The sequence below is a fragment of the Tetrao urogallus genome, assembly GCF_951394365.1.
Source record: "Tetrao urogallus genome assembly, chromosome: 25".
In the NCBI taxonomy this organism is placed as follows: Eukaryota; Metazoa; Chordata; class Aves; order Galliformes; family Phasianidae; genus Tetrao; species Tetrao urogallus.
Window position 1 is genome coordinate 1,164,308 of NC_136838.1, and position 71,115 is coordinate 1,235,422.

General features: G+C 47.9%; 4 protein-coding genes across 4 annotated transcripts in view; 1 reads left to right on the forward strand and 3 right to left on the reverse strand.

The window, feature by feature from the left end:
• Positions 1-335: 335 nt before the first annotated feature.
• Positions 336-24,482, reverse strand: LMNB2 (lamin B2; the record flags this gene model as incomplete). The annotated part of the gene is made up of 12 exons (XM_079546919.1): positions 336-377; positions 1,563-1,664; positions 2,521-2,640; positions 3,435-3,542; positions 3,976-4,267; positions 4,824-5,044; positions 5,613-5,738; positions 7,639-7,809; positions 9,591-9,716; positions 10,324-10,480; positions 12,765-12,901; positions 24,282-24,482. The coding sequence occupies 12 exons, from the start codon at positions 24,480-24,482 to the stop codon at positions 336-338; spliced, it is 1,803 nt and encodes a 600-aa protein (XP_079403045.1).
• A 12,845-nt stretch (positions 24,483-37,327) lies between these two features.
• Positions 37,328-39,769, forward strand: RPL36 (ribosomal protein L36; the record flags this gene model as incomplete). Its single annotated transcript, XM_079546911.1, has 3 exons — positions 37,328-37,420; positions 38,962-39,096; positions 39,650-39,769. The coding sequence occupies 3 exons, from the start codon at positions 37,328-37,330 to the stop codon at positions 39,737-39,739; spliced, it is 318 nt and encodes a 105-aa protein (XP_079403037.1). The 3' UTR covers positions 39,740-39,769.
• Positions 39,770-41,458: 1,689 nt separating this feature from the next.
• On the reverse strand, positions 41,459-54,237 carry LONP1 (lon peptidase 1, mitochondrial; the record flags this gene model as incomplete). Its single annotated transcript, XM_079546693.1, has 16 exons — positions 54,173-54,237; positions 51,803-52,031; positions 51,237-51,298; positions 50,597-50,726; positions 50,182-50,265; positions 49,301-49,521; positions 48,191-48,329; positions 47,138-47,316; positions 46,326-46,413; positions 45,423-45,545; positions 44,961-45,077; positions 44,537-44,677; positions 44,288-44,453; positions 43,021-43,229; positions 42,157-42,321; positions 41,459-41,623 (listed from the first exon to the last, which is right to left on the reverse strand). The coding sequence occupies exons 1-16, from the start codon at positions 54,220-54,222 to the stop codon at positions 41,459-41,461; spliced, it is 2,268 nt and encodes a 755-aa protein (XP_079402819.1). The 5' UTR covers positions 54,223-54,237.
• An 11,111-nt stretch (positions 54,238-65,348) lies between these two features.
• The window catches only part of LOC306955595 (excitatory amino acid transporter 4-like), a gene marked incomplete at both ends in the record, with an annotated part of 14,264 nt that continues 8,497 nt past the window's right edge, over positions 65,349-71,115 (reverse strand). Inside the window, 5 exon segments of the mRNA XM_079546914.1 lie at positions 65,349-65,380; positions 67,953-68,056; positions 69,017-69,151; positions 69,577-69,771; positions 70,663-70,896. Of these exon segments, the coding sequence (XP_079403040.1) occupies positions 65,349-65,380; positions 67,953-68,056; positions 69,017-69,151; positions 69,577-69,771; positions 70,663-70,896 (700 nt within the window).

The following is a 71,115-nucleotide window of genomic DNA, read 5'->3' on the forward strand; positions in this document are numbered from 1 at the left end:
GTCTCGTCCCATTTTAGCTAAAAATTTCTGCCGCAGGTTTGTGCATAAGACTTTAAACTCTGTATAGGGAAAAACAATGATTCCAATACAGTGTTTCAACAAAGAGAGAGAAATTAAGAAATCTATTAAAAACTCTGGCAGTTTTGTTCAGTAAAGGTTTTTTTTTTTTTAGATTTTTTTTTATATAAAAATGTACCAAGGAGTAACCATCAAAGAAATCAGATGATACGTATAAAAATAGTTTTCAGTGGCTCTGGAGGAAAAAAAAAATAGCAAAAATAAAAGGAAATAAATGGAAAAAAAATAGCAAGTAATAGTTTTTTTTCTTTCTTTCTTCACATCACTGAGCATCCTCGAGAAGTTGTTCTGGGATCCCCCTAAAATCAGAAAGACACAGCATTAACTACTTTCCTACCAGCTCTTGGTATTGTAACACCAGACTCTGGTTATCGCCCTGTTAACAGCACCTTCCTCCTGCCTCTAGTTCAGCTGTGCTCAGGGAGCACTGCAGCTGCAAACGAAGCACATTACACAGTCTGTGCACAGGAGTAAGACACTGCTGCCATGGTCTGCTGTGATGGGCTGAGTGCTTCACGTCCACACTTTCAACACTGACAAAAATGGCAAATGAAAATCACAACACCACCGGCTTCTTAACAGGTTCTCTTCCTTTAGTTCACGTCTTTCCTTTCAAAAGAGATCTGTGCTGCAAAGCTGCTTCTTGGGGGGCAAAAATTACTTGTGTTTCAGTTGCCTTACGCTTCAACTACGCTGCTAAATGCAAAGGAAGTTTGCACAACTCAACTTCAAACCTGCAGAGAAATAGTTCTTGAGAAGGGCTACTTGTGGCCACTGAACCAAAGAAACGAGCAGTCAGGTTTGAAATACATTTAATCTATTTCCTAATATTCCCTGTACAAAGCATATTTCTCCTTTTCACTCTGCCAACAGCCAGTTAGTTTAGTCACCACACAATACTTAACTGAGAGCTAGGAGAACACAGGGCTGATGTTATAAAGGAAACCTAAGTTCACTTCAAATATTACCAGAAAATAAACAAACTTGAAACAACAGAAGCTCTCTCCACCACTTGGCTTTTTGAGCTCCTGTTTCCCAATGGTTACATTCTGCTCACAGCAGGAATGCCACAGATACCTTTTTCTTTTTCAGAGAAAGCAATACTGGGATGGGGAACAGCAGTCCAGTGATTATTGACTGCTAAACCTCCTCTTACTAACTCCAAAAACAGTTTAAGTCATTGCAGTGTTGTAAACCTGATCTGCAGTGTGCATCCATAGATACCCAGCATCCAAACTGATATTAGGCACTGCCTGAGCTGTACAGTTACTGATTCAAGCAGCAATTCCTTGAACATTCTTTCTGCATGCTGTAGCAATGCTGCACGGCTGCAAGCTGCCCTAGCATCATCTTCTGCAAGCACCCATTGGAAAATGGACCAAGAAACTCAGAACTAGTGAAAACTGAAGGGAAACCCATTATCTCCTGGATGATTGTACAAACCAGCCAAAAACAAATTAAAAATGTGGTCTATATCTCATTACCTGTTGGTTGAAAAGGTCCTCCTCTCCAAAGTCTGCCTCATCCTCTTCCTCTTCATTCTCCCGCACGACGACTGATTTAGTAACAGTTCTCACTGCAACTTCCTGCACAAAAGGAAAGAGAAGATGACTAGTGGTCCATATCCAGCTCTGAGTTTTTGCTGTATCATCAGTATAGGAATCCCAGTAATGTTTGGATGATATAAATCAGTTTGCCCCACGATCACAGTTAGCTGTATAAGCAAACACTGAAGATCCTGCAAGCCACAAAAACATTCCTCATTCCAGCTACCAAAAGGCATCGTGGTGTAAGGCAGCTTCAGGAGCTTCCTTTCTTTAGCAGGTGTTTGAGAAGCAGGTGCTTGTTGGTTTGACAAGCTGACAGCACACTGACCCAGGAGCTCTCCAAGATGTGTGATGTCAGAAATTGAAGTTTCTCCGTATGATTACACAGTATTAGGAACTCCCATTCTTTCTGCTAAATGCTTTATATCCACTGTTCATGTCAGTTACCAGGAAGGTCTTCCTAATCAGGCACTACAAAGAATTTTAAAACATCAGGAAGCTTCCTTTATTACTAAACTATTTTTGAGCACTTCTTAGTAACAAGAATTCTACTGTGCGCTTGCAGAGTTGAAATTGCAGATGCAAATTTTCACTTGTGGAACAAGACACCCTGAGCAAGGAAACAAAGGGAACCACAGCAGGAAGGGACACGGAGTTGAAATGTCTTCAGACAGTATTTTAACTGTTTCTCCAGTTTGAATTCTAAGCCAGCTTCCTGTGGTACAGATGACCCTCCCTCCTATTCTGTCCTGTGCTGCTGTTCCTGCACAAAGTGCATCCATAGAATTGCAAAAAAAATCAGCTGTGGGCAGATGTAGGACAATGCAGAACACATAGGAACCAAATGGAAACATCTGCTGTAATTCCAACAATGAAAAGAAGACTCTCTTCCCACCTCTCCATCAGAGTTCACGAGGTATGTGCGGATATTTCCTCCAGTGCCCCAGCTGCCCTGATTCTTCCACACGAGAACAGAAGGGGGGCTGTGAGATACACCTGCATCCGCACCCCAGATCTGGTGAGAAGACATTCAGCCATCAGCTATTCGTGCACGTTTCATTTTTAAATATCCCAAACCTTCTAACTCTCCCACTTGTCTCTCCTTATCAGTTTTGCTTCCAAATCCCAGTGGTAGGTTTACTCTACTTTAATTTACATCAGTGCTTGTGGGAAGACATGACTCTCAGTCTGCAACAACAGCTATCACCAGCCATAGCAAGAGGAAAGAAATCTAACGCTGCAGTCATCAGTCCTGAACACAGTCACTCCCACCACAGCCTCAATGCTTAGAGGAGGGACGTAAAACGCAGCTTATGCAGACAAACTTCATCTGATAAGCATCTGAGCAATCAATGCTTGGGCAGAAATAACTCCAGCTGACTAAAGGAAAGCCATTGTGCTGCAGACCAAACGTCAAACAAAATCGCAAAAAGCAATACTACAGTTAAGGCTAAGAATGTCAAGTATTAAACTTAACATAAGTCTACCAGACTAAATAAATGTTCCTATTTCATGAAGGGGTAGAGCAGGATTAAGTATTCCAAACTTCAACAGAGGTGCTTGAAAAAAATAAAATAAACAACAATCTTTGCCTCCTCCCCCCCCCCCCACAGAACTCTTTTTCAGCTAAATGGCCTTAGATACTGAAGTGCTAATACAGAAATGGAACTTTTTTTTGCCTTTCTACAACTGAAGTCCTGCTCCTCTAAAACAAGAACCACAAGTCCAAAAGTTACACCCCAAACTTCAGATTTACAGCTGCCACAACATCAACAGATGAACGTTGCTGACACATGGAACATGACTTACTGTTACAGTCTGCCCAGCCCTGAGGACATACTTCGGAGTAAATTTGTACGCAATTTCTTCTCCATCTCCAATTTGTCTTTTCAGTCTCCAGTTACCCAAAGACTGATCCTAGTGAGGAGAGTTGTATGGTTATTTATTTAGGGTGAGCAAACAGGCATGAAACGTCTTGCTACATCTCTTCCATTTATTTATGTGGTTGTTAAACATCTGCAATCTAACTTGAGAATACTTTTCCACACCCAGTAATCGTGTTAAGGTCATTCAACAAAAACTTAAGAGAGACTTTTCACACGAAAAAATGCTCTGCTAGAGCCAGCGAGGCCACTCCCAGCAGCACAGCACCAGCATACGTGATCAGACATTCAGGACTATGGTCTCATCCTGCAACATCACACCTGTAGCAAATTCACCTTTCAAATGCCACACCGCTTTTACAAGACGACATACCTTGAAAGGTACCATTTCTCTCAGTGACGTGTGCTCAACACACAGTGCAGCATTTCAGTTTAGCTCCTCCTTAAGGAGCTCTGCTGACACTCACCTTCTCCGAGTTGTTCTTCAGTTGAACGTATTTGCCCTCCAGGTCTATCTCTTCAATGCTGATACTTCCTGTAGCTGAAGCTTGCTGGGACATTTGGAAGCTACTGCTGCTACTGCTACCACTGATGCTTCCAGTGCCAATCCCACTCGTCCCACTGCCCGAGAGCTCCTCTGCTTCAATCCGTCGCCTCTTGCCTCGGGAGGAGCGGACAAGTGAAGTGCTGCTGCTGCTGCTGCTGGACGTGGCTCGAGAGACAGTAACGCGGGACGAGGGGCTGGGAGAGAGCTTCAGCCTGGAAACGATCAAGTACTTCAATCAGATGGAAGAAAATTAACATTTTTCTAGCTGGTCCACAGAGCTACGGTCAAAGCAATAACAGCACAAAACTCGGTAACCAGACTGCCGTGCTTCACTGTTCTGTCAGCAGGGCTGCAAATGAAGGAACAGGTCTGTCCAGGGTGATACGTGACCTGAAACGCAGCGACGGTGAGGGTAGCACAGACTGCCTCATCCACTACTTACATACTTACACTCCAGTACACTATTCTTATTCTTGTGTCTGATCACTTAAAAACAGGAAAAGACCTATAAGTAAACACTTAAAAAGAGGAGATGAATGTCGAGTTCAGAATTATATATTCCAGTGCACTTTGACACCATCATGAAAACCAAAACATAAGGCAGATATTCAGAGAACAGCTGCAAGTGTTCTACACCTGTTAGGGGTTACATCACAGTGTGAAGACAATGTGACTTCAGTGAAACAAAATCTGAGCATTTCTGTTAAAATTGAACAAAAAAAAAAAAAAGCCAAAGTAACATCAGTCCTAAGAAAATGGAGCTCATACCTTTCCTCTTCTCCCTCCAGGAGTTTTCGATAAGCACTGATTTCCATGTCAAGTGCTAATTTCACATCAAGCAGCTCCTGGTATTCTGTAAGCTGCAGCTGCATTTGGTCCCTCATTTCTGTCATCTCCCTCTCCTTGGCATCAAGCATCTTCCTAAATTTATCTCGTTCACCAGCCATCGTTTCCTCCAACTCACGAATGCGATCTTCTGCTGCACTGGCCTAGGGACAATAGAAAACCTAGTTGTATCCATGTGGATGCAGGACAGAAATCACCTCCATCCCACCACAATCACAGAATGCTTGGGTTGGAAGCACCCTAAAGACCATACAAGTTCAACTCTTTGCCATGCATTGGTTGACCCCCACCAGACCACCCAGCCTTGAACATCTCCAGGGATGGAACACCCACAGCTCCTCTGGGCAGCCTGTGCCAGGGCCTCACTGCCCTCTGGGAGGAAAGTTCCCCAATCACATCTAACTTAAATCTTCCTATTTTTAGCTTTGAACTGTTTCCCCTTAGTTCTATCACTATGCACCTATGTAAAAGTCTATCTTTCATCTTGCTTAGAAACTGGAAGGCCACAACGAGGTGTCCCCTGCATCTTCTCCAGGCTCCCTCCTGTCTTTGCAGACCCACTTTGTCCAGGTCCCTTTGGATGGCGTCCCTTCCTTCTGTCACACCAACTGCACCTGAATATATTCATCTGTATCATCATATAACATCTGAATATATTCAAACATTACAGTGCTTTATATTAGAAATAAGAACAGATTTAGTGCCTTTTACCTGTTTCTGAAGGCCAGAAAGTTGGTAGCTGAGAGATTCTATTCTCATGCGAGCCTCCTTCAACTCCTCCCGAGCTGCACCAGCAGCTTTGTCATTTTGGTCAGAGGCCAGGATGGCATTCTCCAACTGGAAGACAGGTTTTACACGAGTCATTGTATTAAGTTAGACATCTCATAAATATACCTGCAGTACTGCATATGAGCTTTTTAATCTTAAATAATTTAAAATGGAAATCTAGTAAGTTTATGAACCTCAAAGACATACTCTAAAGGAACGAGAACACATATTTCAGTTCTATTCCTACAGGATTATAGCCTTACAAAGCTTAGGTTTACGTTATCACTACCAGCCTGTTTGATGTCAGAATGATCACACAGGCCCCCAGTTTAATGTCCTGGTCCAACAGTTCTCTGCATGCCCAGAGTGCAAGCTGAATAAAACATTTCATTAGTGCCAAATCTCAGCTGGCCAGTAGCAACTTACTGACTTCCTCAGTAAGAGGAAGATCTTGATGCTTACACTCTTCCATGGATTCTTCAGGCAGGATCACATTACATTGTAACTTTCATCAAGGTAGCTGGAAAATGCATATTTTTCATGCTTTGCAGCTTAAGTTCAACTATCTACTACTACATGCACCACAGAATCCACACAGGAACCAGAGTGCTCCAACTCTAAGAACAGTTTCAGGCAGAACATTGTTCTTAACACACAGCACAAGACTTCAAGAAATCAATCTTCATCAACTGCACTGTTCAAAGAGCTCCAAGCGAGGAAGAGCACACTGAGCTCATCCTGGAGAAGCATGGCATATGCCACACCATATTCTCCAGCAGCCCAAGATCTCTCTGATGAGAGTATGACCGGGGACACAGACACCAATGTTACCCAGACAGCTAAACCTGTCTTTCCCTCTCCTCCTTATTTCAAGAGGAACCTTAATTTCTTCCTCTCCTGTTCAAATCTTGTCATTTTTTCCTTCTCTACCTACTATGCAAACAGTGCTTTCCCTACAAAGGATATACTTTGGATCCTCTTCGGACAAGTCAATCCAAGTATCTGTCTGTTCCTAACCTCTCTGAATAATGCTAAGATTGCTAAAGGTTCTTTATTTTGCTTTTTAATACCTATTACTTGTTTTGTTGCTGCCCTAAGAAGGAGTTAAATACTTTTTAGATCAGTATTTCTCAAACTGCAAATCAAAGAATTCTTAAGAGAGTCTCAAAGTCAAGGGCGTGGAAAACAATGTTAGCAGCACCATAATTTCTCCACCACAGGAGAATGAGAAGTGGCTATAATTACAGGTAAGGATTTTCATAACCAGAAAACTGACACCTACTTTATTTTTTCAGGTAGGGTAATAATAATATTAAAAAAATACATACTTGTAGCCAGCAACTGTACCAGTAATACTGAGCATACTACTTCCCCCACACTGCCAGCTGAATTCACGGGGATTTGCTAACTCAGGATTTGCACAGGCAGGTAAAACAAAGCAGTGCCCACATTTTAAGAAGTTCAAGGAGCATTCTTCTGCATCAAATTACACCTCACTATGTTCACACTTCCAAACTGCACACCACAGTTTTCAACACCCACACTTGTCAAAAAAGCATCCAGTATCTTGTCTGATTTCCCCACCACCAGCCCCAATGAAACCACAAATGCACCAAAAAAAACAACAACAACAAAAAAAAAAAAACAACAAAAAAACCCCAAACCACAGGAAAAAAACTACTGTATCAGCTATTGTGTGACATCCCCTATTCGCACCCTGTCCTCAGGGAGCAGCAATGGCTCAGCAGCAGTTCCACATGTTCTCCTGGCTACTGCTGTTCCAAGCTGTTACCCTGGGCTAAACCTCGCTGGAAACGTGCCTGTGACCTGAACAGGAGGAACCACTTGGACATCATCACAAAGCTTCACATTACTACCACCTGTGTCCTTAAAGATAGCAGGTCTGATGGAAATGGTTCTATCTCCCGACTGGACCTCCTGCCCACCAGAAGGGGAGTGCAGCAGTTACCTTAGCCTGGTAGGTCTGCTCCAGCTCCATTTTGTACAGCTTGACTTGCTCATCATGCTGATTTCGCAGATCCTCCAGGGCCTGAGCCATTTTGTTCTCATACTCCTGCTGGCGAGTGGTGTCCACTTCGACCAAGCGATGCTCATGCCGCTTTCTTGTCTCTCTTATCTCCTACACAGAAAAAAAGAGGACAAAGTCCTACACTGAGGCAAACAGTACAAGCAATTCCATTTAGACAAGTATTAATTACTTCAGTACTAATTATTTAGTATTTAGGAACTACAGTACTGCAGCCAAAAGTTACTGCTTATATTAAGAGATGCAAGTTACCTCTTTCATTCTGTAAAAAACAATTCTAAAAGGTGAGCAAACTTGAAAAATGGCTGACAAATATTCATACAGAATTTAAGTAAGGAGATCTTTTGTGCTACAATAATTGATGGAGGGGGGTGAGTTTGTGCTTACAACAGCAAGCAGTCTACAAGGAGCCAGATAAAATCAACACATTTTGCAACCATTCTGAATGCTGAAGATAAACAAAATACAGATGTTCAAATTTCACTCAGGCATATGCAGATCTCTTTTTTCTATATATTCTATGACCTCTGCTAATTAGGTTTTCATAACATTAGTAATAAAGAAACAACCCAAACAAATTCTCTATGCTATTGCTCTGAAAACAATCTTTTTTCTTGTCAGTTTGTACAAAATACTCTTTTTCTGGTGAATGATGAGATCTCTGTGTCTGTAACACTGCACCTAAACCAGTGAAGTTGAGATTTACTCATTAACTTATTCATGCTGGGCCCTGCAAAGACCCACCCAGGTCTGAATGCGTGGTATGAGAAAGAATTCATTTCTGCCTTCAGAGTAAGGCAAACTAAAGGAGTAGCTGTAAACTCTGTCAGGGGGCCCGAAGATAGCAGTGCAGTCATGAGATGGAGCAGAGGACGAGAGAATTAAGGCTTACTTCCCATGGCTAAACTGAAGTCACAGCAGACTAACAAAAATTCAGGGCCACTGTATATGAGCTGCTTTGCAGAAGTCCTCACAGAGCAAAAAATTACTTTAATGGCCTACCAACAAGGAACGGTCTGTCACCTGCAGGTACACACAGCAACCCAACTGCTTCGTGGCACGGAGGTGAAACAACGATCATAGCTCAGGATGTCTTGCTTCATTTCCCAGTACCTGTCCCTAGCCACAGAGCCTTGCCTAACCCCTCCACCCGGTCTGTACACTCATTTTATTCCATGCTGAAACAGAACTCAGCCATTAAACTGGCAAACATTCAACTCAACAAAACAGTCAAAGTATTTTCTCATTAATCATGCTGAAAGAGTTTGGTGCACGGTCAGCCAAACATCACACGGGTGAGACAAAGGGCAGGAGTCTGTGGCAGCTGCTCAGCAGCCACTAAGGAATGAGTTTGTGCTGCTGAAGAATCAAAGGTCAGGGTTGGACTCCAAGGAATAAACTGACCTCACTTTTCCAGAAGTGGCCATGCTTCCTTTCTCCATTCCTCCCAATCCCCATCTGTGCATTCCTACTGTTTACAAAACTACTGCTTTACTCCCAGCAAAAAGCAGTTTTTGGTGCAGTGTTCTCACCAATGGAAACAGGTTACAGTCAGCTCTAACAGACACCACAGCAAACCAGGGGCAGGGCCACGCAATCTGTGTAAAGAGGGAATAGGACTTTCCCTCTCAAGCAGAAGCAAGCTGTTAAGTTAACCCACAGAACAATAATACCCTCGTCACTTGGCTTTTATGCTAGTTCTGCCACTGATCTGCTATGCAACTCTTACACAACCTTTAAAATCAGCTGATTCACAGCAAAGATGAAATAATACTGATTTTCACTACCTGGTCTCATTAGAAATTGTTTATGGTCAGTCTGAGTAAGAACTACATAAGCTTCAGAATACAATGAGATTACAAGGCTGGTTCTACCTCCTCAAACACATTCTTCCTGAAATCCAGATCCTCCTGCAAGCTCTGGCACCGATTCTCCAGGTCCACACGCATAAGTGTCTCCTTCTCCAACTGCTTCTTAGCCACAGCATGACCATCTTCAGCCTGGTAGAGAATTGTAAAGGTAAGTATTTAATTTTGACTGGATCCCTTTTCTCCCCATCTACGAGCCCTTCACAGCCTTCAGTTGACATCTTTGGATCAACAACACACAACAATAAATCTCATCTCAAGCTATTACAAAAGTAAAGAAAAAAAAGGAAAATGCATGCGTGAGCATGTATGGATACTTAGAAAAGCTTTTGTGATTCTACCCCACCTATAAAACACAGGATTATTTCAGTGTAGCTTGATAACGAATCCAAAGATTATTAACTTCTCAAGGATGAACTGTATGTTCTTCTCTTTCTTGACAACACAGCTCCTCTGGATACTTCACCATAAATTAAAGTTACGCAGGATGTTACAAAGCAGAACATTAAGTAACCAGGAACGCACCAATCTTTATGCTATCAATATTTCTAACACACCTTAATACTTAGCTTGTTTTACAGACCTCTTCATTTATTTCCACATCTAAGAGGGGCAGGGAAAGGTTAAGCAGAAGGGAGCTGAAGCAATGATGTTCAGACAAACTAAGAGCAAAGTCCCAACAGATTTCACAGGCAGTAACTCCTGCTGTGCTCAAGCAAGCAAGCACTCGCTGCGATACCTTTGCAAGTTGGGCACGCAGATCAGCCACCTCTGCCTCCAGGCTGCGTTTCTCATTCAGAACAGTATTGAGCTCTGCTTCGCTTCTATGGAAGAGGACTTCAAGATCCTTAATGCGACCTTGAGCAACAGACAAATCTGCATCTTTCTTTTTGTAGCTGAAACAAACAAAAGTTACCATATTTACACATGGGTGCACACACACATCTGGAGAATACTTTGGTTACAGTTACAGATGTTTTGGTATACAGTCATTGTACCAGCAGGTGGCTCTGGAGGAATCTGCAACTACAGTTACTTAAAATAATTACAAACCTGGTACAAATGGAGTTTTAGAACAATGTTCTGTGTATGTATTGCCCAGCTGGCAAGTTCATTACTGGATGGCAAGGGCAAAAACAATCCCCTAAAGAGCATTTCCTCATCTCATAGAGGAAACATTTGGACTACAGCTCCCAAGGAGCAGAGCACACGCATCTGTCACAGAAGCCCACAAGCAGTCACTTCTCCGCTGGTTCCAGACCAGTATGTCCCCTTCAGTTCCCTCCAAGAACTATGAATCCCTTCCTAAAGAAGAGAGCCTTGCCCAGGGAAGTGCTTTCCTGTGAAAAACGATGATGGCAACAAATCACTTCTCTTCCACGATGGAGAGTCGCAGCATTCTGAGTCTGAAGCCACGACATTTCTAGGCTCCCTTCAGGTACTGCTGACAAAGGGCAGCTCCCGAGTCCTGTAATGGTTAACAACTGTTATAGTTGTTATAGTTGCTATCACTTCTGTGCCCTAGAACCTTCCAAAGCCTGGGAGCTTCTGACTCATCCCACTGGCCTTGTACCTCCTTTTTCTTTCCAGGCTGTTCTCACTCCTAAGGTAGACAAACAATCACAATATAACTCTAAACATGTAAAAAGTACAACTCAATCTCAAACTTGGCTTCAAAGTGCAGCCTTTTGGAGCTGATTTTTTTTGCCCACTGTCTATTTTACAACTGCCCATTGTCTAAACAATAGCTTGGGATGCTTCTTACTGTCCCATTACCCTAAGTACTAAAAAATCCAGAAAACATCAGATCAGCATCATACGTGGCAGATAAGTATAAAGAAACAAAATGACCAAAGTATGTGCCAGGGCATCCAAAATCCCAAAAGAATAATCTGTACACATGGAGAACACTGGGTGACAACAGCTGTCATCATCTAAACGAGCTGCACATACATGGCAGAAAGATAACAGCTCTGAAGTCCTGTACACTGCAGGAAAACCATATGCTTTCTATACCATAACCTGTCACAAATCCTTGTGTATCAGCCAAGTTCTTGCTGCTCCCCAACCCTTCAGGAGTTGGGTCTACCATGCAGTGAACTTGAAACAGATACTGAGGAAGTTGTAGCAAACACAGTGTTACACATCGCCGTCCTCCTCCTTCAAGCACAAAGCACTGAAGCTTGGGAGGTGAGCAGGACAGTGTGCAGGGAGGACTTCATCACTTGCTGCCTGTCAAGGAACCCTGTGCAAACAGACACAAAGTTGTTTTCAAGAATTGCCTCTAAAGTCGGGCTGTATGTCCCAGGCGTGACTTTCTGTACGTATTACACCAGGCACAACAAGATTCTGCAAGTACATCTCAAGGGACTGAAAGCAATCTGCTAAAAGAAACTTCTGAGCCAATAATTCAGTTCTATTATGAACTAAGAGGACAGGAAACCTGGCACACTTTCCTCATATTTAGTGTATCTCAGAATACCAAGTACGTTTGAAAGAGGCTGGTAGAAATACCCTGTCAAGTCCCCGAAGTGACTGATGAGGGACAACTCAACCACCCAAACACAGGGCAAGGGAGATGACCCAAAAGAAAGCAGCAGCAGCAGCAGCATTTCAAGTGCACAGTGTTTTACAACAGGGTATTTGTAAAATCTCTCAGTATTAGCAAAGGCCTAAAAAACAGAGATCAACTTGCAGCGATTCTCACTAGCTGGGAAGTGAAGGAAGGATAACTGGAGCCAAATTCCCACAGTTCCTGCTGCAGTTCACTTTTGGAAATTGCTTTAAAACACAATCAAGCAAAGGATTTGCTGCCTCCAGGACAACGGAGACAACCTTGATGGCTGTCTTAACTTCAAGGGCACACAATACAATCCGTGGAGGGGGGGAGGGAGAGAGAGAAACAAAGAGACCAGGATGGAAGGAGGCACGACTGATTGTTTTAACATCTGCAGTGTGAACAGCACATCAACTCGCAGCTTATTCATCCTCTATCTACAAATAGATCTGTGTATATACTAGCTATACCATCTGAGGAATTCCACTGACAAGCCTGCATCACTTCCTCACGAAACCCACTAAGGCATTTTAAGAGGCAACAGCAGTGTCGTTCACACTGCAGATTACCAATTCATCATTTAAAGAAAAAACCCACAATATATCACTTAAGATTTTCCTTACCTTTTATTGAACTCCTCAAGTTCAGCCTTCAGTTTTCCTATCTCAATCTGTAACCTCGCCCTCTCTTTGGCTGTTTCATCCAGAACTCTTCGAGCATCAGCCAGTTCAGACTCATAGAGGTTCTTGATGCCACTGACCTAAAGGGGAAAAAAGTGTTCAGACATGAAACATTCCCAAGCCTAAGCATCAGCAAATTGAGTTTCACAGGTTTCACTCAGCTTTCTTTGGAAGAGAATGTTTGATATGACTTCTGTTGTTGAAGTGCATGAAATTCGGACCATTTTCAATTAATATGCACCTGCGTGCCTAGGTGCTGTGATCTACTGTGACCCAGCCCCAAAGACAACACTGGAGATTCATTCCCAGCAGGATGTAACAAAACATGTTTGAAATGTGTGTCTTCCAAAGAGACAGACTGAAGCAGAGCAGCACACCCTGCACACAGACCTTGAACCATTTGCTCCCATTCCACAGACCATTGCTTTGAATCATTTTTTTAAGCAGCAATGTCATTTAAAAACAAAGTAGGAAAAATGCTTTCTGGAATACAAATGGAAGCCTCATTCAATTCTGTTGCTCCTGTACTACAAAGCAAAAGAAGACTATAAAATGAGATGAACTCCAGAGACTTTCAGAGACATGCTTCTACTCTTGTTCTCTGCCTCAGACGATAAGGATCTGCAGATCTCTCCCTGTCCCAGCTCAGAAAAAAGATAAGACAATCCACCATTCAGACTGCAACAAGGCACCTCAAAGTCTTCAACACCAGTAACTCTTTGTAGAACACAGGATCGTTTGAAAGGCGTATCAAGATAGCTAAAAACTGAAGGTAAGATTGGTGGCATTGCTTCTATCAAAGGATATCAGAACAGCTCTTACTGATGTCAATTCAGAAACAGAGCAATCATGGTGTGGGAAGAGCGAAAAGCAGAATACAACAGCTTTAGGAAGGGAAATTTCATAACAAAGCATCAACTGCAGACATGAGGCAACTGTGCTGTTCCTAGGAGTGCCTATTCCAACAGCCCCAACGACAGACTCAACCATCTGGTCTTCAGAAAGACAGATTAAAGGCAGTCAGAAAATAAATCAAGACCCTGACAGAACATATTTTCATAAAACTTCCGAAATGAACCTAGATGTTGTGGGAATCAAGTGTTGTTTCTGCATTAGAATTAGACAATATTATTTTTATTTCATGATCTCCGCTATCATAGTTCTTTCTGGGAGTCCTTCTACTTCACCTGGGGAAGATCCCTGATAGTTTGCATCACTGATCCTCTAGACGAACCTTCCCAGGCACGCACACTCTGTATAGAGGTGTATATCTGTACATTTGGTCACACACTGCAGGAATATCCTGCACGAGAGCAAACCAGAGAACAGCCATGGCCTGCCCGAGGAAGCGCCTGAAGAGACATCGGCAGGCCTGGCATCATGCCCAGTGCTCTTTGTTTAACGCAGTCTTTAAAGAAAATCACCATATCAGTAGGCAAGGAGAGCACCGAGACTGCTTGGAAACAACAGCACGGCTGCTGACTGACAGCAGGTAACAAATAAATTAACAAGTAAATAGCAAATGTTAACCTTCTGTAAGATTGTGAACCTGGAGTACGCAGCCAGTGGGGAAACGGGGGAGGGGGGAGGCAAGGGGGAGCAAACAGGGTCTAAAGGCTGCCATGTTGTGTCCATAGGCGCTCCTGCTTGCGGGACACCGCCATTGCAACCGCGAATAAATTCTGCTGTTACCAGAGATACCGTCCTGACAAACATGACCTGGATATTTCCAACAATGTGACAGTCTGAGAGCTGAGAATTCTTTTTCTAAAGAATTATTCTTTCAAGATTTATTCAATTTTTTTGTTTGTTTTTCCTCTTCTTTTGTCACAGCTTACAGCCAGAAATTCCCTATGGCGCAAGCTAATACAACTCTGCTTTACCAGTTGCAGAAAGTTCCACAAAGTTGTGAGTTACGACTGTGCTGAGATCCTTCTTACACCACTCCACCATGCCAATAAAATGTTAATTGTTAAGCCTCTCAATAACTGTGAGCCTTCATGAAAACACAGTATTTGCAAATCACAACACAAAATCACACACTGGAATACTACATGTGAGAGCTACGTGCTTTTCAGAAGGGATTCCCCGAGGCAGGAGCAGAGGGGAAGGCAACATGGAGGGCTGCGAGCAATTCAGGGGACTCCTGGAGTCCATTGAGGATAACTTCTTGTTCCAGGTACTGTCCAGAGGTGAAATGTTGCTGGACCTGGTGCTCACCAACACAGAGGGATCATTACAGGGGATAAGATCAGAGGCACTGTAGCTGCTGTGCCCTGGCTGAGCGAGGACTGTGAGTCCGGGAAAGAACAGTCAGGGATCTGAGCTTCAGGACAGCAAACTTCCAACTGTTTACAGACTGGATGGGATTCCCTGGGAAACTGCCCTTAGGGAGGCGAGAATGGAATAGAACTGGCAGCTCTTTAAGGATGCCTTCCTGAGAGCACGGGAACTTGGAGGAGGCAGGAAACTGCACAGCTGAGCAAGGAGCTGCTGCTCAGACCAAGGATAAGGAGGACGTGCACAAGGTCTGGAAGCAAAGATGGGGAGCCTGGGAAGAATACAGGAACACCAACCAAACATGTATGGTGTGATCAGGAGAGCCAAAGTGCAGATGGACTTGAACCTGGGGAGGGATGTGACAAATAATGAGGGGTTCTACAGGTACAATGGTCAGAAGAGACAGGACAAGGAGAGCATACCTCCTCTGCTAAACGAGGAGGCAGAACCAGCTCCTACAAACATGGAGAAGGCTGAGGTACTCAACAGTTCTCCATTTCAATCTTCACTGCCAGTCAGGCTTCCCACATACCTCATGTCTTGAACCCTCTGCATGTGGGCTGGGGGAGTAAAATCCCCCCCTCTGTAAGAGAAGAGCCTGTCTGAGACCCCCTCACAAGACTGAGTGCATACAGAACATGGGGCCAGACAACATGCATTCCAGAGAACTGCAAGGAAAAAAATAACCACAGCTGACTGGGGTGTCCTCAGCGAGTGAAAAAAGGGAACCATCACTCTCACTTTTAAGAAAGGGAGAAAGGAAGGTCTGGGAACCTACAGCCCAGTGAGCCTCACCACTGTGCCTGGGAAGATCGTGGAGCAGCCCATCCTGGAAGAGATGTTGTGCACATACAAAACAAGGAGCTGATCTGAGAAAACCTGCAGGTTTCCCTCTATTTGTAAACATCGCTACAAAAAGGTAATACAATATCAACCAACAAGTAGTGAATAATTTATGCTTGTTTTATATTCAAAGTACTCCAATTTATATTCAAAGTACTCCAAACACCACACAGCTCAACAACATCAAAAGGACAACACTCTGAACGGCAAACAAACATTTAAAGTAACCCCTGCCTTGATAGAAGATAGCTGGAACAAACTAAATATTGAATGATGAAAGCCATTTCAGAACCTTTTGGTAAAAAGAGAACCAGAGACAACACTTTTGAGCTAAAAAGGTCTGACTCGCCCTCACTGCAAAATCTGTTGTGGCAGCTTAGCATGGATCTTTTCTCCTGTAGCACAATGAACTTCTGCTCTGCTCCTGTTCTGGAAACTTGAATGAAAAGTAAACACAGGTCCAATGCAGGTTGTTAGCAAGAACACCACTTAGGGCAGCATTTTAAGCTAATGCACCGACAGACAGAAGCAACTGAGATACGAGGACACTCTCTAGCACTGAAAGAAACTCTGGCAAGTATTTCTGTTGTCTGAAACTTTCGCCCCTAAAGCTCTGCTCTGGTGGAAGGAACGTAACGTTCAGAGTCCACTGACTTGGAAATCACCAGAGCAGTATGGTCCCCACAGTGCCTCTAGTGATCATCCACCTCCAATCTGCTTTCTTTCTAAACTACAATCACTCTTTAGCCTCTTTAGCCTCCTCCTTTTAAATTTACTTTGCAACTGCAACTACTTTGCTCAATTTGGTCTCCAGTAGTGACACTTCAAGCTCACATTCTTAAAAAGCTGTTGCTGCCCTTCTAGGATATGCCTCATATAGAATTTATGGACAAAAAAAGAAAAATGGCAACAGGACCAGCAATCACAGCATCCACAGCAGCAAGGGAAGGAAAACCACTAAATGAACCTAGCAGCTGTGAAGCCCATTTCTGGTGCTTTGCCTCATCACCATCTCAGCACTGTGCCACCAGGCAGTGTCTAAATGCCCCAAATGCCCCAGGAATTCTTGGAGCACACTTTGCTCAGGTTCGACGACACATTCTGAAAAGGTTCTGACGACACATTTTCTGAAAAAATACGCAGCATCCACAGTAGGGAAACAACTCTGGTATATGCAGTGCTAATTAATCACTAACTATAAAGGAAAACAGGAACCGTACTGGAGATCAGAGAGGCATTCCAGCAGGTGTCAAATAGCTCACGCTGTAATCCAAGAGGTGATACCATACCAGAGCTACATTTTATATGTTTGCAGCGAGAGTATCACGGGGCGGTCAATCTGGTAAGCCATGAGAGGAAGCTCTTCACTCTCTGCAGCACGTGGGACCAGATCTGCCACAACACTGTCAAGAACCTCAGCAGATTTGCTTTCAGCAGCCTTGCAGAAGCAAAAGAAACCAAGAAGTAATTACAACCACTGCAATTATGACAACTACAGAAAACAGAAGAATTTGTTAGAGCAACCGAAAAAAAAAAAAAAAAAGCAGAATATGTATAAGACATCACAGTAGGCACTTAACTAAAAGATCACACACAATAATTCAAGATAAAACAAAACTGGTGTGGTTACTTACTGGGCAACACAGCAGAGCAGGAGGATATGGAACATGGAGCAGCATTTGTCAAAAAGCAAAGCTCGTGCAAAAATGCCAAATAAAAACTGATAGTGATTTCTGACAAACACATGGCAAGCCAAAAAATTAAGTTTGTAGAAATGTCATAAATGGCGTAGAAAGTAATCGCTCTTGCTGCACTTACAGAAAGGTATAGATAGACATGATAAACAGCCTGCGGCCCAAAGCTCATCAGCTAAGCAAAAGTACCATCTCAGAAAGATGAAGTACAAACATATCTTCATTTTTTTGTTATTATTTAACTTACATTCATACTAGAGAAATCTTTAAGAGCTTCCTGCACTTAAGCATGAGTTGAAAGAATCATAGAACAGACCACAAATCAAGCAGTAACAAGCCATCAGATTTATACAGTATCAAGAGCTTTCTAAGCCCACTTTTTCAATTAGGTGAATTGCTAGCTGCAATATTTAATCTTGTAAGGGTTCACTTTCTTCTTGACCATTAGAAAGGAGTTGTTAAAGAGGAACTACCTATCACTAAGCTGGAGCGTACAGCGAGATAGCAGTCTGAAGAACAGCACTGCTGGGCAAGCATGTAAGGGTCATACTGAGGAAGAATCAGTGTCTGCTGCAAAACACAAGTTTCACAGCCAGACTTGTCATGTAAATCAGGAAACGGGCTTTCATAATAGATCCAACAAAAAAAAAAAAGAAAAAAAAAGGAAAGCAGCAGGTACATGAAGCACATCAGAATGGAAAAAAATAGCCAATACGGCTTCGTCCATCTCAGAGGAAACAGTCAGAAAGGATATAGACAAGGATTTGAGAAGTCCACAATGACACAAATCATATTCTAGGGACTGAGGGGAGGGAGACTGGCAGGTAGTCCCCTGCATCTCCCACCTTCCCCCTGCTAACCATAGGTGTGACACGTGCCTTGTTACAGCCACCAGTCTTGACTTTTCAAAGATAATTTGTAGCAACCCCACAATGAAACCAACCAGCCTCTCCTGGACGCAGTTTCACTAGATGTCCATGGCAGCACTCATCCTGTGAGTTTTCCCACTTCATGCCCATGATCCCATTGAGGTCATAGCACCCACCCACCATGGTGGCTAATTCCTCCTGGCTGTTCTCCACATTGCAAGCATCTGTGCTGCAGGCACTTCAGAAAGGCACCACGATGATTTGTCAGGAAAAACAGGAGAGCTTTCCCCATCAGACTGTCCTGTAGGCACTTCCTTGATGATTCCACAACTGCTTTGTTGATTACTGTCTACCCTGCTCACACAGCCCCTGGCCCTTTGCCTGTCTACCCCATCCCACCCGATCTTAGAGAAACCTCACACTCCCCCATCACTTCCAGTCTGAAGTTCTTACCCAGGTGACCCGCCTGTTGGCAAAGACACCTTTGTCCTGCCTAGCCAGGCAGATCCTGTCTCTTCCAAGCAGTCACCAGCCCTGAAATACAACTGCACAGTTGCCAGCAGCAGTTGCTCTGCAGGATCTGTCCTGCCATTCCCACCTGCTCACCCAAGCACACCCCACGCATAAGACAGGTCAGGTCTACAGGAGACCTCCTACAGCAACTAGTAGGAAGAAGCTGCGAGACAGCACTCAGTGAAGACACAAGGAATGTGCCAGACTGCTAGGCTGGACAAATTAGGCGATAAAGCTTTAATTATCTTAATATGCATCAATGTGCAAAACAAATGTGTTCCCACCAGGCATGGCTCACAGTGTTCTTGTTCACCCAGTTATGGACTGATGAAGGCTCACGGCCTCCCCAGGAACACCTGTGGAAGCATATAGCTATTCCTCCTTCTGATGTGGAAATGCCTGCTCAGAGCCAGGCAATCATCGCTATCAACATCAAAGGCAGTTTATCCAAAAATTGTAAACAGCATCACATTCTTCCAAGGAAATCTGGTCACCTGCCCCTGTGGTTAAGAGCCAGTTTCTTCGCAGAGATTAATAAGTGCCACAGCACAGCCTCACTAAAACCCAATCCATGAGGTCATGGACCTCAGATGACCAGAGATGCCTTTGCCCAGAGACTTCAGCAAGAGGGCTAAAATACACTTCCTCCTTTTTTTTTTCAGCTAGGCATGGCAGTCAGGCAGGTGTCAAGCCAAGGGGTAGTACAAAGTATGCTCCCAGCAATTAACAGGGGAAACATTTTCCATACAAAGCAGATGGCTGCTTACTACAGTGTTAACTCTGACAGGGACCACAAGCAGATAATGGAGTTGTTACAGGCCAGGAAGATTGGAGGAAAAAGAAAACTAAGAGGGCAGCATGGAGATGGAACATAACCTCCAGAAGACCCAAGTTCTCAAGAGCAATGAAGATGCGCGCCGTGTGTCAGCACCATTTCCCTTCAGCTGATCTCTGCAGCACTGCCTAATCCTGCACCTTGCAGGTTAGGACTCAGGTGATCCACCACCCACAGAAGCATCCAAATATGTTTCACAGATGACAACGAGGTCGCACCAAGGGCACCTACCCTAGTTTAGTGCTAGCTCTGGTTGCTACACCTGGGGCAGCAAAGGGCCAGCAGCTGCAGCACTGGCAGGTAAGAACAGACCAGGTGAGGCTGCAGTAAAGTTTTAATGGCTCTAACACAAAAGACTGCAGCCGCCTGCAATGACATCCAGAGAGGTTGAAAAGACAGAGAAGAGGGAAGCCTCTACATACTGCTTCTGTCCCAAGTGCAACTGCTGTGGGTGGCTGAGATTCCCCATGGATCTTCATTTCCTTTCTCCATCCCACTCTTTTTTGTTTTCTGTTGTGGGTGAGGACAGCACAACTCTCTCAGAACAGCACAGTAAGCCCTCCAATACTCATAAAAAATGTCTGTTCTGGAAGACTGCAATCATAAACACCACCAGGAATGAAGGTATTATCAGAAAGCAGTCTTCCCACCTTCATCCTTTCAATCATTCCCTCTCCCAACCTCACAGATCTTTTATCAGTGACCCCATCACAGTGAGAATATCAACCAAATACTAGTGAATACAAAAACAAGGGGATACACTCGATTTATCTACTCTCACAGGCTAAGCTACACGAGTGGATTCACACAAGAGAAGAAACTGAGAATGAGGACAGTCATTGGTTTCCCCAGCTGAAAAGGCAGCTTTTATTTTTATTTATCCAAGTGCTTACTGCATAGTTTTATTGATAGAGGCCAACTGCACGCTAGTAAAGGCACAACAGCATTAGATAGGTTTGCAAAAGCTTGAAAGATGAACGTAATTAGCAGACAACTGGAGATGAATCTCAACTTCTGTTGAGTTCTTCTTTCATGTTAAAAGTTGGCAGCAGGAGCTATTTTGTTCCAAGGCTAAATGCAGCTGTAAGCCTGCAGACCTGAGGAGGTGACCCAGCATTGGTAGGAAGTGGCTGCTCCCTTCTTTCCTCTGCAGGCTGGCAGTTTGAATAATTAGAAAAAAAAACATCATGACCAGCTGATGTTTGAAGAGCCTGGTGTAAGGTGGCTGCAGTCCTTGCCTGAACAGCACCAGTAACAATTCAATCATGTAGAAATGATTCCACAGAACCAGAGTTCTCAGAACCAAATTAGAAATGCCACCCCCTTTGCTCCCATGCACGCAGTGGTCAGACATCAGTAATGGTCTCACCCAACCTGCAGTGAGACACGGACATGTGGGAGGACACCAGGGTGACAAGCAGTGGCCAAACACCACTGTAACATCACCATGTGTCCATGTTTTAAGGCAAACAGGAGTTGCTAAAGGTTGTTATGAAAAAAAAGCAGATGCGTCAACTGCTCTCAAGGCAGAAGTTTCAGATTTAACACAGAGCCCAGCAGATGAGCAGTGCTTGTCAATCCACAGCGCGCATGGCTGCATCCACCATGTGCTTCTGGCATCAGTCACTGAGGTCCTTCTGAAAATCTTCAGCCAATTTAAGCTAAAATTATCCCAAACAGTTCAGTAACAGCAGCAACTTGTCTCCCACTGAGCAAGCAGAAGCTGTAACAAACCTTCTGGAGCAGAAACAAAAAATTAACCAGGCCTGCTCCCTGCTGGGAAGAAAAAATAATGCTTTCTGATTCAATGCATAATTAAGTAGACAATTAAAATATGGGAATTCCTCCATTTCTACAAGCTGCTCTTTTATTCACATTAAAATGCCATCGTTCTATTTGTGGGAAGGGAACCATCACTTCACTCAGTTACTCATGATTATTCCATCAGGCAGTCTGCCATACATCATAGATTAACAAAAATCAGAAGGCTCCTTGTAAGCAATGCATTTATTGGGAAGAAACAGTAGCAGACCTAATTGGGGGTTGGACTCGATGATCTCTGGAGGTCCTTTCCAACCCCTACAATTCTGTGATTAGTAAGTACTGAAATTAAACAGTCTTCGAATGGGGGAAAAAAAGGCTCCCTCATCCATAAAAGGTCAAGACAGTTATTAAAGGCAGAGTAGTGAGAGTATCAGCAGAGAGAAAGCACGTAACCATGAATAAGTCACAGCTACCAGGAATATTAAGCTTGGGGAAAAAAAAAAAAAAAAAAAAAAAAAAAAAGCAGCTAAAATTTGAAGATGGTTGAGGATAATCACCAAAGGGTTTCATCGTGAACACTCCGGAAAATTAAATAGCCCAATTCAACCACGCAGAGTTAATACAAAGAGATAATGACGCATCCCAAACAGAATGGCAACAGACTACACTCAATAGTGTCTCTGCATAGAAGCTACTGTTGTTGCTTTCTTAAATTCTTTATTTCATTCTAAGTTTGATTATTTTAGGAACACAAATTCAACTAGGAAACTGAAGCATCAGCAGAAAAACCAGCTTACCACATCAGTGCCAGAAGGACAGAACTCTCCTATTTCAGTGCACCCAGAACTTCACAGCCACGTGAAGTTTCACTGCTCACACAGCCCTAATCCACTGCCCACGGGCCTGAATTGAAACTCAATAAGACTGCAAAGCCCCCTTCTGGACACATATGAAAAAAAATAAGCTGTCCTAGAGACAGCAGGCAAGCTTTTAGCACACAGACCAGGTGAAGGACTGTACAAGTACTGGCTCTAACACAACACAAAAGAATCCCAAAACATCCTGAGTTGGAAGGGACCCAGAGCAGAATCTCAGAATTTTTAATAAAAAGAAGAAAACTGAAAGGGAAGATTAAGCAAAATGTATGAAAACCCGCAAGCTTACCTTCCCCATTTAATGCAGAGTATTTTCCAGGCTCAGTAACACACAGAACAACTACAATAAGTTGGCTTACATTCACACTACACGTAAGACTGTCTTGTGCCTGTACCTACTTTGATTACATGTGTTCTTGCTAATTGTATTCTGCTTTATATATTGAAAGTGTTTACTCCCTGTTTTTATGTTCTAGCCTCCAGCAATCCATAGCTTCCTAGTGCTTGGAGCCAGACATGGTTATTTTGTTTATAGCACGATTTCATATAGGACAAGAGATGCAGGCATTCTTTATGATAAGAAATATCTGGTTACTTTGAAAACACATGTTACGTTACATCATTAAGTGACACAAACGCATTTCAAGATACTTTGGCGAGCAGTGATTGCAGGCAGGCTGACCTCCCCCCAACAAGACATTACCATATTTGGTCTACTTAAGTAAACTGCTCAAATTCAAACTTTTCTCCCGCTGCCACCATCACACCAGATCCTTAAAGAAGGAAAAAGAAAAAAAAAAGAAAAAAAAAAGCCTACACAAGTGGCAGAGCAATCCCTCACATCGCTCCCTTCACAGCCCTGTCAGCTGCCAGTTTCAACTCAAACTTCACTTAGTGGGACACCTCGCCTTGCAGGCTGCCTCCGAGGGATGGAGGTTGGATATGAGGAACAATTTCCTCTCAGAAAGCACGGTGGAAGCTCAGGTCACCTGGAGGGGTTGGAGAACGGTGGAGATGTGGCACATGGGGACATGGTCAGTGGGCACGGAGGGGACGGGCTGACAGCCGGTGATCTCAAAGCCCTTCCCCAGCCTCAGTGATCCCACAGGAGGGCTGTGAGCTGGTATGGACCTGGCGGGACCGCCAGCCATCCCCCACACGGGAAGGAGGGTTGTGGGGGCAGCACGTACGGGACAAGATGGAAAAATAAAAGGTGGCTTCCAAAGAAAAAAGAAGTGGCCACAGGAAGCAGAACAGGTTATCTGCCACACGTAACGGATTCGGTTCACACCATTTGTAGGCACCAAGAAAGATTTTCTCCGGCAAAAAGCAAACTTCGCACGACCCTTTCAAATCCCCCAGCGCTGAGCCGCGCGGCGGGGACCAAAAGCCACTCACGGGTTTTTATGCGACAGCGGGCCGGGCCGGGCCGGAGCCCACAGCGCGGCGCCCAGAACCGCAGCGCGGCGGGAAGCTCGCTCTTTCCCGCCGGCCCCACCCGGCGCGGCCCAGGCCCGGCCCGCCGCCCCCCCCCCCGGCGCGCTCCTTCCCGCCTTTCGCTCTCGCTCGGTGACGCGAGCAGCCCGAGCCGCGCTCAGCGCGCCGCCGGCAGCCGCTTCTCTCCGCAGCCCCCGGGCCCCTACACGCACACCCCCACAACCCAGAGCACCGCCGCCGCGGGGGAAGGATGGGCCGAGCGCAGGACCGCCAGCCCCGCTCCCTGCGACGGAGCGGCCCCACCGGCCTCCACCACCTCGGAAGCCCTGGGGAAAGGCGGCAGGCCGTACCTCGCGGGTGGTGACCTCCTCTTTCTCAGAGATCTTCACCAGCAGCCGGTCGTTCTCCAGCTCCAGCGCCCGCACGCGGTCGATGTAGACGGCCAGGCGGTCATTGAGCTGCCGCAGCTCCTCCTTCTCCTGCAGGCGGGAGATGCGGGTCGGCGATAGCGGGGTCCCGCCGGGGGTGCCGCGGATCGGGGTGCCTGACATGGCGCTCAGCTCGCGGGCAGCAGGCTCATTCAATCCGGCCGCACCGGGGGAGGAGGGAGCGGTAAGATGGCGGACATCGCCTGCCCCGCCGCCGCGCCGCATGGGAAATGAAGTCTGGGCGCCAAGATGGCCGCGCGGGGCGCGCCGGGAGGAGGAGTCCGCGCAGCCGCCATTTTGTGGGCTGCCCGCCGCCGGTCCGCGCTCGCTCGTAACGCGTTTTGAATACAGTTAAGCCATTGAGACTGGGAATAAAGCACGGGAGAAAGGTTATTTAATAACCTTGTACGTAATAACCTTGACTGTGCATAAAGCCGCTTCTGAAAGCAGACGCCGCTCGTTGGGTTCGGGTCGTTTTTCCCTTCCAAGCTTGAGGGAGCGGAGCTGTGGGATCAGGGTTCCTTCTTGTCAGCCCGTGTCACAGCAGGTGCAGCCCCTGTGCTCCTCAGAAACGGCCTCTTAGGAACGAACTGCCTTCCCTGCCCCGGGAGGGGGGCATGGGTTAGCAGCAAGGCCTGCTAACCTTAATTTGCTGTGCTTCCCCCTCAGCCTCTGTAGGCTGAGAACTGCAGTTTAGTGTTCGGGGTTTCAATCAACTGCTTCCTAGTGGGGATTTTTAGGAGGGCTGTTTTGCAGGCATTAAAAACATCCATGGTGATGCTGAGAAGGTGCAATGCTCCCAAAGTCAGGCTGCTCAGGAAGAAAGTGCTCTTGCTATCCCAAGGGATGCTGCTAGTTCACAATGGAGCCGTTGGGAATTTTTCATTTCCTAAATATTTGGAGTATTACCTTCCCAAAGCATGTTTTTAGTAATTATACTCAGACTTCTGTAAGTTCTTACACATTTAACCAGTATAAAATGCATTAGCAGTGAATTCCTTTTGTCCCCAGCCTTGAGACTAAAAAGCACTCAGTGTGGTTTTTTGCATTGTGACTAACAAGGAAGGCTGAAAGGAGAAGATTTTCCGGGAAAAACGAGTTTGAAGTTGGTGGTACAACAGCAAAGAAAAAGGAGTATGAGTGTAATGCAAGCCAGCCATAGAAGACAACTAAATAGAAAAACAAATAAGAAAATACTGCATGCAATAGATGAAAAGAAACTCAGGGAGCCAAGCTGAACAAATAGGTGTTTATGATCAAAACAGAAGCGATCTGATTCTCATGTTAGAGGATCTGGGAACCTAAGATCAAGTACTTGTCAAACTGGAAAACCTCAGTACAGCTCTGCTGTGGGTGAGCAGTTCTGAGTCCCTCTTGCAATTGCTGTGTATCTGTAGCAGCTGCCTGTGTAAGCAGTAGGTTTTCAGGTAAGTTTTGCTCCTCCACCTGCAGAGAGCTGAGGGCAGGGGTTTCCACAGAGCCTGCAAAGCTGTGGGTGTCAGCGGGTTACTCAGAGGGATGAAAATAATTGTGCTGATCACCACCTCATTTCTGTCATTTCTGTAGGCGCGTAGGCACATCAGAATGTAAAGAGCGCTGCTGTCGGATCTTAGTCAGTGAGATCTGATATAAACTCAGTGTGAAACCGCTCTCTGAAAGCAGTCGTTTTTGCCTTGAAATGAATGCATCTGCAGGAGGAAGCAGGAAGGACAGACTACAAATCCCAGAGCGCTGTGCCTCGTTTCTCAGCAGGGAGGTCTGACCTCGCGCTCGGGCTGGGAGCCACACCAAGGACAGCCCAGGAGCCTGCAGGGCCACCTCCTTCCTCATTGTTTCCATCCCCGCTCTGGATTTGAAGTACAGTGCGTTTTTTGAATTTCGGCGCCAGTTGCAAACTGTAAACCAACTGCTGCTGGATCAGCTCCAGAGCCCAGCGCGTGCCTCCAGCCGGAGCTGCTGTGAGCCTGCAGCGAATCAGACATCGCTGCCTTCCCCCGAGCAAAGCAAAAAAAAAAAAAAAAAAACCTAATTAAAAAATAACGCTTCTGAGTGAATGTGAAGCCATGTGCTTAGAATGAACTTGTTCTGACTCAACATGCAGTTTCCAGCACTAACAAATCTGTGGAAGACCAGTAATTACATTTGATTATATAAAGCTGAAAAAAAAGAAGTATTTTAGGAATGCTGAAAGCCTCTGCGTAAATGTTTTTTGGGTTGGCTCATTTTTTCTCATGTGATTTAACATGATGCTCTGCACATTGATCATAGTTTGGAAATTCTTTTACAACTTTTGCCTCTTTTTGATTGAGAATATAATCCAGATGCAAGTCTGCTTTGGTCATGAAGTTTAGTCAAAACTCTTCCATTATTCTGTCAGATTTTTTTTTTAATCCTATGAACTTTGTACATTTCAAGATTTTTTTTTTTTGCCTTTTAATATTTTTTTTTCACAGTGATGATACCACACCACAGTAATATCTTCCTTTTATATTTATACTTCCTCACACTTGAGATCTCATATTTTCTACAATATTTAGAATGTGCCTTTCTTAAGCAGTAACCAGAACACTTGCAGACTTTCATCCTTGTTATTGGCTTCACCTCTTTGTTTGCTGAACGTGTTTGTTCACTTTTCCTCACTGAGAACAGGACACTTTGGGGAGTGGGATGGGAAGATGCCAAGGTTGCTGCCTCACCCTCTGCCCCACACTGACTTTTGTGGGCAGCACAGCACAAATGAAAGCTGTGCATGTACAGCATTTGCTCTGGTAACAAGTCAGGAGCTTGGAAGTGCTCTGGGTTCTGATGTGGAGCTCCAGCTCGGAGGTGCTTGCAACATATCTGGCTATCTGGGTAGGTTAAGCATAAATTCTTGAGACGTCAGATAATGGAGACAGCAGTGGCAGGTTCTGCCTTGCACCAGGGTGCTTCTTCCCACCAAAGACATGAAGAGATTGCTTACAGCAGGGAATCAAGACAAAGGAAAGCCTTGCACATCCTTTGATGCTAAGCATCTTTTCAGTTGTTGGCCACTTTATAGTTTGGTGTGACGAGTTTTCTGATGCTATCTTGGATTTCATAGTGATGCTGAATGCTGATACTGTCACAAAAGTGGGAACACCACATCTCCGTGGCTGATTTTTACCTCAACTGCCTACCTTTCTTAGCAGCTGCTGTAGTGTCTTGTTTTCTCATTCTGCCCTGTATTACTTGTATGTCTTTAATAGTGAGATTATTTCTGTCTTTCCTGTAGTCATCAAACTTCCCCTCTGCCTCATGTTTCTTATCTCACTCTGAACTGCCTGTCTGGTTTAGTTGTCTCAGATATTTTCATTAATTTCAGGATGAGACATGAATCGAACACACAGCCCAGAACATTTACTAGGTGTCCAAATTCAGCTCAGCTCAACAGTAATTTAAAAATTGTTAGCAATGACTTCAAGCTTGGAAGAAGTGCTCATATCTTACTATAGATTTTTATCTTTCACTGAATGAAATTGCTTCTGGCAATGTCAGGACAGAAAGCACCAAAGCAAGGAGAGAAAATTAGTAGTATGCCATGGATGAGATCGTCCTCAGCTGCTAATGAGAAAGAGGTGTGTAAAAAGAGGAACAGAGTGCACAGCTGTGGAATTAAAGCAGACAGCAAACTCCATATAGAAGGATTTTTTTCAAGACAAGAGGACACCTCCTAATGAATAGAGGATGTATTTACGTCTAATTCCAGGCAGATCATGTTTGGTAGGGCTTAGATAATAATACTCTTCTGCTACAGCATCTGCCTTCTCATTGAGGCAGAATTCAGCCTGAACTGCAATGGGGGAAGTGTTAACCAAACCTGGGAGAGAGAACTCAGCTCTGTGCTTGTTTCTGTGGCAGATATGGAGCGACTGTCGCTATGATGACCTGGGCAGCCCTTTAGACTCTTGTGCTGCAACTGGTCTCATGTGACCAGAATTAAGAACTTTTTACAAAAAAAAAAAAAAAAAAAGAAAAGAAAAAAGAGAACTCAGTTTTTCCCCATCTCAACAAAAAAGAAACAGAGGAATAAGGCGGGGGCTCAGAGTTCTGCACCTTAAAACAATCCTGCTTTGTCACTTCTCCCAGTGGTGGTTTCTCTTACCAGTGCCAAAAAGAGCCACTTCTGTCACACAAGAGCAACAGAGGAGCGTTCCCCAATCAAACTCAATCAGAGCCTTTATCAGGGAAAGGAGCATTCAGTACCGAACTTTCCCTTCACTGGCTCCCCACAGCTCTGGGGTTCTTCCAAAGTAGTAAGAAGACAGATTTCTTGTTGAGAGAATACTGTGAAAATACAGCTGAAATGAAATGAGATGCACTTGGGAACAAAATGATGTCTAGCCTGGCTGCAGGCAGTCCTGGAGCCCACGGAGTCAGAGCCCTCGTGGGTTTACCTATTGATGTAGAGGTATAACAACATTAATCTAATGTCAAGATTATCCTTACAACCTTTATTGAAATATCAGGCCAATAATCAGATGTGGTGAGTTTGGACTTTCACACCCACAGCCAAGTTTCATTCCAGCTGATCAATACTCCCATCGTGCTCCTCGTGCGCTGCGCAGTTCGGATTTCCTCGGGGCACGGCCAGGTCCCCAGCCTGCTGGCAGCTGGGAAGAGCAGTGCAGGAGGGTGTGGGCTGCTGCCGAGCTGCAGTTCCTCTGAGCTCACAAAGCTCGCTTTATCACAAGCAATCCCAGCGCTGCAGGCTCCGAGAATTGCTCTGATCATTGCAGCCCCACTGGAGCTGTGGGAGGGGAGCACACACAGCTCACACCCTGTGCTGCTGTTATATAAAAGCCTGGCACTGATCTCAAACGCTGATGAAAACAAACCCAGTGTTTGTTTGTTATGGTCTTTTTTTTTTTTTTTTTTTTTCCCAAAACAACAATTTGGCGCCTTATTTTGAAATCCACCAAGCACTGCTGCTGGCTCACTGCCCGTCAGCACAGAGCTATTCCACATTTCCCTGCAGCAGCTCTAACAACCCGCTGTGTACATTGTGTCTGGCCCCGCAGGCTCAGCCTCTACAAGGTTCTCTTTGGGGCTGATCTAAGGTTGTGCTCACAAACAACCAGAGCCCCCAACATCTGGAATTCAGTGTTCAGCAAAGCAAGGTGGAAGCAGAAATCATTGTCTTTCCCGTGAAATAGAATTGGTGCACATCCGTGCATGGTGGCATGAGAAGTGCTCTGTGCAGCCAGGTGTGCTACAGTTCTCTCAGATCACCTCTGTCAAAGGTGCAGCTCACAGAGTGAAGGTGAGGAGGAAGAAGACAGGGCGGTGGAGATAAAAAGGTGTGAGCTTAGGGGTGCTGTGTTGTGCATATTAGATGATGAATAAAGGAGATTAAAGGAGTGCATTCTGCACTGCCAAAGCACGCTCTGCCCCAGGACCTCACTGTTTTATTACAAAGGATAACTTAGTGAATGTTATAATGGTCTAGCACCAAAATTAAGTGTGAAGTTTACCTGGTTAACATTTGTCAAGTTTGTTGAGCTTCACGGTGGACCTGGCTGTCAGGCTCTACCAGTTTCACTGGAAATCGTTTTTCCAGTCCATGATTGGTGACAACACCGAGGTGCTCAGGCTCAGTCATCACTTGTGTTGGAGCTGTGTGTTCTTAATGTGAGGGACAGCTCAGATTAATCACAACTCTACAACAGGAAGCCCTTTGCTGCCTTGAGCTTTGCACATGACCACACAAACCAGGTGAGACTTTCCCTACCCAGTTCTCTTTCTGTGTAATGAATTTTGAAGGCTAGCATCACCATGTTGCTTGTTTCTCTACCACCCATGGACTGTAGGCAGTTGTGAATGGATAGATGCAATAACCAGATATTTGTGGCAGCCACAAATGGCATGAGCTTTAATGAAGTAAATGAATGGGAACTGCAGCAAATGAGGAGAAGCTCTGAACTGACTGATATGTTTGCAGGCCGCCCCATCTTCTGGACAGCAGATTTTGATAGCTTTGTAGAACTTAATTTGTTTCACAGTGTTGGCAGAAATCTTGCATATGCAAGGAATCTCAGTGGAATGGGGGAAAGGTGTTGTAGTTTGTTTTTAGTTTTCACTGGTCTAAGCTGTTAGTAATGGGCAATAAGTTTCATTAATCTCCCTGTGCTGTCCAGTTTGCCTGTGACAGCTGTTGGTAAATGATCTCTTTCTCCTTATCTCAACCCTGAGCCTTTTTTCATTGTATTTTCTTTTGAGGAGTGGGACAGAGTGCTGTGCTGGAGCTTAGCTGCCCAGTGCTGTGAAACCCCACACAGTGCAGCCACGGAGTGCTTGTTTTGCCCACTGAAAGGATGGGAGACATCATGCAGAGGGAACTGCAGGCATGGATGTCGCTACTCAGTGGGTAAGGCCAGGAGTGGGCAATTTCACAGCTGGGCCTGCTCTAATTGAATGCCTGAGCTCCCCCGAGTGCAAAAGATTATCGCTCTGTGGAATCCAGAGAAACAACTGGTGAGTTTAAAGTGCTGAGCTTCCCAGTCTGCCAATAGCTAATAAATAATATGCATTCGCTAGCTGGCAGTTCTTCTCATGCCCCAGGCCAGTTCTCCCTCTGCATATCTGAAAGTGCATCTGGAAAGACTGCCAGCTGTGCTCACCAGCACAGTGACCACAACCCAAGGCACTCCCCTCAGACACAATCCCCCCCACAGAGCCCCCTTGCACACTTTGCTCCTGGTGCCTGCTGAGGCCTGAGCAGCTGGTCTGTGAGAGCGATCTGCCTGAAAGCCCCACGCAGCATGAGCAACCTCTGCCTGGCTTCAAACAGTGAGGTTCATCTGGGCTGTGCTGGACAACAACGAAACAGGTGATAGACTTCATCATGCAACTGTTAAATAGAAATCACTGCCTACCTACTACACTCCTCCTACTAAGCAAATACGTTTTGAATGATAAATCACCCAGTGGTTCTGGTTCAGCGGCCACCGCACCCAGTGTCCCAGCGGTGGGGTCTGCAGAGCTGGAGAGCACCTCCATCTGCCTCTGGCAAGGAGCTGGGACTCCTTCTGCACAGCAGATGGGCACCTGGAGCGGTGCTCAGAAAGCCTCCGGGCATCTTGGCTGCATGACCAGAAAGCAAGACTTCCAGAGGGAGAAAATCCTGTCTGAAAAGCCTACATTTGTGCAGGCCATCTATGGGCACTGTGACTGCTCACCTGTTTGCCCTTTCTCTGTCCTTGCACATATCTCGTGAATTCAGTTTACTTTTTCATTCAGTTTTTCTGTACTCTGCACACCTCTCCTTTGATGTTGACAGCAGCAGCACTCTGCCCATACCGAGCACTTCGTGACCAACTTTCCTGTTCATTCTTGTCAAAATACCTTCTGATGTAAAATCAACAGCAATATTTGCTTTCTACAGGACTCTCCCATTGGTGTACATACAAGGAAGGACCAACACCTCCTTGATGGGTGGAAAACCTCATTACTCTTCCTTCTCCTGAATGGTACAGCCTTGAGTACCACCCTGCAATCCTTACTTGGCAGGTGGATCTTCTCCTGTAAGAATTCCCTTTGGGAAGGCATTGCTCTTTGCAGTCCCCTCATTTTACCCATCTCTTGCATCATTCTTCTTGCTTTTCTGGCTTCTCCTGACCTAAGGACAAGTGGGAAGCTGTGTTGCACAATCACTGTTGCCTCTGAAGTTCAACAGCCCCTCTCCACCTCTCCACTCCCTCCTTCTTGTCTTTCACCTCTAAGCCAGCACTTATCCACTTTATCCATCTTTTCCTCACTCCATCTTTCCTACCTCCTCCATGCTGGGTACCTGCTCTCTGCCCAGCACGAGGTCACAAAGTGTGCCTTGGACTCTTCAGTTGTCCACAACCTCCAGGGATACAGCGTGGGCAAGTAATCCATTCTTCCAGGCAAGGAGTGGGAAACATTAGAACTTATAGCTGCCCGGTGGTGTACAATGCAAGCAGACAGCACAGCTTTCTGCTCCTCTACACTGGGGTCACTAGAGAAATGAAGGGGTGCCCTGTGCTGGAGCCCTTCTTGCCCTGCCTGGCCCACCTGGCTTGCAGATGGATAGGAGAAGCCCGAGGCCTTGGCACACACCGACCATTGGGCTGAGCTCAGCTGGCATCCCGAGCTGCCCCAAGGGTCAATGCAGCCTGCTGCCCCACTCTTCTTTGTGCCTGCAGAGATATCTGAACAGCCCTGCAAGGAAGGGGCCATGGGTTCATCCCTGTGCAAGTCACTCACATTCATATGGCATTCAGCCTCTGCAAAACATCGGACATCTTCTAAAAGTTAACACTGACGCAAATGGTTGTTGCATTCTGACTGAAATGGCTAATTCTGAGGGAAGTCCCAGGGGCTGGAAATGGCCTTTCCTTCCTGATAAGGGTGAAACCTTTCCATTCCCAGCAGCAGAGGCAAATAGGAAGATAAGTCACTGGTCCCACTGAAAGCTGTGCTGGCATGAGGGAGAAGCAGCACGTGATCTGCCAGTACAGCAGCTGCAGGGGAACCGAGGTCCTCCTCTATGTGATTTCCTACAAGAAAGAATCTGTGTCCCTCTGAGCAATATCTTTTACCTAAGCTTAGCCTTTTCACTTGGAAGTGAGGAGCAGCTTGTAAGGAAAACCAAAACTCAGCCACCTATAATTGCAGAAATGGATCAAAACCAAAGGCATCCCATGGCATAGTAGCAGATTTAATATCAGCCTGTCTTGAAAAGCTCCTGTTCAGCCCTGGAAGGGTTAAGTCATTGCCTCCAGTAGAAGCAGCCTCCCGAAATGGCAGCTGCAGATGGTTCCTTTGCTCTGACAGGAGCAGCATTTGTGCTGGCCAGGTGGAGAGCAGCCATCCCTCAGCACAAGCTCCAAGGAACAGATAGGGGTTGTTCTCCAGCTTTTCCTGGAGCAGGTGGGCTCAGGAACAGATGCTGGTGTGGGTCAGCTCGGGCAACAGTTCTAGCACTGTGCCTGTGCTGTGAAAGGCTCTAACAGAAAGAAGCCTTTGCACGAGGCTCAGCGCTAGAAATACACCTCGCCTTCTCCATCCCTCACTGTTACATACAGCAATAGGAGAACTGCTGCAGGGTCATCTGCCCTTCCTCCCTTCTGGGGGATATTGTCTGGATCTCACTTTATTTACCAAAAGCAGAGTTTTCTTTAACTTCTGTTCAAACTGCTTCAGTTGCAAGAATCAAAAGCCGATGTAAAAATTGCTGTATGATATGCAAAGCAGTGCTTTGTATAAGGTGTGCTTAAATCTAACTAATAAAGCACCACCAAAGAAAGTGTTCAGAGTTAATAATTGACCCACAATAGGACAGTGCTTTGCAAGAGGGATGGCAAACAGCTCAGTGACTGTTTGGTGGGAGCCAGCCAGAGGTCAGCCTGGGTTGGGACTGATGCAACGCGTTCCTGTGTGCTGAGGTATGCATAGAAAACACTACAGAGGAGATAGGCAAAGTGTCCGAAGACCCTGGAGTTGTTCCAGAGCAGGAGGGCTGTTTTTATTAAAACATAGAGCAGTGCAGGCTCCCAGTGGCCTTCACTCCCAAAGCCCTCGGTGAAGCTCTGATCAGCCCCGGTGCACATCAGGATCCTCTCCACCTTCAGCATCTCACCAACAGAAGCTGCCCTGACCCCTTCCTCAGCTCTCAGAATAGCACAGCAGAGAACTGATGGCAGCTGTACAACATGCTGCAGCAGTGCCAGCACAGCGTGGTGTGTCTGCAGCAGGGGCACAGGCAGGAGTTTCAGTGTCTGACAGCCGCTGTCACTTGTTAGGGGGCACAGAGATGTTATCACTGCTGCTGTGCCCACATCCTCTTTTCAGAGCTTGGTGTGTAGGTGCATCCCGAACTGTGATGATGAATCCTGTGCAGGGATTTTTGCTGGTTACGTTTGTGAGTAATTGTTTCCTGGAAACACTGCAGTTCTGTCACTTGGGGGAACACCCTGTGTTGCATATGGGGTTGAGCTGATGCAACATACCAGCATAGGGCAGACCTCAGCCCAGAGCCTTGCAGAAGTGAATGCAGCTTTCAGGGGTCTGAGGTCCAGAAGGGATTGCCAGGAGTGCACGGGGGAGGCAGCACTTCCCAAAGAGACCACAGCAATGAGAACAGCACGGTCTCAGCTCATAGGGGAGGCATCAGGCTGCCTGTGTGGATCGTGCTGAAGCTGGCAAACACTCCAGTTTAGAGAGGGCACGAAAGAAGACATTGGTAAGTACAGGCCCATCAGTCTCACTTCTTTTCCTGATAAGATGATGGAGAAAATGTTGCTGAAAGTTACTGAAAAATACTTAAGGACAATGTGGTCATTGGTCCCAGCCACACATGTTCATGAGGGGAAAGGTCCTGTTTAACAACTGAATTTCCTTTTATGACAAGGTTGCCCAAGTAGTTCAGTAAGCTTTCAATACCGTTTCTCACAGTATCATTCAGGACAAAATGTCCAGCATACAGCTACACAAAATCATAATGTGATGGGTGAGCACTTGGCTGATGAGTTGGGCCCAAAAGGGTTATAGTAAAAGACTGGGCTCCATTTTCACAGAATCATAGAATCACAGAATCGCAGGGGTTGGAAGGGACCTCCAGAGATCATCGAGTCCAACCTCGATGATTTTAAGGCTCGTTCTCTTAAGTTTTCCTAAATGACTCAGCTAAAGGACTCGATGGTGTTTTGAGCATGTTTGCTGAAGATACTAAATTGGGAAGAGCTGTTGACTCTGTTGAGAGTAGAGAGGCCTTGCAGAGGAATCTAGAGAAATGAGAGATCTGGGTGATTGCCAACAGTGTGAAATTCAACAAGAGCTGCCATGAAGTTGGCAGCCATTGATGTACTTGCAGACTGGAGGACGAGAGGCTGGAGACCAGATCTGCTGAAAGGGATTTGGGGTTCTTGGTGGACAGCAAGTTGAACGTGAGTCAGCAGTGTGCCCTGGCAGCCAGGAAGGCCAGCTGTACTCGGGTGCATCAAGAATGGCGCTGCTGGGCAAAGGAGGGGATTGTCCTGCTCTACACTGCACTGCCTTGGGTACTGTGTGCAGATTTGGGCACCACTGTACAAAAAAGACATAAAACTACCCAAGAGTATCCATCTTGTTTGATCCCACAGAGCTGTACATGTTTTCTCAAGAACATCCTGTCTGTGGGTACAAAAGCCTGGGAGAACCTATTGGTGTAGACCAAAGCATGAAAGGCACTGAGTCAGCCTTATCCATATTAGTCCTATTTAGCATGGAGACCACATTTTCCTTCCTTATTCTTTGATAAGGCTGAGTCAAGTGAAAAAGGCCTTACAGAGCACAAAAGACAGTCATATATAAGAAAAGGAATTAGTCATCCCAGAGTCACTGGGACCTTTACCAGTTCTAAAAAGGAGATTCAGAAATAGCTGAATGAAAAGGCCCCCAAACTCCCCCCTTTAATTAACTCTCCGCGCTCTTTGCCCTGTTACGTTATAAAATAGGGAAAGTGTGTACTCACCTCATGGAACTTTGATTACAACAGCTCTGAGTAATAGGGCAAAGAGCACAGAGAATTGATTAAAGGGGGAAATTCTGCTGAGATGCAAACCATTTGCAAGTGCTGGAAATATGGGAGAAGGTGTTTACCTCTCATGGAATGGGAGAAAGTAGAAAACAGCTCATTGGGTTGAACGTGTCACACAAATCTCATGTTTTGTCAACTTGTTGCATCTCTCATGGGATCTTCAGACTTCAGGCTCAGATTCAGGCTGCAGCTTTCTTAGGGCACTTTCATGGCAGGGGTGGCCCCTGAATAGTTCCCTTCTGGTCTCCTTGGTGTCCCCACCCTCTACCTTTGGAGGTGCAAATCAGTTCCCACGCGATGGCCACCAAAGAAGACAGCAATCTCAAATCAGTTTGATGCTGTTTCTTGCAAATGCTCCATGATTTCCATAGCACAGCTTCTGCTGCAGTAGCTGTGGACCCAGGCAATGCTCTGCAATGCCAGCAGTCTCCCAGAGGCTGCTCTGGAGCTCCAACTACAAAAAGACACTGCATGCATTTTGCTGACGGCATAAACAGGAGTGCAACCCCTCTTTGGTTCCTATGCTTTTATTTGATATTTCAGACATTTAGAAAGCAATCCAGTGAGATCAACGGTGTTCTCTAAGCTTAAGTCACACCCCTCTCGATGGGATCCAGTCCTTTATCTGTAAGGAGAGGTCTGGTCTGGAGACGGTGTCTGGACGCAGGACTCGAGTGGATGCTGAGTGTGAGGACAGCCCTAAACTGGAGGAGCTGCTGACTCCCTCAGTGGCAGAGAGGCCTTGCAGAGACCTTGACACACGGCAGGGCTGGGCAATCCCCAGCAGCGTGAAGTGCAGCCAGAGCAAGGGCCGAATCCTGCCCCTGGGTGTGCAGCCCTGCCACGGCTACGGGCGGGGGATGAGAGGCCGGACAGCAGCCTGCAGAACGGGACCTGGGGTTCTGGTCGGGTCTGAGGCAGCAGCGTGCCCTGGAGCCCGAAGGCCCCACCACGGCCCCACCAACCCGCCAGCAACGCCCGCCTGTAGCTCGGCGCCAGCACCGCTCGGCATCGCTATCAGCGGCGCTATCAGCGGCGGTATCGCTCCGCCACCGGGCGGCCGCCCAGCGCCCCACCCCGGCCCGTCTCTATGGTCCCGCCAGGGAGAGAGCGCCCTCTAGGGCCGGACCGGAAGTTCCGCTGTCCCAGCACGTCGCGCGCGCTCCTTCTTTCCGGTGCGGCGCCGGCGGTGCGGCTGCAGGTTGGTGCTGGTTGGAGCCCCCGGGATCCGCGGCCATCTGCGGCCGGTGAAGGCCGGGGCCGCGATCCGCGCCCGTGGGGGTCGGGCCAGGGCCCGCAGCGAGGCGGGGATCGGGGCCCGCAGCGAGGCGGGGATCGGGGCCCGCAGCGGGGGCGGGCTGGGCCGGGCCGGGCCGCGGCGCAGCGTTGACCGCTCTCTCCCGCAGACATGGCGATCCGCTACCCTATGGCTGTCGGCCTCAACAAGGGCTACAAGGTGACGAAGAACGTGTCTAAGCCGAGGCACTGCCGCCGCCGAGGGGTGAGTGCGGGTTCGGCGCTTCGCCGAGGGTTGGGGCGCAGCTGGGCCCGGCCCGGTGGTCGCGGGTGCAGATACGCGGGAGCGGCCATTGGCGGCAGTGAGGGTTGCGGGCTGCAAAGTGCCGAACGGCATCGAGCTGCGAGGGTAGAGAGCAGTGGGAAACGGGCAGGAAACTGCGATGGGATGGAGAGGGGCAGGGAGGGGTGCTGGTAGGCGTGGAGGGCCTGTGTAGGTTATGGCAAGGATGAAATCCATGGATGTAGGTGTCGAGTGAGAGCAGAATTAGCAGTGGAGCGCCCTGTAATGGAAGGATAAGATGGATACGTGTACATTACAGCTTAAATGCGGGCAGCAAAATAGAAAACGCGCTGGGGGACTTTGGAAGGCCTTCCTGGCACCATGCTTTAGGTAATGACAACAGGTGCTTTCCAGGTTAATGACCACTAATGGGACTTACTGAGCGAGGCTCACTGTGTGTGCTGATGAGAGAGAAATTGTTTGCAGCTTCTGTCACGTGTTCACAAAACGCCGTGTTGTGTTGGAGATGTGCAGCAGTGCACCCCTGCATTTCCTATGGCCCTGTTTTTTGATACAAATGGTGGTGCCTGCAGATGTCCAACATCTCAGGTGCTGTTCAGAGAGAGCAGAGTAGCACGTCTCTCTGGAGCACCTCTCTATGAAAGGCTGAGGGAACTGGGCTTGTTCAGCTTGGAGAAGGCTCCAGGGAGACTTCATTGTGGCCTTCCAGTATTTGAAGGGAGCGTATAAACAGGAGGGGGAACAGCTGTTTGTGGGGGTGGATGGTGATATGATGAGGGGGAATGGTTTTAAAGTGAGACGGGGAGGTTTAGGTTGGATATTAGGAGGAAGTTTTTCACCCAGAGGGTGGTGAGGCACTGGCACAGGTTGCCCAAGGAGGCTGTGGATGCCCCATCCCTGCAGGCATTCAAGGCCAGGCTGGATGTGGCTCTGGGCAGCCTGGGCTGCTGGTTGGCGACCTGCACACAGCAGGGGGTTGGAACTGATGATCTTTGTGGTCCTTTTCAGTCCAGGCCGTTCTGTGACAGTTCTGTGATCTCACCAAGAGCACAGTGCTGCCCATCCTGCAGCCTTCCTGCCCTGAGGTGTGCTCAGAGCAGAGCTGCTCTGGGGGCTTTAGCCCAGTAGAAGTTCTGCCCTCCTACTTCACTGCGTACTTCTATTTCTAATTCCTTAATTGCAGATTGGTGCACATACAGTCATACATCAGCATTCTGAATTTTTTTTTCCCCAAACTTGCATGTGTGGCTTTAAATTTGCACATCGCAGGGGTTGAAAAGGACCTCGAGGGATCATTGAGTCCAACCCCCTGCAAAGCAGCTCCCCCGACAGGCCGCACAGGTCAGCATCCAGTCAGGTCTTCGTGTCTCCACAGCCCACTAGTTCAGAACCCTGCAGAGCACGTGGAAGGGCTGTGTTGTTGGCAGGGGTGGCTCTGGCACACTGGCTGTTTTTCTGCTTATGTTGATTGTGAATGTTGTTTTTCTTTCCCCTTCCAACAGCGTCTGACCAAACACACCAAGTTTGTGCGAGACATGATCAGGGAGGTCTGCGGCTTCGCGCCCTACGAACGACGTGCTATGGAACTGCTGAAAGTCTCCAAAGATAAACGTGCTCTGAAGTTCATCAAGAAACGGGTGCGTCAAGCTGATGCTTGAACGAGGCTGTCAGAAACTCTTTGGTTGAGCTGCCAGTTTTCTGTCCTCTGCTCTATTATCTCGAGGTCTGCTCTATTATTTTTTTTCCAGTTGCTAGGGCAGTTAGTGTCTGACCTGAGGGAGGGTGGGAGAGAGGGAGATGGACTTAGATATTGGATTTGGAGAGACACTTTGAGGTCCTGAGTTCAGACTTCCATTGCTCTTCTTGCATTACTTGTGAACTGATGCTGGGAAAGGTAGAGCGATGCTGGCGGAGGCTGGGGGCCATTAACCAGCTGACTTGAAAGAGAGCTCACTGGAGGCAGTCCTGATGGCTGGAAGCATTCTCTGCCTTTCCCCCCAAGAATAGAGTAGAAACACTACTGAAGCATCACGTGAAGCAGCTCCTTCTGGCCAGCTGAGATTGCTGGGCTTCAAATCTATGCTGGGGCAGTACTGTCTCATTTGCTTCTCAAGTGAATGCCTGAAGCCAACCAGCTGCTTTTCTCTGCTTTGCTGGGCTCTGCTGACCATGCTGCTCTGCTCTCTGCAGGTTGGCACTCACATTCGGGCCAAGCGAAAGCGGGAAGAACTCAGCAATGTCCTGGCAGCCATGAGGAAAGCTGCTGCAAAGAAGGATTGAGTTGTACAGCCTGGAGCTCAATAAAGCCCTTTCTGATAAAAGAAGTGTAATGGCTCAGTGCTTTACCTGCTTCAGGCCGCAGGGTTGGGCAGCTCCTGGGGATGCTGAGGGGTTTTGCTGACAATCCCTAAAATACAGCAATCCAGAATTTGCATCGCTCTTTTATTCCCTTCTGCCCATTCTTACCAAGTGGAATTTCTGCTCTTTTTAACATTCCTTCCTTGTGCCTGTAGGTACCAGGATGGCTTCTCTGTTCATAGTTCTGCCTCAGAATTGGTGCAAGAGGAGGAAAAAGTTCCAGAGGGCAGAACAAGCAAGTTCATCAGTACTGCTGAGAGAGAGAGGGAATGGCTGCCGCAAGTGGTGGGCAGCTGCTGCCTGCCTCCTGCCACTCCTGTAGCAAAGACAAACAAATCTGCTTTATCTTCATGCTTGCACCCAAATCATCAGAGAGACACAATGCTGCCCCCACTCCCTGCTTTGGCGACAGAACTTTGCAAAGTACAGAGCCTACTTTTTCTAGCACAGCGCAGCACTTTGCATCAGGAATTAGGGCAACACCAAAACAAACCCAAACTGACAGGGGTTAGAGCTGTGCCTTGCCAGTCCTGGGAGCTGCAAGGTCCAATAAAAAAGCCTGTGTGCATCTGTCCCCCAGGGATGTTGTGGGTGTTTGCAAACATCCCAGGACAGCAGCAGGCTGACCAGGGGGTTCATCTGCTCTGGGACATCCCTTCCCCCTCATTTCATCTTGGAGTTGCTCCTGCTCACACCCCACTGAGACATTTTGAGGACCCAAACTGAACTGCCTTTCTCAAAACCCAGTCTCTGCCCATTCAGCAGCACGCTTTCAAATCAGGAGAGAAACACAGTCACTAAAAGCTGCTTGAATTTCAGCAGGAAAATTCTTTATTTCCTGCTTGAGCCCACCTAGCTGAAAGATGGGACAGTGCAGTTCTTCCAGTGGAAGGAATACATTTCAAATGCTCCTTAGAATTTCTCTTCCTCTATTTAGTAAGTCCTACTGAAACTCAGTTTCTCTAAAGCTCACCGTAAGGTGAAGCACTCAAACTCTCAAGCCCAAGCCTGTGTTTATTGACATACACAACAGACACACGCATTTCATTCCTTCTTTCACTCTGAACATAATTCAGCTGCTGCAGTGAAGAGTCAACAGTGGTGTGCAGAACTCACTGCTGGTACTGAGCAGGCTGCTCTTTTGTCCCAGTGTGATCCCTTTAAGCTTAGAGTTATGGCTTATGCTGGGAGATCCACGTCCCTCCACCACACAGTGTGCTAGCTCTGCTTCTGTGACCCACGAATTCCAGCATTCCCCACCAAGGCAGGGAGATGTTCCAGGGAACTCCTCATCCGCCAGTACAGAGTTCACTTATGTTCATACTCCTTGAAGCAGATGTTTGGTGTGCAGTGAAATAACTATAAAATCTCCTTGGAGTGTAAGAGGCTGAAGTAGCTCTGCTGCTGGTGGCTGATAACATGCACATTCCTCTGGTAAAATCTCACAACTTCATTTTATTGGAAATACTTAAGTTGGATCGTAATTCAGTATTAAAGGGGGAGAAATACATCATTCAACCAAAGCCCTCGCTCACGTCAGCAGCTGCGCAGCAGCAATAGTTCCGTGTCCCATGTCAGGATCAGCCCATGTCAGGCAGAGCACTGAGGGACAAACCTCCCTCCAGCCCCAGGTGTTGGGCATCATCCTGCAGCTGAATCCTGTTTTGGAAACGCTATATCAAATACCTCCTTGTAGTGCTCAACAAAATGCACTTCCAGTCCTTCTGTGATGAATCCAGCAAGGTCATAATAATCCTTTTTATTCTCTGACGGCAAAATGATGCAGGTAACACCTGCCCTCTTCGCCTATGGGGAGAAAGAAAGTTATGTTGTCTGTGTTCAGTCCTAGAAATCCATCAGTCCACTAGGAACAGAGATTCCTTCCCATTTTGGAAAAGGAGCAAGCACTCTGGTTTAGGAGCACCATCTGGCTTTACCCTCCTACAGAGAGCAGTCAGGGCCTTGCAGCCATGCAGCTCCCCCAGCCCCAAGGCGCCCTGCAGCAGCTGCATGGACTGCGAGCTTTGTTAGCAGAACAGTGACAGCACACCTGGGGCTGCTGTGCCGATTCGTAATGTTTTACAGAGAAAAAGCTCACAGTGATGAAATGCAATTTCAAGTTCTAAATCCCCTCCATTCTAGAACAGAAAAATCCGGCAAGCAGCCTCGGTTTTCACCTCCTTCCTCACGCCTGGAGACACCAGCAAGATGCCCACACCCACCAGCAGGTTTCTCCACAGCACATTACTGCCTCTCTCTGCCACTCCAGGAGCAAAACCCGCTTGGCTGTGCCCGGCCCCCCAAGACAAACGTGGGCCTCTGCCCACACGGGCTCTTACTGCTATGGTCTTCTCCTTGATTCCACCCACAGGAAGAATTTTCCCAGTTAAGGACACCTCTCCAGTCATGGCCACGTTCTGCCTCACTGGGCAATCCATGGCCAGTGACAGCAGTGCTGTTACTATGGTACATCCTGCACTTGGTCCATCCTTTGGTGTTGCTCCCTGCCAAAAAAATAAAAAATAAAAAAAAAAAATCATATTTTCAACCCATTTGCAGACCAGCAAAGCCAGACAATACCTTTGTCCACTGCTGTTTTAACATAGCAGCAATTTCTGCGGGTCTTGCACTTAACTGCACAAAGGTTCTGGGGAAAGTGCTGTTTGAAATGGCACATGCAGTGACACCGTGCCACTCCTCATCTTATTCACAATAATAAACTGAGCCTACAGCTTGATCTGTGGCCTGATGCATCTGTGATATTCATTCGTCAAGCTCAGGATTTTGAATAACTGATTTAAGCAAAAAATGAGCATCAATACCTTGACATTTTTTGTTGGCCTAAGCCAACCATGGGAACAAGAAGCAGTATTTCAAGGGCAGATAAAGAATCACAAAGTAGTGGAGAGCAATACTGAAAACAAGGCAGAAAATACTGCTCAGTTTACCCAGCAACACCTCAGCTAGTGACAGTCTGCATGGATCTGAGGTCAAACAGATCTCTGAGAAGAAAGTGACAGCTATGGGAGAGGAACAGAGGCAGAGAAAACATCTACTGCTTTCTGATCCTCCAAGAAACCAATCATCAGGTAACAACAACCAGGTTCCCATTGCGTTGGAAGAAGCAACGGGGAAAACGTGGACTACATTAAAGCGTGACAGGCAAGCAGCCATGCATGTCTCTGACTTCCCCATCAGATCACCTCTGGGACGTGCAAGTGGATGTGGGACGACATGAGAAAGTCATTGTTGGGCTCCTTCTGCATCAGAAAGGCTCTTGCAAACGTGTAAGCAATTTTGGCACTCTCCTTCATCACGTCCCCCAGCTGCCCTGTCACATCCAGGGACCCATCCTTGCCCTCCTTGTCTTTGGGTCGCTTCAGGGATGTTTCAACAAACAGAGTGGAGCCTCCTGAGAAAGAGAAGAAAAACAACATCCTGAGAAAGGTTAAAGAAAATCAAAGCAGGTGGCTTTGGTGAAGCAGACACTGTGAGAGGAATTTGAAGTCAAGGCTTTCTAATGAGACACTGTTGAGGAAAGAGCAATTGAGAGCTGTTCCCCAAATCCCTTCAGAAAGCTTAGCTAGAAATCTCAACAGGACTGCACTGATGGTCTCCATTCACTGCTCCTTCAAACCTCACAATCACCCATAGACACAGCCCATATTTAGTGGAAGCAATCTTTGTAGGCACTTCCTGGCTGTAAGACATGCTCACACCACACCTGTCAGCTCTACTTCCCAGTGCATCTGTTTACCTTCTCCACTGTACAATTATTTCCTTTCTAACCACTTCCAGGACTTCAATCCCACCCAAAGCCAATTAAACACACAGGGAACACATCTGGACGTCTAATCCTTTAACGTGTGCTGTAAGTCTCCTCAGCGGTGCACACAGGACCCCAAATAAGCAGGGGAGCAATCCAGTGAAGTGTAACTACTGCCTTCACTCACTCCAAGTCAGTGCTGGAATGCCTGCACCTGCCCTTGGCACCAAAAGCCATGGTGACACATCACTGGAGAGATACAGCACAGCTGAGGCACGCTGCAAGTCAGAACAACACCTCCTTCTTCTAAGGTTTGGTCTTAGCAAAGTTTATGCTTTTAATCACTGCCACTGTAATGCATGTGGGTACAGCACACGAAGAGAAGTCAAAATCAGCCTGGGCTAATTAACAAAGGCTCTTATCTTCAGGAAAATGGAAGTCAGAATCTAAAAAGCCCCAGAAGTTACTATTGCTAATGGCAGAAGAGCTTCACTGGACTTGGTTAGAGAAATTTAAACTAAATGACTAGACTGAGTTTTTGACAGTGACATGAAGATGGAGACACACATTTGAGTTTTCCAGCCAGTCTTTATCTTTCAGGACCTGCAGCCTCACTCCAACGTAGAAGATCAACAAATTCCCTGGTAACACGATTAACCCTCAGGTCACTGTGTCACTGCACGCTGTGCCTGCACAACTCTTACCCATAGCTGTCCAAGCCAGACCCATCACCACGCCTGGAGGAGTGGTTTCATACATTCGATCCACCGTGAAGATGGGCTTTCCTACAAAGTCCTGCAGGTTTTCAGGTGTCACCTGGACCATCTCTGCTTCTCCACTCACAATTTTATAGGCTGATTTTCTCAGTACCTGTGTGAGACAGAGATTTGTTTCTGCAGAAAGAGCTGAGAATGCTGAAGCAAAGAGGTCACGGTTACACAGTTCTCCCTCACCTTCTCCACTTGTTTCTGTAGATTCCTCACCCCACTCTCTCTGCAGTACTGCTTGATGAGAACAGTCAACACATCTGATGTGATTTTGGCTTTGTTTTCATCCAGACCGCACAGAACTCGTGCCTGAGGGACCAGGTACCTCTGAAAGAGAACATGCACACATCCTTCCGTCCATTTGTGGAGAAAAGCCTAATGGCTCCAATTTCCCACCTTTGTTCTGCCATGAGCTCAATGCCATTCTCTAGAGTTCCCTGCCTCTCTATTATAGAATGCTGGAATTGTTTCAAATTAGGGGAACTCTGTCCATCATACCACGTGCCTCCTATCGGTTGATATGGTTGGATGTAAATACGTAAGCTTGACATTGCCAAAACCATTTTATCAGATGGAATTCACAGCACATCACTGAAGCAGTTCCTCTCACCTCTGCAATTGCAAGCTTCTCTTCTGCGACGTATCCTGACACATTGATGACTTCCATCCTGTCCCGCAGCGGCTCTGGAATGGTTTCTGTTACATTGGCAGTACAAATAAAAAGCACCTGGAAGCACAAGATCCTATGAGGTGATCTGCTGCTTTACTCCAAGCACTGCTCCCTCACTGCTGTGTTTCTCTGGCTGATGGGCTGGAGCAGGATCTGAAGGTTTGGAGCAAGGTTACTTTCTCTGTGAAGTCTAGTTTTTATTGCAGACAGAGCTTTGGGTTCTAGAACTATGTGTGTAAAGGCAGCCAAATACAAAAGCCAGACAGCAGCAGAAACCACAGCAACTCTGCCTGTCGCTATGAAAAACAGACTCCTGACTTTTCTTGCTGCCACGTGCAGATCTGTGCATTGACATACACTCATACCCTGCAGCTCCACAGCACTGCAGAAGAGACGAAATACCTTTGATAAGTCCACAGGGACATCAAGGTAATGATCCAAGAAGTTGGAGTTCTGTTCTGGGTCCAGCAGCTCCAGCAGGGCTGAGGATGGATCCCCTTGATATCCTCTTCCTATCTTATCCACCTGCAGGAGACGAGATTTAAACAGTCAGAAGTTTCTCACGGCAGCAGGTTCCCACGCAAGCACTGTTTAAGGGCTCCATCTCAAAATCTTCACGTGCTTATGAACAGCCACCACCATTCCACCAGTTCGCTGTGGGTTCCCCCAGTTCGCCTCCGCCACAGGCAGGAGCACTCAATGCACTGACAAGGCTCAGGGCTTGAACAGCAGGGCAGACAACTGCTGCTTAATCTTCTGTTCCATTTCCAGGCCATCTGCTGTTGGTCTTTCCCAGCCGTGGCACACAATGAAGCCACAGAGGCTTCTGGTCTGCCCTAAAGCCCTGCTGTTACACCCTGTCCTTACTTGCTTTGGTGCAAAGCAGTAGGATGGAAGACCTGGCTCCTACCTATTCTCAAAGCAGACCTAAACTTGACTGTAAGCATCTTAATTCTTATAGTATTGTTTCAGACTTGCTAAGAGAGTGACACATTTAATATCACATGTACAATAGTGGTGGGGAACATGAGAGCTACTGAATTCTCTGGCTGTGATCCTCATGAATCTAATAGTTGCAATGGAAAAGGAAAGGAACGACTGAAATGTAAAAGCTGAGGTCTGTTATAGGAAGAGAAAACAAATGTCTGAAGCATCTCTGTAACCCAAACATTACAGCCCAGCACAATTGAACACCCCCACCAAATCTGTGACTTTTGGGACCATCAGTGCTGCATCTTTCAGCTGCGGGAGCCAATAGTTGCCAAGCAGGTTTTTAACAGCAAAACCAAAAAGAGCAGACATCACCTCGTCAATCAGTATCAGGGGATTCTCTGTCTTGGTCTTCTTCAGGCACTGGATGATTTTTCCTGGCATTGCTCCAACGTACGTCCTCCTGTTTTACCAGAGACTGCATTTAGGGGGGAACTGTGAAGTATGGCATAGACCAGCAACACCCGCAGGTGATGAAACAGGCTTATCCTGCTGGGAAAGATGTTCAACATCTGTCTGCCAAAGCATTCTCCATTGCCACGAGAAGCACTGAGACCCATCTGCTCTGTTTTTTGTAGAGAGCAGCCTTGAATTTTGGCAGAATACTCCTGAACCTGCAGCTTTCAGCTTTAGTTTTATCCTCTTTTAAGGCAGACAGAAGCAAAAGGTGAGGCTGGGCACAAAGAGCATTGAACAGCAACTTGTTGGTTTGGGTTAAAGAACCATTACAGTGCATTTTCTTGTTCCAAAGATTTCCTCTCTCCTGATCCTTCAGAAACCTGGCCTCAGTTACACCTGAACACACAGAAATCACCAGGTTCAAGCTGTTCCTATCCTCAAGTGCTGGCATTTGTAGACAGACATGACTCTGGCATCTAAGCCTGATGCCTTTGAGAAGCTCACACAACTGTCCAAAGCTCTCCTGTAAGAACACACAAGAACCAACTGCAGTTCGAGGCAGGAACAAGAACACAACAAATCCCTCCCTTTGCATTAACTTTCTCCTCTTCCTGCATCCAAACCCTTTCGGCTGGAGCTGGCAGAACAGAGAATTAAATCACACGCACTGTTCAAATTCAGTCATGCTCCCATTTGCACAACTTTAACACAAATCCAAGCACGCTGACCTGTGCCCCTTGATTTCTGCCACGTCGGTCATCCCTCCGACGCTGAAGCGGAAATACTCTCTGTTCAGGGCTCTGGCAATGGAGCGGGCAATGCTGGTTTTGCCAACCCCAGGGGGGCCATAAAAGCACAAGATCTTCCCCTGGGTAGACCCACGCAGCTGGCTGACTGCTATGAATTCCTGCACAGCAAAAGCAGCACCAAAAATGAACAGGAAAACAGCAGCAACACCAAAACATTCTGTTATCGGGTCAAGCAGTGCTTCCAAAATGAGCATCCTACACAAAATAGGTCCTCAAAAGAGCTGGGGAGGGCATGGGGAGATGCTGAGGTTACTGGTAGGACTCTGCCACTGCATGGAATTACTCTATTAGTAATCAAAGCCACAGACCTGCATGATGCAACTCAGTGCACTTCTGTCAGGCTAGTCAGCGTGAACATTGCAGGAACTGATGAGCAACGTGCTGGGCTGCCACTCCAAAGAGTATTTACCATTTAAAATAATGAATCAGATAGTGAGATTAAGTCCCTGCTGTTGGGTACTGCTGGGGGAAAGTTACCCCAGAATTCCCCTGAGAGAAAAAGCATTTCACTGCCTTTATCTTTCTCTCCAGATCAGAGCAAAACAATTTAATAAAAGCAACATTCTAGGATGCCTAAGAATGTACACCAACAATTCACTGTTGGCTAACACTCCTCCCCTGCTTAACTGAGGGTTGGTGTGCTCTGGGAAGGCAGGAGCTTTGCCTGTCACGATGAACCTCTTCAGGAACTTCTGAGTGCACTGACTGAAATCCTGGCAGTGCTTCCCTGGGATATTTATTCATTTCCTCAGCATTTAAGTAACAAAATGAATACGCTGTCATTCGAAACCAGAACGTGACTTTCACTGCCAATAGCAATTAAACACATTAACTTATCACCAGAACATTCCTGCAGCTTTTTGTGATTTGTGATCTAACGAAAATTAATGGAGAGCTGCAAGCTGAAACGTAACCAAAGCACTGATGTTGGGCTGAGTTTGAAGCTGTGCCCTTTGCCCACTCCCACCTTACCAGAATTCGCTTTTTGACATCATCCATCCCATAGTGATCCTCCTCCAGAACTGCTTGGGCTCTGCTCAGCTCCAGGTTCTCCTCACTGCATTTACCCCATGGGATGGATGTCAGCCAGTCCAAGTAGTTCCGTGTAACGCTGACAGAAACAAAGTGATTCAGCAACAAACCCATGCCTTCCTCCACTGCCTTCCAAAACAATTTCACCCCTCAAAAAGCGGAGGATGAATCAGACTCATAAAAGGCAGATGATGAAAATAGCCCTGTTACCTGGGCAGGCATTGCTAGCCTGTAACTGCAGTCTTCAATCCCTTGCCCCTTTCCCCAAAAATGCAAACTTTTGTCTCAGAACACCAAAATATGTGAGCAAGAACCTTGGCCTGGGTGGTGATTTTCTTCTGTTGAACTCCCTCAGCAGCTTACTTCCTTTTGATTCCATCATTCAGGAGACAAAAGTTGTCAGTCTGCCACAATAACCCCACATTATCATATTATAACCAGAACAGTCACAGTAAATGCTGCATGAAAATCCTATTTGTAGTGAAGCAAAAAGGGCTTGAAAGATCTGTTAACCACCGGGTGCACAGCAATGCTGGAATTAGACCTGAAAAAGTAATACCAGCTTTGTGTGCAGCTTTGGTGTTTTCCTCCCAAATATTTTTGTTGCAAACCTGCACTGGTGACCGTGCTGACTGCTCAGTGCAAAGCAGATGCACCTCAACAGACATGAATGTTCAAAGCAATTTCAGTTTCTGACACACAAATGATGTGACAGAAGATAAAAGCTGCTCTTTTGCAGCTCCAGCCCTGCCCCAGCACTACAGGAGCTGAGTTTTGCTTCTCTTCTCCTGCATCTCATGAAAACATCTGAGGAGAAAGAAGAGCAACACTTAAGGGCAGCAGGAATCACTGCACTTTTCATGAGGAGAAAGGAATGGCACAGCACTTCTGTGCAGCTTTAGGCTGCAAGGAAGGAGCGCAATTATGACACATCCAGAGAAAGCAGCTAAGACAGAAAAGAGAAAAACTCCCTGGGTAAGAGCTTAACAGAACTGGGCTGGTTGCTCTTATTCTCCTAACTAACCTGACAGGACACAGCCGTGCACTCACTTGAATTCTGAGGAGTGATTATCCAGCAAGCTCAATTTGTTCAGCTCCTCATCAATCACATCCATCACGTGCTTTGGCACCACCAGCTCCTTCAGCCGCTCACGGAATTTTTCTTCTATTGCATCCTTGTCCTCTTTCTCCAGACCCAGCTCCTTCTTAATGATCTTCAGTTGCTCCTGGAGAAGGTACTTGCGATGCGTCTGCTTGATTTTCTCTTCAACCTAAACACAGCAACAAGCACTGTGACTGTCCTGCTCCTGGCACCATACAATAAACATCAAATGCTTTCCTGCACTTCTGAGTTATGAGCTTTTTGGAGGCTGAAAATACAGCAGAGATCTTCAGCAGCATCTAAAGGAACGGCCGCTTGTGCCACTTCCAATCTCACTGTGCTCATTTTATTCTCACAGCATCTACACCAAACTCAGAGTTTCATCTTTCCAGTCCACATCACCCCAGCTTGTCCAAAAGAAAACCAAAGACTACGACTACAGCCTTGCTGAAGTCAGTGTAAAAGTACTTGCTGTTCTCCCTCTGTCCTCTAGGCCTTCTCATAAGAGAAGAAAATCAAGTAGGATAAGCACAGTATGCTCTCCAAAAACCCCTTTTGCTTCTCTACATCACCTCCCTCCTTTGCCTGCAGGGCTTCCAGGAGGAAGCAGATTCAATAGCAGATCCTGTATTACTTTTCCAAACAAGCACAAAAAAATTAAGTTTCCAATTGGAGAGGAGTATCAAGTTATTAACTGCATCAATGTCATTCCTTCAGTGTGCACCATGGTGTTGTTTAAAAATTCTCCACTGGCAGTGCTAAGTACTGTACTATTAAGAGATGGACATGCTATAAATGTGTGTAAGATGTACCTGACTTGAAAGCTTACCTCCCTTCCAAGACGTTGCTGCAGTTTGCTCAGCTCATATTCCTTCTTTAGAAGGGAAAGGGCTTTGTAAAGCCGTTTGGGAATCTGGAAATGACAGATGCAAAATGAGTTGTCAGACACTGCACTTGTGTCAACCCCCTGCCCCACAGCACCAGCAGGTGTAGAAAGACCAACTCAGCAACACACAACCACAGTGCAAGAGACAACTGTCACAAAGACACAGAGCATCCAGACCTTCCCTGAAAGCAGATTATTACTTACTCCCTGTATCCTTCAGCAGGAATCTCTGAGCTGATATTAACCTACCACCAAATGTAGCACGGGAGCCCACTCTATACTGAGGCTACCAGAGAAATGATGACAAATGAAAGGCACACTTCTGCTAGTACAGCATGAGTTGAAAGCTTCATCTTACACTGGTTTCTTCCAAGATGTCTTGAAGTTCGTGTGACTCTGCCCCTGTCAGTGCTGCACCCATGTCACTCAGATAGATGGGGTTATCTACCACACGCTGTCCAGCTTGCATCATCTGAAGTACAGATTCCCTGGAAAAAATGGTGATAAAACCCAAAATGTTCAGTAAATTCTTGCATTCATAAAGGAGTAGCCTTGTTGAGTTATCTAAAGAAGAAATGAAATGCAACTCTGCTTCATAGCAAAATAGCTTTCAAAAGCCTGACTAAAGCTGTACTCAGTGACAAATACACACCTTGACAAAAGCAATGGTCACTGATAAATACAGCTATGAATGTGAAATGTTCACAATCTGTGACCCGCCGTGCTGAGCCTCACGTCCACAACACGTGCATAAGGCTGCAGCACTTACTGCAGTGAGCTCCCATCACACCCACACCATCTGCTCCACGTCCTGCTCTCCTAACAGATATTAAAGCTTTGCATAAGGTTTTCAAAACTTTCCAACAGCAGATGCTAATTCCCAAACCAAATTCTGGGCAGCAATTCAGTGAGTGTCTCCTCTTTGTTACAGCAAAAGGCCAAGGGGAACAGAAATCTTAGGGTCCTCCATCCCCAGAGCACACATGGGAAACACAGACCTGTACAAAGGGTTCAAGGCAATGATGTCCCGGATTGTTTTGACAATTTCTGCAGTCAGAGCCTGTAAGAACAAGAAAGATTTGATGAGTACAAACACAACATTCCCCAACTTCCCCATTCTGGAAGCCCAGACAGGCAGCCCCTGGCCACTCATCTCCAGTGCTGTGCTGAAATGCTGCTCGTGCTGCACAGTTACTCCTCCTAGGAGGCAAGACAATGCAGGAGGGGCAGAATTTCTCCATGCACAACATGTATCCTGTGCTGGGACACAAGATGCAGTCAGACTGACCACTCAGATCACCCTGGGGCAAAGACTTAACTTGACATAGGTTATCACACAGACTTCAGCACAGCTCAGTCTCTTCAGCTGGCAATTTTTGGAAGTGATTGATTCTAAAGAATTGAGCCATTCTGAGGAGAACTCACTGTTTTCATAAAATTCCCTACAAGAAGAAGGAACTGTTTTCCAAAGCCTGAAGTCTGAGCTTCATTTTAGAACTCTTCAGCAAGCAACACAGATGCCATGCACAGGGCAGGTCAAGGCTGGTATGCTCAATTCACTTACTTTCACCTCCTCTGTGATCTGAAAATCTTCATGAACCACATTCTCTACTTCTACCATGAGAACCTCCTGCGACGAAGCAGCCACAGGATCCAGCACCACCTCCACAGCTTGCTCCTTTGCTCCAGGCTCCTCCTCAGCCTCTTTCTTAGGGCGCTTCTGTTTCCTTCTCACCTTCTGTTTGCCCTCAGGCTCCTCAGGCTCCACCTCCAGCTGCCGGTTTATTCGGATTCTGAAAGCCAAAGGAAACCAAACACAATCAGTTCTCCTTTGCCTCTATGTGACTTCAGCTTCAGCCTGGAAAGCCTTTTGTTTTGAGCTGAAATGCCAATATTTGACAACGGTGACTAACTGATAATTGACACTTCTGTAAGATTTAATTTTTGGTTCACTCTGTTAAAATAAGGTGTCACTTAGCAAAACCATAACACTCGAGTGGTAAACACCAGTGGGTCTTATTTAATAAGTTTACAACAAGTAAGCAGAAATATACAAAAATTAACCAGCCACAAAAATAGCTGCTTCTGTTTCTGCTCTGCAGGTTCAGTTTAACAAGGTTCCTTAATAGAAGTAGGAGGAGCTGGAAAAGTCACAGGAAGACTGAAGGAAAAGGGGCACTTGAAAGAAAGAAGGAAGGGAAGAGGGATCTCCTTCCCAGATTGTAGCTCTTCCATTTCCTTCCTCAAGTTCTTGTAAGTCATTCAAGTAGGAAAGCAAAGAGCTCCAGGATTAAAAAAATCACCTGAAATGTTCTCTTTAACTCCCACTGATAGGACAGAATTGGCTTTACCTCAGCCCAAATTACCACAGAACTGCTCTGTTTGGCTGCTGAATGGTTTTTCACCTCATGAAGCTTAAGGACAACTGCTCGCTCTGAACAACACCTTTATCTGTCACATAGTCCTGATAATCAGAGGTAATTACGTTTTATGAGAGCCTGCTCTGCTAAACGACTGGAGCACGAGAAAAAGCCATTCGTCTGTAATACTGAAGGCTTTTCAGAATCTCCACTGCAGTTCTGCATTTGGATGAAGGTGGTGGACACCTTTTACCCTCTGCCACCTTGCTGCTGCTATGCCCTTCCATAGGTCAGCACAAGCACAGGCTGAACAGCTGCACAGCAGGGACTCATCTCCATCACCAGCTCTACTGCTCAGGTCAGCTGCCGAACTGCAAAGCCAGGATCAAAACCATTAACAAACCCACAGCTGAATCACCTGGTGAACAAATACACACCGACGAAGCTCAGGATCGCAGACTGAAACATCACAGCACACAGACAGGACGATTAATAAGGTATCACTGTGAGTGTGGCTGCTCAGACTGCTGGCTTTCTATACGAACCTACGATCTGAAGGGGAATCCCAGCCCCTCCTGTTCTTGAAAACCTGCTTCACTCCTTCACCCTCATTCTGAACATCCTGTTCTGCTTTTTCACTCTTCTGACTCTTAACAATCAATCCTGCTGCAGTACCAACCCTAATTCTAAACTCCCTGCGTATCATGAAGCCTTTCCATACCTAGACATTCAAAATTCTACCATCCATTCTATTTCCTACATGATGATACTGGAAGAGATCAAACCAACAGTGTATTCTATAGCAATTAACTACTAAGCCCTAAAAGGGAAGGGCTAGATGCACGGCCTTATACCTTCCAAACAAAATCCATTTCCCTGTTAGTATTTTTAAACTTCCTTGAATTTTGCCTCTTATACCAACAGCCTCATGTCAGACATCTAAAACACAGAGCACGACCCATAGCTCTCCAGACTGGGACCTCACCCTCTCACCCTCTTCCTGGCAAGTTCAGGCAAACTCAGCTCTGAGAAGCACCACCTATTTTTTGCTGTCCAGATAAAAACAGACCTGGTGCAGCAAAGCAAGAGGAAGAAAAAAAGCAAGCTTCAAAGCAGCACACAGCCTGAAATCAGTTACCTGAGGCTGTTAGAGCTGCTGTTCCACACTGCCTCATCTCAAAACACTTAGCACAGACAGCCAAACCTACATCCCCATGTGTAGTCCTGTTTCACTCAATCCACTTCCAGGACAATCATAATTACAGTTCTGGACCGCTTTTTTCTTTTTTCTTCTCCCTTTTTTCCTGCTGTATTTTCCAAAGAAACTGATGAACCTCAGAACAACAAATACTTGCATCACCTAATGGCTTAAGGGAGAATGATGTGTGCTAGCTTTTTATTTTTGGGGTGAAGCTGCCTCGCCCTGCAAGAGCACAAAGAATGTGCAGCATCAGAACACAGTGCAGTAACAAAAGCTTGTCACGCAGGAGCTGCACATGAAACACGTGGTGACAGTGACAGAGGGAGGTGTGCTTCTCCAGTCCTTCCAGTGCCTTCAGCCCCAGCTTCAGTACCTCCGGTGCCCCATGACGATCATGCGCAGTTTGTCTCCCAGGTCCTGCATCTCATGGATCTGTACAAATGTTCCCATCTGGTAGATTTCGTTCAGATCCTCCACCACATCCGATTCATTGCTATCGAGGAAGAAAAAAACACAGGATATAAAGAAACTTGAGAAAGTTTAATGTTAACAAAGGAAAAAAAGCAATTGGTTGCAGAACTTTGACCTGCATTCGGAAGCAAGGATTTCACACTGTCCTCACAGTTAGGCAGCCCCTCCCAGACAGCAGCAGCCTTTCCAGCAACAAAATGCTGGTGGCAATGGATGCTGTGCTAAGAGGAGGTCTAAGCATGATTACTGGAATGCTATGACAGGCAAGGAATCTCAGAGCACAGCCTCTAGTGTAAAGGCACAAAAACATCTCACTGCCGTAAAGATGAAGAGAAACAACTTACTTATCATCCTTCTTAAGGAAAACACCAGCGTAAGGCTGGGCAAGACGAACCTTCCTCCTCAGCAGCTCAACCAGCTTCTTATTTTTCACCTAGAACAAGAAGCACAAAGTCAGGTAAGGATTTTCCTTCAGCTTTGCACCCTCAGCACACCAAACCACGCATGGTGGAACCCTCTGAACTATGAAGTCTAATCTTTGTTCTGATCTTGCCTACATTAAAAGACAGCAACATAAAAATGGAAGAATATTAGAAGACACTAACACTGAATATTTAAGAAGTCGCTGTGTTGTTTTGGGAGTTTTTGATTAACATAGCAGAGGTAACACACTGCCAAGCAGTGCTGCACAGAACTGGGGATGTTTTAGGTGTGGGGCTGGGGGGGACAGCACTGGGACAGCTGATCCACGCTGGCCAAGGGGACATCCCACCCCACCTGATGTCACACTGAACTACAGAACCAGGGGATGTTCAGAAAATGTTTGTGTTCCCAATAAACGAGGCGAGCCCTGCTGTCCTGAAGCAAAGGATCCCCGCTGTGCTTTGCTTGTGCACGCAGCTCTGGCTTTACACATTCAGCTCTCTTCAGCTCAAGCCATGAGCTCTCACACTTTGACTTCCAGCCCCCTCCTGCACCCAGCACAGGGAGCGGAGAGCAGCTTAGAAGTGCTGAGATCACAGAGCATTGATATCAACCATTTCCATACAGAAGTTCTGCAGGACTGCACACCTAATGATTCCAATACACAAACTTCTGCATTCCCTGCTCTCTAAGCTTCACTCTGAGGTGCTCAGCCTTTCTGTTTGCCTATCAGTTCCTGAAGAAGCAGAGCCGACAGTGCCAGTGCTGCCTGTATGGTGGCTCTGGTCAGAGGTGGCACAGGCTGCACTGATGTGGTGGATGTTCTGTCCCTGGAGACTCTCAAGGCCAGGCTGGATCAGGCCCTGGGCAGCCTGTCAGAGCTGCGGTGTCCCCATGCACTGCAGGGCAGTGGGGTGAGATGGCCTTTAAAGGTCCCTTCCAACCCTAAGGATCCGTGACGAGCAACCGGCGGCCAACGTGGAGAAGCGTAGTTAGAAAAGCCGGCGGAGAGAGCGCTCCCCTGAGAAACCCCTCGAACGAATCCACGTTCTCAGACGGCCAAACGCTCCGTCTGGCACTGCAGCGTCAGCCCCGCTCAGTCAATGGACGGAGCCACGAGCAGCGCGGTGCGGCGCGGTGAGACGGGTGATCCTCCGACCCGAACCGCCCCGCGGCCCAAAGCGATCGGCCCAACGCCGAGCCCGCAGCAGGAGAAGCGACCGGCAAACAACCGGGGGACGCCGGGCCGCCCCGCAGCCCCCGCCCACCTCGATGATCTTGATGAAACGCGGGAACACGGGGTTGCGCGTCACGGCGATGAGCGGCACGTTGGGGAAATGCTCGGGCACCATCAGCGGCGTCAGCGCCGTCATCACCGGGCCGCTCCCGCCGGGGTCCGCCCCGCCGCCGCCGCCGCCGCCCTCCTCGCCCCCTCCGCCGCCTTCCAGCCCGTCGCTCCCCGCAAAACCGCCGGAGCTCCACCGCTGCCACCGCGGGGCGGTGCTGAGGGCGGCGCGGGGCGGCGGCGCGGGGCCCGGCGGGACCGCGGGGCTGACGGAGGAGGCGGCCGCCGGGAAACGGCGCCGCGCGGAGCCCAGCAGGACCGGCCGCCAGCGCCCGCACAGCCGCAAGCAGCGCGCGGCCGCCATGCTGCCGGCGGGAGATGAGCCGCTTCCGGTTCGCGCCGCGCAGGCGCCGGGCGAGGCCGCGGCGCGGGGAGCGTGGGGCGGTGCACGTCTGCGGGAGCGCGAGGGTGGGGCCGCGAGTTCGAATCCCGGCGCTGCCCGGTGCTGTGGGAGAGCGGGCGGAGCGAGGGGTCCCGCATCCGAACCTCGCGCCCGAGCCGTTGGCCTTCTTGGCCACCAGGGCACGCTGCTGGCTCACGGCCATCTGTTGGCCACCATGGTCTTTCGCAGAGCTCGCAGGGCAGCCCCCACGTGTACTGATCATAGAACTACGGGATGGCCTGCTGATGTATGACTGTGTGCACCAATCTGCAATTAAGTAGTCAGAAATAGAAGTACGCAGTGAAGTAGAAGGGCAGAACTTGTCTTCCTGAACCAAAGGGCTGTGGCAAACCCTGGGCTAAAGCCCCCAGAGCAGCTCTGCTCTGAGCACACCTCAGGGCAGGAAGGCTGCAGGATGTGCTGGGCAGCACTGCGCTCTTGGTGAGATCACAGAATCATCACAGAACGGCCTGGACTGAAAAGGACCACAAAGATCATCAGTCCCAACCCCCTGCTGCATGCAGGTCGCCAACCAGCAGCCCAGGCTGCCCAGAGCCACATCCAACCTGGCCTTGAATGCCTGCAGGGATGGGGCATCCACAGCCTCCTTGGGCAACCTGTGCCAGTGCCTCACCACCCTCTGGGTGAAAAACTTCCTCCTAATATTCTAAACCTCCCCTGTCTCACTTTAAAACCATTCCCCCTCATCATATCACCATCCACCCTCACAAACAGCCGTTCTCCCTCCTGTTTATGCACTCCCTTCAAATACTGGAAGGCCACAAGAGCCTTCTCTTCTCCAAGCTGAACAAGCCCAGTTCCCTCAGCCTCTCCTCACAGCAGAGCTGCTCCAGCCCTCTGAACATCTCAGTGCCCTCCCCTGGACCCGTTCCAGGAGCTCTGCGTCTTTCTTGTACTGGGGACCCCAGGCCTGGGCGCCGCGCTGCAGATGGGGCCTCACAAGAGCCGATAGAGGGGGGCGATCACCTCCCTGTCCCTGCTGGCCGCCCCTTTTTCATGCAGCTCAGAACACAGTTGGCCTTCTGGGCTGCAGGCGCACACTGCTGGCTCATGTCCATCTTCTTGTCCACCAGGACCCCCAAGTCCTCCACACGGCTGCTTTCAAGGAGATCCCCCCCAGTTTGTATCAATGCCTGGGATTGCCCCGACCCGATGCAGCACCCTGCACTTGGCCTTACTGAACCTCATTCGGTTCTCAAGGGCCCACTTCTCCAGCCTGTCCCTCTGGATGGCCTCCCTTCTCTCCAGTATATCGACTGCTCCGCTCTGCTTGGTGTTGTGTGTAAACTTGCACTCAGTGCCATCATCTGTGCCACTGATGAAGATGTTGAAGAGCACCGGTCCCAAGACTGAGCCTTGGGGGACACCGCTTGTGAGCGGCCTCCACCCTGACACACAGCCATTGATCACAGCCCCTTGGCTGCATCCAGCCAACCAATTCTTAATGCACCGAACAGCCCATCCTTCAAACCCACACCTCTCCAATTTAGAGAGCAGGGTGTGGTGAGGGACCACGTCAAAAGCCTTGCAGAAGTCCAGGTAGATGACATCCACCTCCCTTCTCCTGTCCATTGATGCTGTCACTCCATCACAGAAGACCACCAGATTGATCAGGCACGGTCTGCCCTTTGGAGAAGCCATGCTGGCGTCTTGAATCACCTCTTTATCTTATATGTGCCTTAACACAGCTCCTCGGAGCATTTGCTCCGTGATCTTCCCAGGCACAGAGGTGAGGCTCACCGGCATGTCGTTCCCCAGGTCCTCCCTTCTCCCTTTCTTAGAAATGGGAGTAACGTTTCCTTTTTTCCAGTCACCAGGACTTCACTGGACAGCCGTTATATTTTGCAGATGATGCAGAGCAGCTCAGCAGCCACATCAGCCATCTCTCTCAGAACCCCAGGATGGCTATCATCCAACCCCATGGACTTACACACATTCAGCTTCACGAGGAGCTCTCCCACTTGTTCCACTGTAACAGCGGGTTGGAATCCGCTCCTCTCACCCACACCTGGAGCTTCAGGGTGCAGGCAGACATGGGCAGAAGCCTGACCACCAGTGAAGGCCGAGGCAGAGCATTTATTGAGCACCTCAGCTTTTTGGATGTCTGAGGAAGCCAGTTCTTCATCCTCATTTAGCAGAGGTGTGATGCTCTCCTACATCTGATTCCTTCTGCCTATGTACCTGCAGAGCCCCTTCTTGTTATTTCTCACATCCCATCCCAAGTTCGCCTCTATCTGTGCCTTGTCTTTCCTGATCATCTTTATACACATGTGCACAACATCCTGATATTCTTTCCAGGCTGCACAACCCTGCTTCCCCTTCCTGTACATCTCTCTCTTTGCCCTCAGTTTAAGCTGCAGGTCCGTGCTTAGCCATGCTGGTTGCCCGCCTCCTCTGCTCAATTTCTTCTGCTTTGGATGATGGAGAACTGGGGCTTTTCAGCCCGGAGAAGAGAAGGCTCTGAGGAGACCTTATAGTGGCCTTCCAGGGCCTGAACAGGGCGCATAGGAATATAGAATCATAGAATTGCTCAGGTTGGAAAAGACCTTCAAGATCATCAAGTCCCACCTCAGCCCAACCACGCTGCCCTAACTAACCATTCACCACTAAATCATGTCCCTGAGCACCACAGCCAGACGGTTCTGAAACACATCCAGGGATGCTGACTCCCCACACCTCCCTGGGAAGCTTTCTGTAAAGAAGTTCTTCCTGATGTCCAACCTAAACCTCCCCTGGCACATCCTGAGGCCATTTCCCCTCGTCCTGTCACCAGTGAGAAGAGTCCAGCCCTGCTCTCACTGCAATCACCTTTCAGGTATTTGAGGAGAGCCATAAGGTCTCCCCTCAGCCTCCTCATCCCCAGACCAAGCAGCCCCAGTTCCTTCAGCCTCTCCTCACAGGCCATATTCTGCAAGCCCTTCCGCAGCCTTGTTGCCCTTCTTTGCACCTGCTCCAGCACCTCCGTGTCCTTTCTGTGCTGAGCTGCCCAAAGCTGAACCCAGCACTCGAGGTGAGGCCTCAGCAGTGCCGAGCACAGGGGCAGGATGACTTCCCTGGTCCTGCTCACCACACCATTCCTGATCCAAGCCAGGATGCCGTTGGCCTTCCTGGCCCCCTGGGCACACTGCTGGCTCATATTCAGCCGCCTGTCCATCAGTCCTCCAAGGTCCCTTTCTGTCAGGCAGCTTCCAGCCACTCCTCCCCAAGGCTGTAGGGTTGTTGTGACAAAATGCAGGAAAGCTGTGCAGGGACTTTTTATGCGGGCATGCAGCTACAGGAGGAGGGGAAACAGTTTTAAACTGGAAGAGGGAGATTTGACATGATATTAGGAAGAAATTCTTTCCTGTGAGGGTGGTGAGACGCTGGCACAGGTTGCCCAGGGAGGTGATGGATGCCGTCTGTCTGGAAGCGCTCCAGGCCAGGCTGGATGGGGCTGTGAGCAGCCTGGTCTAGAGGGAGGTGTCCCTGCCTGCAGCAGAGGGGTTGCAACGAGGTGATCTCCAAGGTCCCTTCCATCCCAAACCGTTCTGCGATGCTAAAGTACACAGATACATAAACAGGAGGAGATGATGAAAACAAGTGAACTCTCCCCCAAAAGGCTTGTGTTACAGACGTCACGAGATGGAAGGAGCACCATTGGTTTAATGAATCACAAAGTTTATTTTGCAGGCTGTAATTTTTTTAATGCTGTGATAGCTTCTGTGTTATCACAGAGTCACAGGGCCCCTGCAGGCCCCTGCTCACCAGGTTGTTTGCCAGCCATTTCCCCGGCCGTGTGTGGGAAGGGCCACTGCAATCTGTAGGTTGGTGCCAGCCCTGCAGTGGGGCCAGGTTTCAGCAAAGCGATATAAAATGCGGGGGTGAGGGCAGGGGGATCTTGGGGAGCTTCCAGGGTCCCTTAGGACCTTGAAAGGGCGAGGTTTGTGTCTGACTTATCTTCTCTATATGGCAGCATGGAGACCAGTTAGTGAGCTGAGGATTGGCGAGGATCGGCATGTGTCCTGCTCTGGGTCCATCTTTGTGTGGATGGCCGTCTGCAAGGCACATGGGAAGGAAGAAAGGAGCAGCCACGTGCCCTGCTTCCCTGTGCTGCCAACCCCAGCATTGCCCTGCTCACCAGGTTGTTGTCTGCCACCATTTCCATGGCCGTGTGTGGGAAGGGCCACTGCAGTCAGTCGGTCTGGTGCCAGCCCTGCAGTGGGGCCAGGTTTCAGCAAAGCAGTATAAAATGCTGGGGTGAGGGCAGGGGGATCTTGGGGAGCTTTCCCTTCTGATCAGGAAAGGACACTGTTTGTGTCTGACTTATCTTTTCTGTATGGACGCATGGAGACCAAATAGAGAGCTGAGGATCAGCGTGTGCCCTGCTTTGGTTCCATCTTTATGTGGATGGCCATCTGCAAGGCACATGGGAAGGAAGAAAGGAGCAGCCACGTGCCCTGCTTCCCTGTGCTGCCCTCCCCACCCAGCATTGCCCTGCTCACCAGGTTGTTGTCTGCCACCATTTCCATGGCCGTGTGTGGGAAGGGCCACTGCAGTCAGTCGGTCTGGCGCCAAGCCCTGCAGTGGGGCCAGGTTTCAGCAATCCAGGGCAAAACCTGGGATTTGCAGCACGGGGTCTTTGGGGAGCTTGCAGGGTCCTGTAGGACCAAGGTGGGTTACAGTATGGGAGAGACTTATCTGTCCTGCAGAGTGGCCCTCTTGTCCAGAGGTGAATCCAGGTGAGGACAGGAGCACCTCGCCGTCCCGCTGTTCCCCGTGTGCGGCTGCGAGGCAGAAGAGGAGCAGCTCCCATCCGTCCCCATGGGCTGCTCCTGCCCACCTCAGCTTGGCACTGCCCTTCTGGTCTGCATTCCGGGTTGCTGTGACACCAAGCTCACTGTGGAACTCAGCCACCACCAATGTTGTGTTGTTGTGACATGGCTGTGCCAGTTGGGGTGTGGTTCCTGGAGCTGGTGGCTGCTCCTGGTGATGTGGCCATGACACAGCAGGGCTGGTGCTGCCTGGGATGGGGCTGCTGCCTTGCGCCGTGTGTATAATCAATGGATATGAAGATGTTACAATCAAACAAGAGTTAGGCAAAGTAGATTATGATAACAAAAGAGAATAAATGGAAGGCTCACCCACAAAACACCAGAAGGAGGAATCTCCAGACGAGATCCTTCCCCACTGGTAGCCAGCTCTTCAATAGGTCTAGGCCAGGCTCCACCCCTTCCAGCAGCACAGGTGAATTGCCTTCACCTGTGCTCCTCTGGCTGACTCATGGCTCGCCTCAGGTGATCAGAGGTTCAGGCTGTGACTCAGCAGTTCCCATACAGCCATGCATGTAATAAAGAGAGCAATGAGTTATTCTTGAGTTGGTGCCTGATGGTACTTAGGCCGTGTGAGCATGAGGATCACAGCCATTCCCTTTCTCCCATCTCCACGGGAAGCCAGGCAGGAGGTGATGAGCTGGAGGGGGAACAGGGCCCTGTAGCACAGCAGTGGGAGGAGTGCTTTTTCCTTCCCAGAGCCCGTGCAAACGTGGCTGCATGCTTGTTGAATGCCTGTGGTTCCCGTGGCTGAAAGGAGCCCTTCTGAGAATCCTAGAATCACAAGGTTGGAAACGATCTGCAAGATCATCGTGTCCAACCTCCCATCAGCACTGCTACCCCGGTGCTCCCTTCAAGTACTGGAAGGCCACATTGGTCTCCCTGGAGCCTCCTGATGCATGCAGTTATTCCTCCCCAGGCTCTTGTTCTCATTAATCCTCATCAGGTTCCTCCCCGCCCCTCTCCATTCTGCCCAGCTCTCTCTGGATGGCAGCAGGGCCTTCTGCAGTGTCACCCACTCCACCCAGCATTGTACCATCAGCAAACTGGCTGAGGATGCACTCCATCCCTTCATCGCAGCCCTCTGAGCTCTGCCCATATTCCAGTTCTCCTCACTGTCCAGTCCACTTCACTGCCCGCCCATCCTTCCCTGCTTCCTTCGCTTCGCTGTGAGATGCTGTGGGAGATCATGTCAGATGTACTGCAGTCAGTGCTCACAACACCCACTGCTCTCCCCTCATCTACCCAGCTGGGCACAGCATCACAGAAGGCAACCGGCTTCCTTGTGTTTGATTTCCCTCAGTGAATCCATGTTGACTACTCCTGATAAGCTTCTTCTCTTCTGTTTTCCTGGAGGTGACATCCAGAGTAACTGCTGCATCACTTTCCCAGGGTGGCAGTGAGGCTGACTGGTTTGGACTTCCCAAATGCTCCTTCTTGCCCTTCTGGGCACAGGAGAGACATTGCCCACCCTCCAGCCCTGGGGCACCTCTCCCGCTCCCCATGACCTCTGATCGATGATGTAGAGCGGTTCGGCGGTCCCTTCTGTCAGTTCCCACAGCACACATGGGTGCATCCTGTCAGGGCCTGTGGATTTCTGTGCATTGAGTTTGCCCGGATGATCTCTGATCAGATCCACTTCCACCACAGAGAAGCCTTCCATCCCCCAGACTCTCTTATCATAGAATCATAGAATCACCAAGGTTGGGAAGGACCTGAGGATCACCCAGTCCAACCGTCCACCGATCACCAATAGCTCTCAAATATCTCCAGCATCTGGGATTCTCGAGGGGCAGCCTTAGCAATAAAGACTGAAGCAGAGGTGTTCAGGTCCCCCCCCCTCGGTGTCCTCCCTGACCACGGCGCCCACCTCATTCATCAGCAGCCACACATTTTCCCCGGTCTTCCTTTTGCTCTGGCTGTGCTTTACAAAAGCCTTTCTTTGCTGTGACCTCTCTCGCCAGATGCAATTCTACGTGGGCCTTCGACCTGCCTGTGCCATCCCTGCATGCCCTGACAGTGTTCCTATATCCCCCCCTACAGCCAGGCCCCTTTCCCACATTCCATAGACTTGCTTCTTCCATTTGAGATGCTGGGGCTCCTTATGGTGCAGAAAGAAGGGTTCTCAAAGGGAGAAGGAGCTGAGCATTGCTCAATTACCGTGCCACTAACGCAGCATTTCTGGGAGAAATATAAATTCATTCTTGTTAAGCCCCAGAATCCTTTGGGTAGATTTGCAGGCAGAAGTTTTGTGCCTGTGTGCGATGCACAGCACACACAGCAAGTAAGCCAGCCCTGCGCTGCTGTGCCATAGCAGACATACGCAGAAGGCAGCATCAAAGGAAAAGCTTTGGGGAAAGACCTTGTAAAAATCTGAATTGAGCTCTTGACCTGTAGCACAGAGACGTGCAGATAAGGCCGTGTAACACGCAATGCTGAACGCAGCATCCCTGACTTCGTGGGGTCACGGCTCTGAGGGAAAAGAGTGGGGGGGGAAAAAAGGTCATGGAGGAGCACTGTGGAAAAAGATTCCCTTTATTTTTCAAATCTGCAAACTATCTTTATTGACACTGAAACTCACAGCATGGAAAGAAAGGCCTTGGGAATTAACACAGTCAAAGTGCCCAAATGCGACGACGACACTGCAGCAGTGAGTTCCAGTTACCGCCTTCACCCCTGCGGAGAGCAAAAGATTTCGTGATTCCGGATTCCATGGGCAGATCCGGCCCTTGAAGGAACACAACTACCATGTGCTGAATCTGCGGCCCGCTGTGTGAAAACCTGTGTTCCATGTCTTTGCTCTCCTAAATTCCCTTTGAAGGGATGTGTCCTGATCCAAGAGCTCCTCATGGCTGTGTGCATCGAGCACCTCCCCGTTTCAGCCCAAACATTGCCCACCCAATCATCAGGGATAAATTATTTGCCACGAGAAGAAACTTGCTGTGTTTCTGCAACTAGAAGCAGCAGTACTGCAGTAAAGAAAAGACCGCACACGTTCCCAAATAGCCGATGACTTAAAAAGACAGCTGATAAAATGATTTCATGTTTTCAGTTGCGCAGTTCTGAAGGCTGAGTTGGTACGAGGTCAGAGTTTGAGCTTGGAAGGAGTACAAACACTTCTGTATTCCTGGCTGAGCACTTGAAAGCTTGCCTCCTTGCAAAGCTGGACAGCGTGGGGACCCGAGACCTTGGGATGTACGCACCGGGAGCAGCCACAGCCCACAGTCAGCACAATGAGCTCCTTCCTAATAAACCTTGCTTTAGAAGACTCATTACTGTAATGTAAAACAGTTTCTGTTGTTTTAGAGATGGGAGTAGTTTTGCAAATCACACTGGGTGTCAAAATTAAGGATGCAACCTCACAGAGTGAGGGTTCAGCATTGCCTGTCCTTGGATCAGCAGCAGAATGATTGTGTGTGTGTTTGTACGTGTGCACCCCATTCATAGGCACACACACACCTGCATGTAGATATTTGTGCATATGTAAGCAAATTCCTGACCACACTGCTTGGGTGTTGTAAACAAATGGATAATGCTGATCATAGATTGGTCCACAACATGGGTGGACACCACAGCAAAAAAATATTCTGAAACTCCCCACAGCAAACTGCCTTGCAAGATTGGAAAAGGAGCCATCTACTCATCTGTGCTCGTTAATCTTTTGTTGAAGGCAAGAAATCACACGGCAAGGCTTGGGGCATGCTGCCTGGTGGGAACAAGTGAGATGATGCCAATGCAATGCAGTATGAGAGCCCTTTGTGACAGGCTTACATCTGCTAACAGCAACTGAAAACAGGTCAGAGTCCTGCTGAGTTCAGAGAAGTTACCATAAGGATCCTTTCTGATAGCTTTTGGAAACAGTCAGCAGAGCCCCTGCAGTACCTCTAAACCAGAAAGCATGTGCATATATTACAAAGCCAGAAGGGACACTCATGATCAACTCGTCTGCCTCTGCACAACCCACGCCATAGGGCTTCCCAGAAGTAATTCCATTTGAGCTAGAGTCCAATCCAACCATCTCTCCTTGTCTTCCAATTCATCCCTTGGTTTGCCCTTTATACATATATATATATACAAGAAGTCTCTTCAGGAGTAGAATTCAATGCTTTCTTGAGAAGTTGGACAAATAATCTGCAAAAAAAAAGAAAAGCAAGATGTGATTCAATAAGGATGAATAGAAATTACTGTTTTTAGGTAACAGTCAGTAATCAACTGCACAAACATAGGCTGGGAAATTACTGGCTAGGCAGCAGCTCTACTTAAAATGGAGTAGGAATTATCGTGGACCATCAGCGGGGTGGAGGCAATGCTGTCATGCTGCTGTGAAATCATCATGCTGTTGGATTTTGTAAGGTCTGTTCTTTCTGCTGGTTTGGACTCACGTCAGCTGAGCCGTGTCAGTGCTACGCCAGTGCTGTCTTAGCTCACTGTAGATGCAAGCTAACGCACCTTAGAACTCTTAGGGTAAAATCCAGCCTTCAGATACAGCCATCTCATCAAAGTTCAGGTCTAACCTCGCTAGGATACCTGATGGATTTAAGATAAGCTGAGCAGACCTGAATTTGTTGCAGCTGTGAGCAGTTCCCCTGAGCAGCGTGCTGTTACCCGTGCTAAGCTGAAGCCAAGGTCTCTATCTCAGTGTGCATGAAATGTTCTTTCCTCTGTGCTAACAGATCTTCAGTTGGATCGTTCTGCCCAGCTGTCCTCAATCCACTTGGAGAAAGGTGTGGAACAGAGAGAGAAAAGTCCAGAGGATGGGACTGTGAGTAATTTTTACCTGAGAGGGCATACCGAAAGAACTGCCTCTGTTTAGTCTAGAAAGGAGAAGAGCAGACATCATAATTATATTCATGCAAAGGGGAGGATAACGATTTCTTATCCCACTCACCAAGTCAGGATGAGAGACAACGTTCCTACACTGTGACAAAGAGAGGGTTATGTCAGGGGGGAGAAAATGCACTGGGGCGTATGACCTGGAGATCAGCATTGCTCAGAGAGGCCTGTTGGGATTGCCTGCATTCCTGCCTGGGGTCTGGGGGTCTTTTCCTGTCCAATTTTCCATAAGTCTTATAAAAGACTGGTTTTCTTCCCAATATATTCTGAAAACCATAGAAACTGCTCTAAGTAGAAACAGCATTGCAGCCAAGTTTTTGGGCAGCTGGATTTCAGCTTTTGGGGCAGCTGGATTTCAGCTTTTGGATTTTGCTGCCTTTCAGCATTTCAGACATTCCCAGATGATGCACTTCTGTAATTGTACCTGCAGCTGTACTCCCAGAATTGCTGCCCAAGGAGCTGCTCGGATGCTCAGAACATTCGTAATCCTTTACTTGAATGTGGAGAGTAACAAACAGTGCTGCACACCACGTGTTCCAGCCTTCTGCCTGGAGGGCTCAGTTTTCAAAAATTGGACTCCAAAATCAAAGCTTATAAAAATTTGAGAGAAACGGACCGTCGCTTTTCTCTTGTTTTAGCAGCAAATGCTGCAGGCACAGTCCAACCAGCTTTGATAGCACAGCTTAAGCATACTTTAAGTGTGAGAAAAGCCCAAGACAGCAGCATTCTCCCTGCGACACTGCAGCATGGATGAAGGTGATTAATGCAAGAAGAGCACAGGACAGCTCTGTGATTTTGTCCCTGCCTCTGAGCTGAGAAACAGCTGGCACAGAGCAGCCCTGGCACGCAGGCAGCTCCAGCTGCTCGGGGAGGCACTGCTCTTAAGCTTTGCAATTCCCCTTCTGCTTTCACTAAGAGAAGAGATTTTTAGGAGGAAACAAAGTGAACTGTTCGGCAGAGCTTGGCTGAGAGGAGAACTGGTCCAAAGGCTGGACAGTGGATCCGTTCCATTATTTGTTTGCTACTTTCATAATTCACTGCTTCCATGAATGGAAAGCTATTCTGACCTCTGTGCTGCCAACCAGCGCAGCCCTGTCCCTATTCTTTGGTCCCATCTTCTTTTGAGAGATAGAAGACCTCAGTACCCACAGCCAGAAGGATTGCCAGAGGGGTGAGGAGACCTCAGGAGGCATCGGTGGTGTCACTGTGCAAACGCTGGCAGTGCACACAAGGAGAACACTGGTTTTTCACAAGCACTGGCCACTGAAGAGTCGAAGTGGAGCCCTGGTGCCCACCAGAGGTCTCAAAGCTGCCAAAATCTTGAAGGGAAGCCACTGACCAAGTGAAGGCTTTGCTACTCTGCATCTGCAGGATTAGCAATAGTTATCATGCCAACATCCTGGTGCCAGTCCGCAGGGGGGTGTCACCGGCCCACCTTGTCCATTAACTATGCTTCAACTTCAGCTCACAACAGAGAGAGCTCCTGGTCCAACTCATCCACTGCGCCTTATTTACTCAGGTCTAGCTCTTGAACTCCAGGAAGAATGACTAAACCAGGCTTTCATGGAACAAAAGTTTCTTTGCCATTTAATTTTCTCCTCTTTAAAGTCAGTCAGAAAGAGATGGGGGATAGAAGGGATCAGGGGAGACTGCATGTGGGGGAGAACAGTGTAGATGTTGGAAAGTCTGTCGTGTTCTGTCCTCCTCTCTGTCACCCAAGACTTCTGCTTCAAGTCTTGGCTTTATACAGCATGAGTGTGTAATGCTGCCTGACTTCACAGCGCTGTCTCCCTGCTGGGGTGCCTGAGGCTGTTGCTGTGTGTGCAGACCTGCTGGCAGGGCTGCTCTTTCTCCTCTATCCCAGAATTACCGAGTTCGCATTCCTGCGCATCCAGCTCCTGCCGGGAGAGATGCTCCACAATGCCAGCACCCAGAGAGTCCCCCAGGACGTTGGTGGTCGTTCTAAGGCGGTCTCTGAAAAATTAGAGAGAAAAGTGGTATGTAACTTCTTGTATCAGCTAAGGGGATGAAGAACATTTCAAGAAAACCTGATATATAAGCCTGAATATTGAAAACCTGTCATTAGTCCAGCAAGCCAAAATATCCTGCAGCATTTACAACAGCAGGTAGGACTTTTGTACCTCACTGAAAGCAATCTTTCTGGGTAAGTGCAAGAGATAACTCAGTATCTTAGGAGGTGTGAGCTTTTCCAGCCAGTTCTGATCTTATGCACCCCTCCCAGAACGAATGGAAGTGTTGGACCAGACTGTTTCCCACTGTTCAGCTGTGGCTGGGAGCAGACTTGGGCTGCTTTGGCTACAGACCAGCAATACATAAGACAGAAGAACAGAGGAAACACTGCCGGTGTATTTTTCTTGTTTAAGAAGACAGAACATTCTTCAACCTCATTCCTGAGGGTGCTCCTGTGAAACCACTTGTCCCAGAGTTTAAAAGGGGCAGAAGTGGAACTGTGTGGCTGGTTAGATGCTCAGGTTCGTCCGGCCAGTCCCTTCCATCCCATCCCATCCCATCCCATCCCATCCCATCCCATCCCATCCCATCCCATCCCATCCCATCCCATCCCATCCCATCCCATCCCACTGTCCTTGTTTGGTAGCACAGAGCCACTGTCACTCAGCAGTGTGAATTTTTGTGTTACTGACACAACCTGTCCCTGTTGATCTGGAGATCATTTCCAATTGTTATCTAGTAAGATAAAGCAAACTAAGGACATGCTGCTTGGTCACCAAGCTGATCTGTAAGTGAATTCTGATGCATTGGGTCACTGAAGTATATGGTGAAGATGAATGAACAGAGAGGGCTTCTGTGCAAAGGCCTCCTGATACAGATCATGGAGCCTGCTTGTAGCACAGACATTGGGAGTGCAGACACAGGGAGCACAGGGCAGGGCATGCTGCTGAGCAGAGAACTCACAGGAACCAGTCCACAGCGATGATCAGCGTAATGTCTTCAGTTGGCAGCCCCACCGACGTCAGCACTATAACCATGGTCACCAGCCCTGCCTGGGGAATGCCTGCAGCACCAATGCTGGCTGCCGTGGCAGTGATGCTGGAGGGAAAGCAAAGCACATCTCTCAGCAGAAGGAAGAATACAGGCAGTCACATTTGCAGAAGCATCAGGAAGAGGCTCAGCACATTTTCTACAAACCATCTTGGCAGCCTTTCAGCCCCGTCACAGAGAAGGAAAGTGGCACGTGGGGCATCAGACTGAGCCCGGCACGTCCTGCCAGCACCAGCCACAGCAGAGTGCACACAGCAGCTCTGCCCAAGGGTTGGCCCCAAATTGGGAATGCAATAAGGTCTCAGGGGGGTCTCGAAGACATGGCACTCAAGCCCTATTAGCTTCCATTCCTGGAAGTTTCCCCTTCCTTTCCATTCAGAGGAGCCTAAAGCTCAGGCAAGCCAACAAAACAGGCTTACCCAAGGGCTGGCTATGGGATCCCTCCCAAACCCCCTAGACCTTTCAAAAGTCACCTTATTGTGATGATCTGCCCAAAGTCGAGTTCGTAGTTGTTGACTTGTGCAATGAAGATGGCAGCGAGGGCCTCGTACAGAGCGGTGCCATCCATGTTAATGGTAGCTCCCACGGGCAGAACAAACCTCGTGATGCGCCTGTCCACGCCGTTGTTTTCTTCCAGGCACCTGAAGGTGATGGGCAGAGTCGCTGAGCTAAAAGGGATTTAGAAAACACCACAGATCAGGTATGTGCTGGCTGTGCCAGGGGCACCAAACTGCTGCCTGGGTTGTCACCTTACCCACCTGTTTCTCACCCTGCCATGTGAGCCAGAGGCCAGATGCTGCTAGGAGAAAGAACAGTCTAAGCAAGGGTTCCTCAGTATGGTGCACGCTGCATTGCCCGCTCAGACACGGCTTTCCTCAGGGGGGTGGGCAGGGGCTGTGTGGTGCTGGTGTAACACCAAAAGAAGAGGATTTGGGGGATTCTGGGTGCACAGAATGGAGCCTCAAGACCAAAACTTCTTTTCCAGCTCTTAAAAAACTCGTGTCCTTTCCCCTCCCCAACTCAGTACATAAGAAAAGAATACGTGAGTGTATCTTTTGTGTTTCAGAGTGAAAATGCATGTAGGAGAAACTGATGCAACAGCACCGCACAATCCACTGTTTTGGTGTGTGAGTGACTGAGGACACTCCTGGCAGTTTGACACCAGCTGGACACAAGGCAAAAAAGAAGTGTGCAAATGTTTGTGAGCATATATATGTGGAGGTGTGAGCACGGGAAATAATGCTGGGATTCAGTGGGGTTTGATTTGTGTCCTGAGCTGAGTGTTTCAGGGCTGCAAGCACAGTCACCACCATGTTTGTGAGGACTGCTGGTTGTGAGCCGATGGGTAGAGAGGAGCCCACTATGAGGTCTCCTGGGCAGGGAACTGGGAATCTTTCTGCTCTGAAATGAGTTGTCTGGACCAACGCAAAATGCTGTTAGTGCCTGAAATGGTGAGACTGAGAGCTGCACTGAGGGCAACCAAAGCACTGAGCAGCAGCCCCGGAATATCCACACCACCTCCAACCTCACTTCTCCCCGAGGCGATGCAGCCACTGTACCTTGAGGAGGTGCCCAGGGCTGTGATGAGGGCCTGCAGAAGCCCTGCAATGAATACCCAGGGGTTCCTGTGGGTGACGATGAAGTAGAGCAGCGGCAGGATGCAGAGGGCGTGAATGAGGAGCCCGACGATGACGGTGAGGGTGTACATCCCCAGCTGGCCCCCCATCACCGCCAGGTCATCCATCTCCAGGATTTTGCCAGCAATTAGAAACATGATCCCAACTGGGGCGTACCTGTGGATGAAACACACGGACAGTGCTCAGAACTGATATCCCATCTCCACACCTGCTTCAGTGCATGCTTTCTGGGCGCATCTCCATAAGCCAGCACACCAGGAGCCTGCTGGTTGGTGGGCTGTACTGCTGGTTTCTTTTCTGGCAATGTGGAGAGATCTCCGAGTCAAAAACCAGCTGAGTGCACAGCTTGGGCACTGGTAGAGGCTTCTTCCTCCT